Genomic DNA, 72,089 nt, shown 5'->3' with positions numbered 1-72,089 from the left:
ATAGCATTTGTCATGGCAGACCTTTTCGCTTCAACCTCCGGACTCGATGGTGCGGAGTGCTTCCGAATACCCTCGCGGCCGAATAGACCGGGGTATGCCTGGAAAACTAGGCGTAGGGGTCATAGTTGCTTGAACAGACAAGTTGTATTCTGCTAGTTATGTTATATTACATTGAAATAGTAAGAAACATCTTCCAGAGAGAATAGTTCCGTCAAGGGTTCCTTTCCCTGGGTGTGCATGCATTAGTGTACATGTCCGAATTGTGATGTGAAAATCACAGTGTGTATAGCTTCTAGGGGTTTATAATAGAGTGAGTGCAAAAAACATTTTTCATCTACCGACCGAATATTCCCTTAAGAACGCTAGCTTTCGGCTTCACCCAGTCTAAGGTACACATCCGGATGACCTGGCAGTAACAATCACAGAGGTGCTCCCTTTACCACCTAGCCGAACAATCAGGAACGTAGGGGTAAGCACAGGAGCCAGGCAACCCAACTTGGCCAAAACTTAAGTCATATCGATGCATATAATGGTGAAGAAAAGACATACGGGGAAAACGCATATGTGTGATGAGCTTGACGCTTGGAAAATAATATTAACAAGCTTCTGTTAAAGAAGCCCCCAGGTATAATGGGCATACATATGTAAAGATGTGTACGTCAGCAGTGTTCGGTCAAGCCGAATGAGAGCTTTAAAGCGCAAAAAATGTGTAAAAGAGAGAGAGAAAAAGTAATGGAAACTATAGGGGAGAAGGATACTAACAAAGAGTTCAGCGCTAGGCATAGAACCTTCGGAGTCTGGCCGCGTTCCAGGGGTTCGGCTCTAGGCGATTGTCTGATGCGTCACGAAGACGGTACGCTCCTCCAGTAAGAACTTCGTAAATTATGAAGGGACCCTCCCATTTGGGCTTGAGTTTGTCCTTTTTCTTCTCCGCCAAGCGTAGAACGAGTTCGCCAACGTTGTAAGTCTTGGCCCGTACTTCTCTGCTTTGATATCTTCGAGCCTGTTGTTGATAAAATGCTGAATGGGCTTTGGCGACGTCGCGTTCCTCCTCCAGGGCGTCTAGGTTGTCCTGCCGATCCAACTCGGCCTCTTTCTCTTCGTACATACGCACTCGAGGTGAGTCATGTATAATATCGCAGGGCAATACATCCTCTGCACCATACACCATGAAGAAAGGTGTGTATCCGGTAGTACGGTTGGGCGTGGTCCGCAACCCCCAGAGTACGGAGTCGAGCTCCTCGACCCGGTGCTTGTCTGATTCTTTCAAAGACCGCACTAGCCTGGGTTTGATGCCGCTCATAATAAGACCATTGGCTCGCTCGACTTGACCGTTTGTTTGCGGGTGGTAGACAGAGGCGTAATCGAGCTTAATACCCAGATTAGCACACCAGGTTTTCACCTCATCGTTTGTGAAATTGGAACCGTTATCAGTGATGATGCTGCGCGGGACACCATAACGGTGCACCACATCGGATATAAATGCAATCACTGGTCCAGACTCGGCCGTTTTAACTGGTCTAGCCTCTATCCACTTGGTGAATTTGTCCACCATGACCAGCAGATATTTTTTCTTATGGCTTCCCCCTTTAAGGGGTCCAACCATGTCCAAGCCCCAGACCGCAAAGGGCCATGTAATGGGGATTGTTTGTAGGGCGGTTGGGGGCATATGGCTTTGGTTGGCGAAGAGTTGGCATCCAACGCAGCGCTGGACGAGGTCCTGTGCGTCTGCCCGGGCCGTAGGCCAATAAAATCCTGTCCGGAAGGCCTTGCTGACAAGTGCCAGGGCTGCGGCGTGGTGCCCACCGAGACCGGCATGAATTTCTGCCAAGAGTTGCCGCCCCTCCTCCTCGGAGATACACCTTTGAAGGACTCCGGTAGTGCTTTTCTTGTAGAGCTCTCCTTCGTGAACTTTATAGGCCTTCGAACGCCGGACAATGCGGCGAGCCTCGTTCTGATCTTCTGGGAGCTCCTTCCTATTAAAGTAGGCCAAGAATGGTTTAGTCCACGGGGCAATTACTGCCATGATGAGGTGGGTCGATGGTGTTATTTTGGTGGCTGAGCCTCCGATGATATCGGCGTGTTCGCTATCTATGTTTGTGTTCGGAACGGGACTGTCGTTGCTGTCTCCCCCTTGCCACACCACGGATGGCTTAAAGAGCCTTTCGAGGGAGATGTTAGGTGTCACGGGATCGCGCTTAGCGCCGATGCGATCAAGGACGTCTGCCGCCTGATTACTTTCGCGGGCGACGTGATGAAATTCGAGCCCCTCGAACCGAGCCGACATCTTTAAGACGGCATTGCGATAAGCTACCATCTATGGATCTTTGGCATCAAAGTCTCCATTAATTTGGGACATTGCGAGGTTTGAGTCCCCGCGCACCTCCAGGCGTTGTATGCCCATTGATACGGCCATCCGAAGGCCATGTAGCAAGGCCTCGTATTCGGCTGCGTTGTTGGAGTCTGTGTATAATATTTGGAGTACGTACTGGATGATATCTCCTGTGGGGGACGTTAATACGATGCCCGCCCCTAGCCCTACCAACATTTTGGAACCGTCAAAATGCATAACCCAGTTGGAATACGCGCCGTACTCTTTAGGGAGTTCGGCCTCTGTCCATTCGGCGACGAAGTCAACCAGTACCTGGGATTTGATGGCTCGACGTGGTTTGTACGTGATGTCGAATGGCAGGAGCTCAATGGCCCATTTGGTAATCCGGCCTGTTGCATCCCGATTGTTGATTATATCATTGAGGGGCACTTCAGAAGCCACCGTGATCGAGCACTCCTGAAAGTAGTGTCACAATTTTCGAGATGCCATGAAGACTGCATATGCTATCTTTTGATAGTGAGGGTACCGGGATTTGCATGGCGTGAGGACGGTGGATACGTAGTATACCAGCTTTTGGAGCGGAAATTTGTGTCTGTCCTGTTCTCGCTCGACGACGAGTACGGCGCTCACCACCAGGTGTGTTGCCGATATATATAGGAGCATTGGTTCGCCGACGTTTGGCGCGGCCAGGATTGGGTTACTTGCCAGAAGGACTTTTATTTCTTCCAGTCCGGCTGTCTCCGCATCCGTCCACTCGAAGTTATCGATGCGCCGTAGAAGGCGATAAAGGGGCAGCACCTTTTCCCCCAACCTGGAGATAAAGCGGCTTAAAGCTGCCACGCACCCGGCGAGTTTTTGGACCTGTTTGAGTTCGGTTGGCGTGGCCAATTGTGACAGAGCTCGGATTTTGGCTGGATTTGCTTCAATTGCTCTATTGGAAATGATGAAGCCCAGTAGTTTACCGGCGGGGACGCCGAAGACGCACTTTTCCGGGTTAAGCTTGATGTCGTATGTGCGGAGGTTGTCGAATGTGAGAAGCAAGTCGTCTATTAGTGTTTCGACGTGTCTAGTTTTGATGACGACGTCGTCGACGTAGGCCTCCACTATCTTGCCGATTTTTTTCTTGAGGCATGTTTGAATCATGTGCTGGTAGGTGGCGTAGACGTTCTTGAGCCCGAAAGGCATGGTGTTGAAGCAAAACGGCCCGTATGGTGTAATGAATGCTGTTGCGAATTGATCGGACTCCTTCATTTTGATTTGATGGTATCCGGAATATGCATCGAGGAAGCACAGCGAGTCGTGTCCTGCGGTAGCGTCAATGATTTGATCAATGCGAGGAAGGGGGAAGGGATCCTTAGGGCAAGCCTTGTTAAGGTCTTTGAAGTCGACGCATAGGCGCCAGGATTTATCCTTCTTTGGTACCATTACCAAGTTTGCCAGCCAGTCCGGATGTTTAATATCTTTGATGAATCCGGCCTCGGTGAGTTTGGCTAGCTCCTCCCCCATAGCTTGTCATTTGGGTTCGGAAAAGCGCCGCAGTGTTTGTTTGACCGGCTTATATCCCTTTAGTATATTGAGGTTGTGTTCGGCCAACTCGCGTGGGATTCCTGGCATATCTGAGGGGTGCCAGGCGAATATATCCCAGTTTTCACGCAAGAAGTCCTGCAGTGCGGCGTCGACTATGGGGCTGAGTTGCGCTCCGATAGAGGCTGTCTTCTTCGGGTCTGTTGGATGGACCTGAAATTTGACCGTTTCTTCTACTGGCTTGAAAGAAGTAGATTTGGGTCATTTGTCCAGGATGACATCGTCTCTATCCACAGTGGAGCGTAGTGCGGTTAGTTCTTTAGCCGCAAGGGCCTCGGATAATGCCTCGAGGGCCAAGGATGCGGTTTTGTTCTCGGCGCGGAGTGCTATATCCGGATCGCTGACGAGGGTGATTATTCCATTAGGCCCCGGCATTTTTAGCTTCATATACCCATAATGGGGTATGGCTTGAAAGCGCATGAAGGCCTCTCGCCCTAATCAGGGCGTGGTATCCACTGTTGAAAGGGGCCACCTGGAAAGTCATCTCTTCGGACCGATAATTCTCCCGCATGCCGAATACCACATCAAGTGTAATTTTTCCCGCACACCGCGCTTCCCGACTGGGAATGATGCCTCAAAAGGTTGTGCTGCTTTTCTCTATGCGGCTCCTGTCTATTTCCATCTTGTGGAGCGTGTCCTCGTAAATGAGGTTTAGTCCGCTACTGCCGTCCATGAGGACTTTTGTAAGTCGAAAACCGTCCACGATGGGACTAAGGACTAATGTACCTGGCGCTCGGACCGTTCTGTATTTGGGTTCGTCACTGGCGTTAAAGGTTATGGCCGTGTCATTCCAGGGGTCAATTGCGGCGACCTGGCAAACTTTGGCGAGATCGCGCAGTGCCCTTTTACGCTTATTGTTTGAAGCGAATGTCTCGAAGACTGTCAATACTCTAGTGTCGTCGTTTGTTGGAGGGTGCTGTTCTGGGGTGTCCTTGATAAGGATGTCCTCGCCGCTCTTGGCTACCTGCCGAAGTATCCAACATGCTCTAAGGCTATGGGTTGCCACGGTATCCGGCGTCATGTGTATTTTGCATGGGCCATTGAGCCATCCCTCCAGAACGGTGCCGTGCAGCATAATGGGTTTATGTTTTTTGACTGTTCGGCTGGGCGTGCCACGGGGGTGCGTCCTCTTCGCCTGTAGGATGAGTTGGGTTGGGACCGACGGTTCCCAGCGAGCTGCCTAAGTTTTCCAGGCGCTTTCCATCGCGCTGTACTTTTGTACGATAGTTGCTAAGTTAGTGAACTTTAGTACGCGGCGGTGATTGATGGCATTGAGGATACCCTCGTCCGTGCAGTTGTTGCAGAATGCTGCTATCGCGTCTTCGTCGTGGCAATCTTTTACCTTATTTTTGACAAGGAGGAATCTAGCCCAGAAGTGGTGGACCGTTTCCTGAGACTGTTGTTTGATGCTCATGAGAGCGTCTATGTCCGGGTAGGTGGGTGGAACGAAATCCGAACCCTGACCCGATTTTGGATCCGGAGTTTGAAGATCTACCGCACCTGGCAGTTCGGCCTTTGGGATATCGACTGATTTTTAGGCTCATCGTCCGACTCCATGTTCGGAGGACGGGACATGCCTTTCTGCCGGAGAATATCCAGCCCTTCAAGATCGGAGATCTGAACATAGTTCGTCTTCAATATGGTAGAAGAGTTGCTCCGCTCCTCGACTACCGCTATCTGGTGGGTGATCGGTGGAGTTTTAATTTCTCTCTGGTCGGGTTTAAGCCCAACCCGATCGTAGTCTGTAGTGACCCCCAAGGCGGCCATGCGATCCAGGAGTTCATTCAACGACGATAACTCCGTTGGATCCATTCGAGCGGAGTATTCGGGATCAACGCGGAGGCGATTTTTGATTACTTGAGAGGTGATCGTCGGCTTAAGGGCCGACCCGACGGTCATGACGAAGCCGCCCAGCCGGAGGGTTTGGCCTGGGGCCAGGGCTCCTCCGGAGATGAAATTATCCTTGAGAACAAGGCGAGCCATCAACCCTCTTAGCGACGGCACAGTGGAACTCTCAATGAAAGCACCAATGTCGGTGTCAAAACCGGCGGATCTCGGGTAGGGGGTCCGAACTGTGCGTCTAGGATCGATGGTAACAGGAGACGGGGGACACGATGTTTACCCAGGTTCAGACCCTCTCTATGGAGGTAATGCCCTACTTCCTGCTTGATTGATCTTGATAAATATGAGCGTTACAAGAGTTGATCTACCACGAGATCGTAATGGCTAAACCCTAGAAGTCTAGCCTATGTGAATATGGTAATGAGTATCCCTATCCGGACTGCGCTCTCCGGTTTATATAGACACCGGAGAGATCTAGGGTTACATCAGAGGGAATCTACACAGTCGGTTGCCAAGCTTGCCTTCCACGCCAAGTAGAGTCCAATCCGGACACGGGTACAATCTTCGATCTTCATGTCTTCACAGCCCATCAGTCCGGCCCACGGATAACAGGCCGGACGCCCAAGGACCCCTTAGTCCAGGACTCCCTCAACGGCGTCGGAGAAGTCGCGGCAGCTAAGCGCTTCGTCTCCGGCATCAACGCGAGCTAGCGGAGGCACTAGCGTTTGTGCGAGGTGGCGAGGTGGAAGAGGAGATAATGACCGCGGTGAGTTGTGTATATATAAGGAAAGGGACAACACAGCGTAATTACGCAGGTGTCCCTAGCGGTTCACATCTGAAGGACACGTGGTGAGCATGCAACATATTGGAAGTTGTTCCATGGTCCCACGCACGCCTGGACTGTCGGGTGATCGTTCCGGCTTCTCCGGGTTTCAGGCAATAAGGATATAGCATTTAATACAGATTCAACTTTTGTCTCTGTATCTTCTGCTGACAAGGACGCAGAGAAGACATTCGATAGTTTCAATAGAATGCATATGATTTAGATAGATAGAATCTGAGGTAGAAGCATAGAAGGGGATAGGGTCCGATCACATTCACTTAGATCAAAAGATTCAAACAAGAAGGCATAGCTATAAGTGAATGCTGTAGAGGACAGAACACAAATATATGTATATATCAGAATAAGACCAAATCAACATTGTGAAGATAAACATGAAGTCAAAACAATGTTGAAGACAAACCAAATGCAAAGACTTTGCAGATGAGACGCCAAACGAAACACTTCAACAAAAGTTTGGTGGTGGCGTTACCCACCGTATAGGAAGTATTAGACCCAAACACGACGCACAAGTATCGTGGCGCTCCGAAGTCATATTCCGCATTAATGTATTCACACTTAGAGTGTATGTCTTCATTGATTGAAGATATACTTTACTTCATGTGTTGCACATCTAAGTCATCACATGCATAAGCGTTAGGATGTGTGTCCAATCACAGGACATTCGAGGATTCTAAGATATTTAGCTTACACCGCAATTTGCAAAACCTTTTCTCATCCAAGGGCTTTGTGAAGATATCTGCCAATTGCTCTTCAGTGTTGACGTGAATGATATCAATATCTTCCTTCATGACATGATCTCTGAGAAAGTGATGATGAATTTCAATGTGCTTTGTCTTTGAGTGTTGAACTGGGTTGTTGGCAATCTTGATGGCGCTTTCATTGTCGCGGTAAAGTGGCACTTGCTTCAGATGGATGCCATAGTCCTTGAGAGTTTGCTTCATCCGTAGAAGCTGAGCGCAGCAAGATCCAGCAGCAATGTATTCAGATTCAGCAGTGGAGAGAGGCACACAGTTCTGCTTCTTTGAAGACCAACAAACAAGAGATCGTCCAAGAAAGTGACATGTGCATGATGTGGACTTGCGATCAACCTTGTCACCAACATAACCAGCATATGAGAATCCAACTAGATCAAACGCTGAGCCCTTATACCATAATCCTAGTGTTGGGGTGTAAGCCAAATACCAAAGAATTCGCTTCACAGCTAAGTGATGCGATTCCTTTGGTGCTGCTTGGAATCGGGCACACATGCAAACGCTAAGCATGATATCTGGCCTAGATGCACATAAATAGAGTAAAGAACCGATCATGGAGTGGTATACCTTTTGATCAAACTCTTTACCATTGTCGTCGGGGCCCAGATGACTTTTTGTTGGCACTAGCGTCGTGTATCCTTTGCAGACTTGCATTCCAAACTTCTTCAGGCAATCTTTGAGGTATTATCTCTTGTGATATGAAGATGTCGTTGCTCTTCTGACGTATTTGAAGACCGAGGAAGAACTTTAGCTCATCCATCATGGACATCTGATATTGCTCTTGCATCATGTGTCCAAACTCATCACTGTATCTTTTGTTAGTGCAGCCGAAGATAATGTCATCCACATAGATTTGGCACAAACAGTTCTCCATCATATGTCTTCGTGAAGAGTGTAGGATCTAGAGAACTAGGTTTGAAGCATTTTCTCTTCAGGAAATCTTTGAGTGTGTCATACCAAGCATGAGGGGCTTGTTTGAGGCCATACAGTGCCTTGTTGAGCTTGTATACCATATCAGGATGTTTTGGATCTTTAAAGCCAGGTGGTTGTGCAACATATACTTCTTGTTCAATCTTACCGTTGAGAAATGCACTCTTCACATCCATTTGGTACAATCTGTTGAGAAAGCAATGAATCACGCTCCTTCTGAAGATCTTCATAACTCATCCTTAGCTTTTCAAGATCTTGCTTTCTTTGAAGAAATCCATAAGAAAGCTTCTCATGATCAGATAAGAGAGTGTTATGATGACTTTGAAGGTTGTCAAACTTGGACTGAAGTCTCTGAAGATTATCAGTCAAGGTTTGAGTGCGATCCATTTCTTCACCCAACATATCATCGCTTTCATCAAGCATGTTTTGAACTTTTTCCAAAGCTCTTTGTTGTTTAGTGGCAAGGGAAGCAAGTTTGGTATAGCTGGGTCCAAATTCATCATCACTAGACTCAGATAGATAGCATTCAGTTACCTTGGCACCTTTTGCCATAAGGCATGGTGTAGAGGATGATGATTCCGGATCAAAGTCATCGTCTTGAGCGATTCCTTGAAATCCTCAAACCAGGGATCATGACGAGTTCGATGACCTTCATAGACCTCAGAAAGTCGGTCCCAGATAAGCTTCGCATGGCTGGGATGCAGAATGTTCCTGAACTGATTTTGGGACAGATAGGAGCAGATGATGTCCTTCGCCGTGAGGTAAAGCAGGGTGTACTTGCGAATATCATCAGCCTCCGCCATCTTGCATAGATCGGTAAGACCAATCTCAGTGATGGTCCATAGTTTGCTGTTCATTGCCATGAGGCGCTTCTTCATCATGGCCTTCCACTTGGGATAATCATGACCGTCAAAGATGGGGCATGTCTTCATTCCTGCGGTCGACATAACTAAAACTCCAGGTGGTTAAACCAAAATCACACAGAACAAGGGAGTACCTTGCTCTAATACCAATTGAAAGTGCGTTATATCGACTAGAGGGGGGTGAATAGGCAATTTTTACAAATTCGTCACTGAGGAATTTCAAGGTGAGGAAATTCCTAAGTCACGAACAACTAGCAGCGGAATAAGTACTCAGATGCAAGCATAACAGAGCAGTAGCACAGTCATCATGATGAAATGAAAACAAGCACAGAGTACAAGTAGCATAAACACAGGATAAGCAGGATGAAGACAAACTGACTGAAGAAATAGGATTGAGGAAATTGTGAAAGTCTTCAGTCAAAGTATTCAAACAGTAATGATCAAGTACTTCAACACAAAAATGAGGTAATGAAAGGGTTGAGGAAATAGAACCAGTAGCTCGGTGAAGACAGTGATTTGGTAGACCAGTTCCAACTGCTGTGACAGTCGTACGTCTGGTTGGAGCGGCGAGGTATTTAAACCTGAGGACACACAGTCCTCACCGTATTCTCCTTGAGCTAAGGTCACACAGACCTCACCCAATAACTCATGGTAAGTCTTCATGTGACTTCCAAACCTTCACAGACTCAGTCACTCGGCGATCCACAACTTCCTCTTGGATGCTCTAGACCATGATGCCTAACCGTCTGGAGGATGCACAATCCTCAAAGGTAACACGTGTCGGTTCCACACAGGAACAATCTCTTCAGTGATGCTATCACTTTGGGTTTGTAGGTGTTTGGGTTTGGGTTTTCCTCACTTGATGATTTTCGCTCAAAGTCCTCGGAGGATGGGATGCTCTCAATGACAAGTGTCAGTTTCTCTCGGAGTAGCCAGCTAGCTAGTGGTTGCAGGGGACGGCTATTTATAGCCTAGGGAGAAGCCCGATATGATAAGACATAAATGCCCTTCAATGATATGACCGTTAGGTGGGTAGATATTTTGGGACAGCTGGCGCATAGCACAGCAACGGTCGGAAATTTGACTATCAAATTCCTCAGGGCTATCATGTTCCTCACTTGTAGGCAATCCGCACTGGCGAATTCCTAACTCCTCAGTCAGAACAAATTCCTCAGAGACCAGAATATCTTCGTCTCTGTCACTGAAGAAATTGACTGAACCGTATGATATTTCCAATGGCTTCACTCGAAAGGATTGGTAGGTGTAGGATTTTGAGATGAGCATCACTTGGAAACTTTTCCTTAGTTTTACCTCGACCCCCTTTAACAGTACGGTGTTTCTTATGACTCAAGAAAGAGAAAATGAAACTACGAAAACAAAAAGTCTTCACGCTTCATAATCCTCGCATGAATATCAAGTCTTCAGGATCACACCAAATTCTTAACTTTCAAAGTCTTTAGAAAGCCAAAGTCTTCAGTTGAAGACATTCATTTTCAGGGGTCGACTTTCTCTGTAAATATCAAACTCCTCATAGACTTATAGACCTGTGTACACTCAAAAACTCATTAGTCCCTTAACCTATAAGTCTTCAATACACCAAAATCACTAAGGGGCACTAGATGCACTTACACTCGGTCCTGAAGATATGCAAGAGGCAAAGAAATCTATGAAATAAAAAAGGTATTAAAGCTGAAGATGTTAAGAATTTACCACCTATTGAAGAAATACATGGTCTCGATACCCCGATATAGGTAGTAAGGTTCATTACGGTAACATGATCATACCCTTGGGGATTCATGAGGTCTACTCATTGAAGCCCAAAGCTTTTGTCTGATATTATTATCTTAATTATTGGGGCAACCTTGCAAGACGAATAGGGCCTTCAGTAGGACAACTAATTCTTGATGCAGGACTCGCGCCGGTCAGGATGTTATTTGGACACATCCCCCATTCCAAACGAAGCAAGGATCTCTTGATGGGTGGCTTCCAGAGCACAAATTAATATCATTTTTTATCCCAACATCAATACATGGTTGTAAGCATTATGACCTCATCCCCGTACCTTCTTTTTATTATAAATGTTTGAATCACCATTTGCTTGCTGATCCGGTCAAAAGCTGGATTTGACACTTTAGCAAAAGCTTGCTAGAGACCATAGCTTCAAGGGAATCTTTCTCTCGTGGGTTTGATAACTCAGGGTCACCTCTGGGGAAATAGGTGCAGGATACTCTTTTTAGTTCCAATACCGGGTCAACAAAAAGGAGATATCAGATGCGCCGGCCAAGGTCTGCAGCCGGCTGCCATCGACAACCTTAAAGACGAAACAATGGAGACCCTCTGCCCAACTCTTCGAGTCGCCCGGAGGCTCGGAGGCTACTGATGGGGGGATGATCACTACATGTTGTTGCCCAATCCCGCCCCAGATATCCACCATAGCCTTGATCTCACCTGTATGTTTTAGCCATCCCATGGCATCTGCTGTGAGAATACCATGGCAATATGCCAGCTAGGGCTCCGCCGAAGGACGCGTCATTTTCGAAGCCTTTTCCGAATTGACTGAGTGTCATCATCGCCCCCGTTATACATGCACAACAGATGCTGATGTTGCTGAAGAGTTGGACTTTTCGGCTGATGGCCATCACCATCACATCTATGATAGTGTGGCCAGTGTTTGTTAAACATCTCACCTGAGCTTCTAGGCGAGCCATGTCGGTGTCATCCTTTTGAGCAGCGCTTTGCGGTCTCCAGCTAAAGCGTTTCTTGGGAGGATCCGAAGAGAAAGACGGGAGCCCGCGGCGAACCGGGTCATGCAGTGGGTCATCAGCCATATAAAACCACTCGGATGCCCACGTATTGACGTCTTCTTGAGGGGTGCCAGTGGGGTAGCCAATCCCGGCTATTCGGCATACCTCGGCGGCCCCGACTTCATGCAGTTTCCCATCTCGGGAACATGGCATCACGCAAAAGTAATTCCTCCACAACCCGAAGTGTGGCACGCATCCGAGGTACATTTTGCAAAGGGCGACACACCCTGCGATGTGTAGGATCAAACTGGGGGTCAGGTGGTGGAGTTGGATCCCATAGAACTCAAGCAAGCCCGGGAGGAACGTATGCGTCACATGACACTGAGGAGGAAAGAAACAAAGCATACCCGCTCATCCCCGTGAGGGATGGGATGGCTGTCGGCATGCGTCTGCCCTTCTACGGATATTAAGCCCGGGCGGGTGGAGGCCGAATCTGGATCCGGCAGGTAGCCCTGGGTGGAAAGCCAATTCAGTTGAAGACATGAGACAGAGTAGCTTCCCCAGTTGCCCTTGAGGGGACCATGGGGGCGCCTAGAAGAGCCCGCGTCGTTTGCCATTACTGGAGCTCTTGAAACTAGACTTTGGACAATGGCGCTGAACGGTGAGAGGGGAAGGCCAAGATGCGCTTGGTCGTGACTTTGGGCCAGGTACCTGTTAAATAAGGCGAGAAAAGGCGACGCTTCAACGTTTGACCATAAAAGTGGCTCGATTCCCCAAACTGCACAACACTCGAGACAACGTGCGACGGGACTAGGGCCGAACAGAACTCATATGTTCAAGGCGAAGACTTCAAAGTCGAATTCAACTCATGAATAGGAACTCGCCTGTTGAGTCAAAGGCTCCTAGCCGAAGTTGTGTGTCCATAGAAGACTGACATCCTCGGCGTCAAAGACCAGTTCCGGGGCTACTGACGTGTCCTGGACTAGGGGGTCCCGGCCTAGTCGATCTAGTCCATGGGCCGGATTGAACCTCCGTTGATGAGGAAGGACTCCAAAGGCTTCTAACCTGTGGTGTAAGTGTATCGGGCTTCACTGAGGACTTGGCGTGTACTCCAAGTATATCTATTAGGATCGACATGTAACCCCTAGATGGCAACCGACCATGTGTAACCCTAGACACTCCCGGTGCCTATATAAACCGGAAGATTTAGTCCGTAAAGACACATTGATCATCATCACCATTACCCTTAGGGTTAGTCCACAACTTACGATCTCGAGGTAGATCAACTCTATACTTTGATACACCCACAATATAAGCAAGAGCAGGACGTAGGGTTTTACCTCCTCAAAGAGGGCCCGAACCTGGGTAAAAACACCTTGTCCCTTGTTACCCATCAATCCAATCTAACAGCTCGGGCCCCCTACCCGGGGTCTACCAGTTTTGACACCGACAACGGGTTACCTCTTCAGATTTGCTCTCTTTCCTAGCCTATGATCAACATAGTTGTAGTGTGTCGCCACATGTGCTAGAGCTTGCAGCTGCTTCACCACTTATCCCTTTCATACCTATTGCTTAGTTTGTCTAGTCACTGTGTGTAATAAGACTTGCGGAGTATGTCATGCACTCACCTTGCTTAAACCATTCTTGCAACTTCTTTAGAACAAGTATGGTAATGGATGACGTTAGCTTGGTTGCCTTCAGACAACAGTCTAGGCAGGGATATGAACATCATTTGCTTTACTTTGAGTCTTATTAAGGCAATTGTTGTTCCTTAACTGTCTAAGGTTTTATTCGCTTAGGTTGTATGAGCTCTATCTTGATCGAAAGACTCTTGTTGTATCTAATTTAGCTTTTCGAAGCTGTTGTTGTTTTTGAAGAATATTTGTAATATGTGTGATACCGACCATCCTCTCACACAGTGTGCACATTTCCAACGCTTACGCTTTGTGAAGGTGGTATCTTAGGATCAGTATTATGCGGATCCGCAGTGTCAGCCCCCGAGGCCTACAAGTTGGCATTAGATCCCAGGTTACAAAACCTTAGCCGCTTCGTTATGAATGGTTAACAAAGCAATGGGGTTTGCATATGCACGTAGGATAACCAAGCTGACGAACTCGACTTCGGATCGTTAGCTTCCAGGGTATGGGTACATGGACAAACTTCATGGATAGTAAAATCTAGAAGATAGAAAAAAAATCAAACAATTCTAAATTTTAGGTTAACAAACCCGGTCGATTGTTCTACCCACATGTGAAGTTTGTCTAAGAAAACAAATCATATCTCCAAATTGCTTTGAACATTAGGTTTTTATAGCATCATTTTTGTCCCTTTTACCCAAAATATCACTGATATTATTTCTCCATGAAACTTTACATGTGAGTAGAACACTTGACTACGTATATAAAAAAATCCAGAACTATTTGATTTTCTGCCATTTTCTTTGATTTAATATTCATAAAGGATGCGTGTGTGATGAGAATTAGACATATCAATATTGTACCACTTGGTCTTGCATCTCTGGATGGCAATGTGTGACGCCCCCGATTTTGACCGTACACTAATCATGCACGCAAATGTGTACGATCATGATCAGGGACTCACGGGATGATATCACAACACAACTCTACAACATAAATAAGTCATACAAGCATCATAATACAAGCCATGGGCCTCGAGGGCTCGAATACAAGTGCTCGATCACAGACGAGTCAGCGGAAGCAACAATATCTGAGTACAGACATAAGTTAAACAAGTTGCCTTAAGAAGGCTAGCACAAACTGGGATACAGATCGAACGAGGCACGGGCCTTCTGCCTGGGATCCTCCTAACTACTCCTGGTCGTCGTCAGCGGCCTGCACGTAGTAGTAGGCACCTCCAGTGTCGTAGGTGTCGTCGTCGACGGTGGCGTCTGGCTCCTGGACTCCAACATCTGGTTGCGACAACCAGATAGAAAGGAAAGGGGAAAAGAGGGAGAGAGGCAATCGTGAGTACTCATCCAAAGTACTCGCAAGCAAGGAGCTACACTACATATGCATGGGTATATGTGTAAAGGGGCATATCAGTGGACTGAACTGCAGAATGCCAGAATAAAAAGGGGGGTAGCTAATCCTGTCGAAGACTACGCTTCTGGCCATCTCCATCTTGCAGCATGTAGAAGAGAGTAGATTGAAGTCCTCCAAGTAGCATCGCATAGCATAATCCTATCCGGCGATCCCCTCCTCGTCGCCCTGTTAGAGAGCGATCACCGGGTTGTATCTGGCACTTGGAAGGGTGTATTTTACTCAGTATCCAGTTCTAGTTGTCATAAGGTCAAGGTACAACTCCGGGTCGTCCTTTTACCGAGGGACACGGCTATTCGAATAGATAAACTTCCCTGCAGGGGTGCACCACATAACGCAACACGCTCGATCCCATTTGGCCGGACACACTTTTCTGGGTCATGCCCGGCCTCGTAAGATCAACACGTCGCAGCCTCACCTAGGCTCAACAGAGAGGTCAGCACGCCGGTCTAAACCTATGCGCGCAGGGGTCTGGGCCCATCGCCCTATGCACACCTGCACGTTGCGTACGCGGCCGGAAGCAGACCTAGCCCCCTTAATACAAGCGCGAGCTTACAGTCCAATGTGGCGCGCGCCACTCAGTCGCTGACGTCAAAAGAGCTTCGGCTGATACCACGACGTCCGGATACCCATAACTACTCCCGCGTAGATGGTTAGTGCGTATAGACCAAATGGCCAGACTCATATCAAATACCCAGATCTCGTTAAGCGTGTTAAGTATCTGCGAACGCCGACCAGGGCCAGGCCCACCTCTCTCCTAGGTGGCCTCAACCTGCCCTGTCGCTTCGCCATAAAGTAACAGTCGGGGGCCGTCAGGAACCCAGGCCCAGCTCTACCGGGATGGAGCCACCTGTCCTTTCAGCCCCCTCATCAGAATCACTTGCGGGTACTCCTCGAGCCGACCCGACTTTAGTCACCACATGTGTCATGTATATAATGTATATAGTATATACTCGTGATCACCTCCCAAAGTGATCACGGCCCAGTCGTATAGCATGGCAGACGGACAAGCGTGTAGGGCCACTGATGGAACACTAGCATCCTATACTAAGCAGTAGGATAGCAGGTAAGGGTAACAACTGTAGCAACAATGACAGGCTATGCATCAGTATAGGATTAACCGAAAGCAGTAACATGCTACACTATTCTAATGCAAGCAGTATAGAGAAGAATAGGCGATATCTGGTGGTCAAGGGGGGGGCTTGCCTGGTTGCTCTGGCAAGGAGGGGTCGTCGTCGACGTAGTCGATCACAGGGGCAGCATCGGTCTCGGGGTCTACCGGAGAGAAGAGGGGGAAGAAACATTAAATATAAAGCAAACATAGCATCACAAAGCATAACGTGGTAATACGACGTGTCGGGTGTGACCTAACGCATGTCTACACGAAATAGGGGAAGGGGGAAATTCAACCGGGAATGTTTTCCCGGTTCCGGACTTGTGACAGACAGATGACCGGAGGGGGAAAGTTCCATGTTCAGCATGCTAGAGGCATGTGACAAATGAACGGACCGCGTATTCGGATTCGTTGGATTTTTCTGAGCAACTTTCATATAGAAAACATCTTCATCCGAGCTACAGATTATTTTATATGATTTTTGAAAGTTTTAACAATATTCTGGAATTATTTATATTAACAGAAAAGGAATATGACGTCAGCATTGCGTGGGAATGACGTTAGCAGTCAACAGACTCGCTGCCCAGGTCAAACTAACCAGTGGGTCCCACCTGTCATCGACAGTGGACTGACAGTGGGTTATTTTAATTAAACATGGCTAATTAGCAGCTGGGCCCCACATGTCAGTGACTGTTTAGCTTAACTAATTATTTTTAATTATAAAACATTTTAATTAGTTTAATTAAGCGGCGGGGCCTGCATGTCAGTGGCACTGGGCTGCCCAGTCAGCAGTTGACTGGGTCAACCCAGTCAACTGGGACCCGTGGGGCCCACTGGCAGTGAGCCAGGGGTGGGGCCCGGCCGGCCACGTCGGCAGGGCACCGGAGAGGGGCTCCGGCGAGCTCCAATGCGGCGGCGAGGCACGGGTGAGCTTCGGGTTTCGCCCACAGGGCATCCCCGGGGCTGTGGTTTGGCCCATTCGAACGGCCAGTCCACACCGCGTCGAATGGAGGTGGTGGCGTGGCTGGGGACGGCCGGGAACGTCGCCGGCGGCGAGTCAGGTGGTGGTGGGTTTCCGGTGAGCGGCGAACAGGGGGCTACGGGGCACGGCGAGAGCAGCAGACGCGCGCGTTGGGCCACTAGGAACCCCAGGAGCACGATGCGGCGCTCGGCCGCATGTGAAGGCGACCATGGCCACGGCGCCGAGCTCGTCGGCGGCGAGGTTCTTCGGGCGAGCTACGGGAACGGGGCTACGGGCGTCGGAAAGCTCGGGAGAGAGAGGGGAAAGAAGCGCAGGCTCACAGTGCTCCTGCAGATGTGCTCAAGCATGCTCGAGGAGGGCTCGGTGCGGCGGAATCGACGGCGAAGCTCGTCGGAGAAGAGGAGGAAGACGGCAACGTAGGGGATGATGCAGAGGCGCTCCTGCTCGGGTGATTCGTCGGGGAGGAAGAGGAGGTCGAGGCGCTCCTTCTTGGCGCGGAGGAGAGGCGAGGCGGTGTCGGGGACCGCGTGTGTTACGCCGGCAGGACCACGGCAGCGCTCGGATGCGGTGGGGAATGGGAGAGGCGGAGAGGGCAAGCAGCAGCTCGTGGGGAAGGGGGGAAAGATCTCTCGGAGGAGGCAGGGGGGCCGTCGCTGGCGTCCTTATCCTCCCCGCGGCGCCTGTAGCAGCGTGGCCGGCGAGGTGGTTCGGCGGCGACGCCCCTGTTGCGGTCTGAGAACGAGGAACAGGGCGGGGGGGAGAGAGACCGCTGCGAGGGGGCACTGGGCTGGCTCGGGTGGGTTAGGTGGGCCAGCCCAGGTGGGTTCGGTCCAGGGTAGGGGGGTTGCTCTCTCTCTCTCTTTGCTTTTTCATTTTTTTTAATCTTTTACCCTTTTATTTATTTTCCTTTTCTGTTATAGTTTTGCATCCTATTATTTTAGTTTTAGTAAAATATATACTTTGTTTATAAATTAGTATTTCAAATTAGTCCATACTCAAAAGTCCGGTCCTCAATAAATTAGTTTGACATTTTATTAATTACAAAAGTTTTTTTTAAAATAATTATTTTGCTGCTGTTTTATTCATCTCATATTATTTAAACATTTTATAAAGGTGTGGTTTCTCCACCATAATTATCTATGCAATATTTGGTTCACTCCGAACAATTTAATTTTAATATTTGAAAACTTTTATTGTTTGCTTGATTTTGGATTTGAATTAGAATCGGTTTCGAACTAACGTGAGATTAACAATAATAACCGAGGTGACGTGGCATCATTAGTAGATGGTTACTGTAGCTTAATTATCCGGGCGTCACAATTCTCCTCCACTACAAGAAATCTCGTCCCGAGATTTAAGAAGGGGAGTAAGGGGTAAAGGTCTGGTTACGAAATTATAACGAATCTTCTCGGTCTTGGTTGCTCTTCTCGAAGAGGTCGATCCATAGCGTTGATTTCTTCATACCTATGCATGAATGCATCATGATGAAGTTGTCGTCCTTTCTTCAGGAACTCCATCGTACTTACGAAAGAACAAGGGGTAACTTCGGAAGAACGGGCCTTACAAGGTTGACTATCTGGCAGATAACTCAGGGAATGTGGTAGAAAGTAGCTCTCGAATAGCTACTTAAGAAAATATTGAGAGTAAATTAAGAAGGTACCATGAGAAGTTTCCAATGGCAGGCAATCGTTGGATGGCCTAATCAGAAGGTGAAAGGGGTTCAGAGCAACAAGAATAAGTATTGCGTCTGATACCAGAATTGATGATATCTCGGAAGGTGGCTCGTGAATTACATATGAGGCCACGCGCGAGGAATAACTTTGGAAACAGGGGGTGTATAGGAGATTCAGGTTTCGATCCTGTGGAACTGTGGGTTATGGGCCCACATGTGGGTTAAAAGCAGGAAGGCGCTAACATTTGCACGGTCAAGATAGCAAAGTATGTCAGAGGATAGCCTGTCAGTTTTGTTGGCAACAACGTTGGTACCAAGGGTGAGGGACGAAGAGAACCATTTTCCTGCTCGTTGAAATGAGGCGGACCAATAGGCAAGGTTCTCGTCCATCGGTGGTTACCGAAATGTCACCAACAATAGTAACAGGGTCTTACTGACAGAGTTGTACACCGAGGTGTTTACATAAGCAGGACAATATTACTGCTTAGATCATATAGATCACTAGAAAGGTTAAATCAAACAATGGAAAGGAAAATATGATTATCAGATTAAACAGAAGAATGGAAAGGAAAATGTGTTTAAACACATATTTCAAGGGTATATCCTTCCCAAGGACAAGCAGAGCATGATATCCATGACATGATATTATGTAGAAAACTCTCTAGGTACGGGAGAGAATTTTCATGACATTACCCATACAGCGGTGTTTGGATAATTGTGCAGGAAACATTTAGCATTGTGCTTCAATGTTCCCGTTGAAAATCGGAGTACCATAGACATGGTTTGAGATAGCATTGACATGGTCAACAGGTGAAGATCATAATTTGGAAACAAAAAGGATCCATCAGGAACAACTTATAGAATAAGTCTTACAATTTCCTCATGGGAGAATGGCTAGCCTTGCTAAAAAGGAAACTATAACAATAGGTCCCCCGGACAGGTGTGTTAAGCATGGCATCACCTTACCGGGTCTTATAAGGACCAATGTTATAACTCTTGGAAATATGTTCCAACCATCATATTTGACCGAGATTCAGATCTGATTGGTGTCAGGATAACTCAGACTCAGGATGCCTGAGAAGAAAGGTGCAACACAAATTGTCGAAACGACATCGAAGATTCTCGGGAGATGAACTATGGAAGCGAGTTCCGAACAAGGGTTCATCATTACATCAAAGAGAGGTGAGGAGGTGACTGATTGACTCAGCGACAATCCATTGAGATTTCCAAAAGATGGATTTCCACCACTATGTGAACAAGGAGATAACATTAGCTAGATCGAATGACTTAATGATGTATGCTCGAGGAAAACATACACAGTTAAACATTGGTTGAAATGTGCACCCGAAATATGGGCTAGGTAGCACAATCAATGTTCGAATGATGATTCATTAAGCCATAGACGTAGAATGAAACTATAGACCAATAACTTCAAAGCAATAGGGTTGCTAGAAGTTTAGAATTTACACATCACGGACCATTTGTCGGTATTTCGTTTTAGAAACAACACGGGGACCAAGAAAGAATGGTGATGGCGAGAAGTATCACTGTACCAAGAATTCTTAAGAGGTGGAGTAATGCTCACGACATTCTTGACATCAAAGATGGTAATACTCCACGGTAGAACATAACATAAGTTGGATAGCAGGGAAATCAAGATACAACACAAAATATGAACAAGTTTGTGTTGAGGGAGGCAAGAATGTTGTCGATGATAACACAATTCATCGAGGGGCAAGGATGGTATTTCTCACCCTGAATTTCGACACACAACTTGGAAGAAGTCAAATTGTTGACAATGATCACGACAAATTTGGCGAGAGGTTTTCAAGAAGATGTAATTGATCGACGATGACATCAAGTCAAAGGAATGATGAAAGCGAAAGGTTGTTGGAACCAGGGGTACGACACAAACTCGAGACCAAGCTTGTTGTCCAAGGCGAAATGATAAGACGAGGGAGGTCGACGTAAGCTTAGCTCATCGTCGAAAAGTTGTGTTCCGGGAATAAGAACCAGGTAGCACACTTAAAATCATCACGACAATGATATAGCCAAATAGGCTAGGGATGACGTGATCGAGTACAAACTCGTAAGCAAAGGAGATTACTAAGAGTTGTTTAATCGTGATGCGGACTCGATTCAGTTATCGATGTCCTTGAGTGTTTAATAACTCGGGGCTCGTGAAAAATTGGAATAAATGAGAATGTAATACTTGATGGAGAACTCATAAGAAGTTATGCAGTTCCGTGATAATCTCGAGATACCAGGGGGGTAATACTCGACGACAGATTAAAATAGAGGTTGGATTGGGTATTGCTCTACAGAAGTCAAGTGCTTAAACTTTTACGAGAAATGGTGTTTAAAGGAGAACATGGTCGGAACCACGATTGAAAAAGGCCAAATCCCAGATATAAGATGAACTTATACCAATGGAATAATTAATTTAAGAAAAGCTTTAATGATAAGATCTACGTCGTGTCCATGGGCATGAACGCAAAGTTCAAGGTGTGAAAACCTTCGGGTTCATACGGTTTTTTTAGGGAAGGTATAGGTTTAACCCATCAGGGCATCTTAGGAACTTATACCACAAACTTCGGAGTAAATAATACAAGCTCGAAAGTAGAGCATGGGTGTCAAAACGAGAGGATACAATTTACTAAAGGCATTATGTATCAGGGAAAGAACTCACAAGGTTATTCAATATGAAGGACACTGTCGGATAAAATCCAACAAAGGAACCGATGGTCCACAAGGGATCTGATGTGAGCATCGGTACTCAACCAGAGGAAGAAGAAGGCAAGGAGATCTGATTATAGAAACAACTGACTAACTCAAAGTTCGAATGCAAAAGAATTATGATCTCCAAATCAGGGGGTCAGAAGCAACGCTCTGATCAAGGATGGATAAGTGAGTAGGCTTAGGGGTACAATCGATGGCAATTTGATAGGTCGAGATCCAGCTCATGTTAAAAATGACGTTTGAGCCAGAAGGAAGAATTCTAGGATCTGATTGAGGATTGCGAGCATTCGCAACAAATTGAATCAACGGACTCAAAAAGATAATGACAAGAGATGCTAATAAGATTACGAGAATTTTGGGATTAACCATAATGCAAGCAAACAAGAATTTCAAGAGCAATAGGCTCCTGAGGATTTTCGGAAGATCGAATAGTATTTTGAAGACTATTGTGGAATACTTGAATCAATTGGGGATGACCGGATACTCGGTAAGTGCAAGAATTATCCGTAGGGGTATTCAGGTGACAAAGAACAGCAAGGCAGTAAGCTCAAAGGATTCTCGGAACAACAGAGAGAATTTCGGGGTATCTTGTAATAACAAGATCAACTGGGAAACATTGTATGAGTGGCGAGTATACGTGGTTATCCATAGGAGTTTATTGATGAAAGGGAATTGCAAAAGCGATGAACACAAGTTCTCGGGGTATCAGCGGAGAGTATCTTCAGGGTCTTCACGTGCAGCAGACGATCATCAGTAATAAGGGGCTCTCCGGGTGAAAGTGATAACGGGATCCTAATGTTAGATTTAGCAAAATTCATTTAACCCGAATAGAAGAGATGTCAGAGTCCCAGAGTATAGGTTGAGGAATAAAAGATCCTACTACCACCCAATGGCGACGTGGGCCCGTAAGCCACACAGCCATGTTAGTAAAATAGTTTTCACTGACTAGACTCAACTTCGGCCAAGGAGTTGGAAAGGGGGGTTCCTACAGGCAGTCGGCTCTGATACCAACTTGGAGCCACCTGTCCTTTCAGCCCCCTCATCAGAATCACTTGCGGGTACTCCTCGAGCCGACCCGACTTTAGTCACCACATGTGTCATGTATATAATGTATATAGTATATACCCGTGATCACCTCCCAAAGTGATCACGGCCCAGTAGTATAGCATGGCAGATGGACAAGAGTGTAGGGCCACTGATGGAACACTAGCATCCTATACTAAGCAGTAGGATAGCAGGTAAGGGTAACAACTGTAGCAACAATGACAGGCTATGCATCAGTATAGGATTAACCGAAAGCAGTAACATGCTACACTATTCTAATGCAAGCAGTATAGAGAAGAATAGGCGATATCTGGTGGTCAAGGGGGGGCTTGCCTGGTTGCTCTGGCAAGGAGGGGTCGTCGTCGACGTAGTCGATCACAGGGGCAGCATCGGTCTCGGGGTCTACCGGAGAGAAGAGGGGGAAGAAACATTAAATATAAAGCAAACATAGCATCACAAAGCATAACGTGGTAATACGACGTGTCGGGTGTGACCTAATGCATGTCTACACGAAATAGGGGAAGGGGGAAATTCAACCGGGAATGTTTTCCCGGTTCCGGACTTGTGACAGACAGATGACCGGAGGGGGAAAGTTCCATGTTCAGCATGCTAGAGGCATGTGACAAATGAACGGACCGCGTATTCGGATTCGTTGGATTTTTCTGAGCAACTTTCATATAGAAAACATCTTCATCCGAGCTACAGATTATTTTATATGATTTTTGGAAGTTTTAACAATATTCTGGAATTATTTATATTAACAGAAAAGGAATATGACGTCAGCATTGCGTGGGAATGACGTTAGCAGTCAACAGACTCGCTGCCCAGGTCAAACTAACCAGTGGGTCCCACCTGTCATCGACAGTGGACTGACAGTGGGTTATTTTAATTAAACATGGCTAATTAGCAGCTGGGCCCCACATGTCAGTGACTGTTTAGCTTAACTAATTATTTTTAATTATAAAACATTTTAATTAGTTTAATTAAGCGGCGGGGCCTGCATGTCAGTGGCACTGGGCTGCCCAGTCAGCAGTTGACTGGGTCAACCCAGTCAACTGGGGCCCGTGGGGCCCACTGGCAGTGAGCCAGGGGTGGGGCCCGGCCGGCCACGTCGGCAGGGCACCGGAGAGGGGCTCCGGCGAGCTCCAATGCGGCGGCGAGGCACGGGTGAGCTTCGGGTTTCGCCCACAGGGCATCCCCGGGGCTGTGGTTTGGCCCATTCGAACGGCCAGTCCACACCGCGTCGAATGGAGGTGGTGGCGTGGCTGGGGACGGCCGGGAACGTCGCCGGCGGCGAGTCAGGTGGTGGTGGGTTTCCGGTGAGCGGCGAACAGGGGGCTACGGGGCACGGCGAGAGCAGCAGACGCGCGCGTTGGGCCACTAGGAACCCCAGGAGCACGATGCGGCGCTCGGCCGCAGGTGAAGGCGACCATGGCCACGGCGCCGAGCTCGTCGGCGGCGAGGTTCTTCGGGCGAGCTACGGGAACGGGGCTACGGGCGTCGGAAAGCTCGGGAGAGAGAGGGGAAAGAAGCGCAGGCTCACAGTGCTCCTGCAGATGTGCTCAAGCATGCTCGAGGAGGGCTCGGTGCGGCGGAATCGACGGCGAAGCTCGTCGGAGAAGAGGAGGAAGACGGCAACGTAGGGGATGATGCAGAGGCGCTCCTGCTCGGGTGATTCATCGGGGAGGAAGAGGAGGTCGAGGCGGTCCTTCTTGGCGCGGAGGAGAGGCGAGGCGGTGTCGGGGACCGCGTGTGTTACGCCGGCAGGACCACGGCAGCGCTCGGATGCGGTGGGGAATGGGAGAGGCGGAGAGGGCAAGCAGCAGCTCGTGGGGAAGGGGGGAAAGATCTCTCGGAGGAGGCAGGGGGGGCCGTCGCTGGCGTCCTTATCCTCCCCGCGGCGCCTGTAGCAGCGTGGCCGGCGAGGTGGTTCGGCGGCGACGCCCCTGTTGCGGTCTGAGACCGAGGAACAGGGCGGGGGGAGAGACCGCTGCGAGGGGGCACTGGGCTGGCTCGGGTGGGTTAGGTGGGCCGGCCCAGGTGGGTTCGGTCCAGGGAGGGGGGTTGCTCTCTCTCTCTCTCTTTGCTTTTTTTTAATCTTTTACCCTTTTATTTATTTTCCTTTTATGTTATAGTTTTGCATCCTATTATTTTAGTTTTAGTAAAATATATACTTTGTTTATAAATTAGTATTTCAAATTAGTCCATACTCAAAAGTCCAGTCCTCAATAAATTAGTTTGACATTTTATTAATTACAAAAGGTTTTTTTTAATAATTATTTTGCTGCTGTTTTATTCATCTCATATTATTTAAACATTTTATAAAGGTGTGGTTTCTCCACCATAATTATCTATGCAATATTTGGTTCACTCCGAACAATTTAATTTTAATATTTGAAAACTTTTATTGTTTGCTTGATTTTGGATTTGAATTAGAATCGGTTTCGAACTAACGTGAGATTAACAACAATAACCGAGGTGACGTGGCATCATTAGTAGAGGGTTACTGTAGCTTAATTATCCGGGCGTCACACAATGCGATTAGGGTTCCCTGTCTTCGGGTTGCCACACCTGGTGGCTTTAGGGCCATGGAGGTGTAGTGGATCCTGCCTTTGCTGACGAGAGGGCTCGAACTCCGTTTTTAGTTACAATTTTCAGTTCGGTTATAGGGTTAGTGCCCTTACCAGTGAGGCGAGGCAACACCATCTTATGGTTAAATGGAATAAGGTCCTTTCCGCCTAGCCTAGCCGCCATCTCGATGGTGCATTAAGCGTCGTTAGAGGCCATGTGGAGGCACGCCGAGTGATTTTCACGGGGTTGGTCTTTGGTGAATCTGTTTGGATATAGTCTTTCGTTCGTGTAGTGTCACGTTGGATTCTTCCGATTTTTAAACTTATCTTTATCTGCTATGGTTGCTATTTTGGTGCGTTGGCCCTCTGGGTTCTTAGCGGACAACTTCCGAGTTTCGACTGTCTACTAGAACAAGGTTTTACCGGCTCTAGTGAGGAAGGGTTGATGACAACGGCAAGGTTTCGTCTTGCTTTAGTGTTTGTAGTCGTCATTAGCTCGTCAACTTATACACATCACGAGTACTACTTGTCCTGATTTTATTAGTCCTGTTGTATTTTGAGTCAAATTTTGACCTTTGATTTAATTATAAAAATAAGTTATATACTAGGACATTTTTTATAAATACCAGTACAAAATTAGTATAATTGAAAACCTCTTTTGAAAATGAATCCAACAATATAAGTTTTTCATCTACTGTCAAAATTTGACATAAAATACGAAGAAGACCAACCTAGACAAATGTATAGTAGATTGTAAGTTTATAAAAAATAAAAAATAGAGAGCGTGTATCCGGTTCCAAAATCCGGCTTCCCCACGCACCTTATAATAACGAGAAAGCCCTTCTTCTTATCTCCTCCAGTTTTCTCAATCTAGTGTCCATCAGCGTGTCCTCCCATCTCCACTTTTTTCCCCTCTAAAACCCCAACGCCCTTCTCCAATCCCCCTATCCTCACAGCAAATGGTGGTGGTGGGTACACGCGGAGGAGAGACTTCGTCCCTGTGATGCCCTGCCATGGCTGCCCGCGCGCTGGTCGCACCCCCTCTGCCTCCTCCCCCCCGTCTGGGCACCATGCGGGCAACCCCGCGCGCCGCCGCCGGTCTCAGCTCAGCGCTGACCGGTCACCGGGGAAGGTCCCTTCCTGGATTTCATCCTCATTTGGTTGTGTGGATATCCTGCTGATACCGAATCTTCTTTGTGTGGTTTTGCTTAGTGGCTTGCTTCTCGCACATTATTAAAGTAACAGTTCAGAGTTCCTGTATTTATCGTGAAATCATCGTGAGTGAATTCTTGGATTAGTCTTATGTTTGCTAATAATAATAATAATTATATGGAAGGCAGTAAGAAGAGTTCCTGGATTGTTTCTGATTCTAGTGGGCAGTAGAACAGTATCTTTGCTTGCTTAGATGAACGGAGCTTCAATTTCCCTTGTGCCACTTGATCCCGTGGTTGATTGGCAACTCATATTTATTCAGGCACACTTTGTGTTCAGTGCAATTGACGGAATCCCCCAGTGGCAATCTTCAGGTGGAAGCAAACTCGTCTCATTCCCCAACTCAACTGATGTCTACAGGACGTGGTAATTTCTTTAGCTTAGGTTGAATGCCTTCATATCTTTTAGGTACCATGTGATAAACTATGAGAAAATATGGATACGTTACTTGGCACTTCTATGGACAGTCAGTCAATTTTTGTATGTTAGTCTGTAACTTTGGTATTTTATTGTTTGGTTATCTGAATTTACAATCTGTCGTGCTAATACAAAGTTGTACATTAATTATGATTTCTAGGTAATATTAGTCTAGGTTCACATTTATTCCATATCCTTTATGACTTTGATTGAGTGTATGCAAATGTGAAGTCACCATCATTTTTAATCATTACTATATAAGGGGCAGCCCGGTGCATGTAGCTCCCGCTTGTGCAGGGTCCGGGGAAGGGTCCGACCACTTTGGGTCTATAGTACGCAGCCTTTCCCTACATTTCTATAAGAGGCTGTTTCCAGGACTTGAACCCGTGACCTCATGGTCACAAGGCAGCAGCTTTACCACTGCGCCAAGGCTCCCCTTCAATACAGAATTTCTCCTTTGCCTTCAAATTAGAAAATTTGATATATTTTGTCACATAAAGGCTAACTCTGCATTCATATTCGTTTAGTTCAAATTTGAACTAAAACCACGACAAGAATTATGGAACAGAGGGAGTATGTTTTCAGGTATATACTGTGTCAATACTTAAGTAAATACAATATGAAATCAAAATATGGTTCGGTTTCTTTATATACCATATTATTTTGGTACATACCAAACTAACCAAAACTGACGTGAATTTAGAAATGAGGTAACAACCTTTTAGTTTTCTTTGTATATTTCAATGAATAAATATTGGATATCGATAATTTTGAAACCATGTGATGTCATTGTTTGGCTCTGTACTAGCAGTGGGGGAAGGTTAAGAACACCAAAACAACAAGAAAAATTATCCAGAAGTTCCAATCTGCACAAGCAAAGTCAAATAGGCAATAGCCAACACCAATCGAGAATGTTTGTGTAGCACCAGTAGACTGGTTGATTTTTCTGTTTCAGTAAAGCTGTTCATTTTTGTTTAGTGTTAATATTAAGGTTAAAGACATGTGCACCTAAAATACTTCATCACATTGTGGATATTTTGAAGTTTATGTCATCCCCAATTGGTTTCTTACAGATGACTCAGCCATAACATGTAAAGGATTCTGTACGATATCATGGAGCGTTAAAGCAGATGTTATGGATGGTCACATTATCTTCATGACAGGTGATCCAGTTACCCTGGGTTGTTGGGAACCTGATATGGCTGTTCAGTTGAATCCTTCTGTGAAAAGTAGCAATAAATGGACGGCTGTAATCAAGGTAACTCTTCCAACCGAAATAACTTTGTGCCAAACTAGTCAAGTGAGATGGTACATCCTTGGACAGTTTCCTAAACTTGTTACATCTAAGCAAGTTAATAACGAGCAAGTTATATTCAATAAGGCATGCTGTGGTTGGTCTGGTCAAGGTAAACTAGAAAACGAACTGGACCAGCGCAAACAAAGTGACTTTAGCATTCTGGAAGAGATCTTGCTTAGTAAATAAAATATGCCTATTTATCGATGTGTACTACCTTTTCTGTGTAAAAGTGATGCATATGCTTGAAACATATGATGGTTTCCAAGGGAACAACTAAAACATTTAGTTACGCTTTTTCAGCCTATTACAGCAATTAGATTATATCCTGTCGTTCATTTCAAGTGTTTTGCCCACTCAAATGTTTTATTTTGTTCCAGTTCCTTTCATTTCCTTTATGGTTTAGCATCAAGACCATATTATTCTTTTCTTCAGTGGCTAATAAAATGTGCTACTCCTGCGCTATTACATCGACCAACCAATCAACCATGTCTCGCGGCATGTTTTACGACTAAAACGAAACTACCTTTATAACTACCTAGTTACGAAGGAGAGTTTGATAGATCCTAAGTCGATTCACGTCCTGAGTACATGAGAAGATCTCAAAGTCTAGGACACGACATATAAGTTGTACTTGAGACTAACAAATTACAATATCTTGATGCGTCTTGAAGTGGATATGTTCGACTCGGTGATCCCCATCCCCGAGTTCATACTATCGGGCAGCATGTCTATGCCCATGGCTTGCGAAACATAGTCATTAACTGAATCATATACTAGTCAAAGGATATGTGTTTGTATAACCTTATCAACCAGGGAACATTAGAATAATCATCATACAATATATAGTCTAACAAACAAGTCACATAATTGTCGATACATATCAGTGATGATGTGCAAGGACAATACAAATAAGTCATGAATACATAGGGAATAACATCATCACATGATTGCCTCTAGGCCATATTTCCAACAGTCCCCCACTTGCACCAGAGTCGATCATTTAGGCATCATATGCCCATGGCCCTTGTGTGCGCCTGATGCTTTGGCTGCGGGAGAGGCTTCTTTGGTGGATCACCAATATTTAGATCCGTGTGTACTTTGCATATCTTTACATCACCTCTCTCAACAATCTCTCATATGAGATGATATCGCCTGAGTATGTGTTTGGTTTTCTAGTGATGCCTTGGTTCCTTGGCTTGTGCGATAACTCACAATAGGGATCGAAAGAATTGGACACGCCCTGAACCACACCGAGTTCATAAATTAAGTTCTTAATCCGAAAATCTGCCTTCGTAGCTTCAGAAGCCGTGATGTACCGGGCCTCCGTTATAGAATCAACAACCGTTTCTTGCTTGGAGCTCTTCCAGCTCACTGCACCTCCATTTAGAAAGAACACAAAACCAGATTGCGATTCATAGTCGTCCTTATCAGTTTGAAAACTAGCATCAGGCCCTGTTTGTTTGGGCTTTTGCTTCTGCTTTTGCAGCTTTTCCACTTTAACCAGAAAGCCATAAAAGCTCCTAAATAGGTGCTTTTGGAGTTTTTTTGGCTTTTGATGAATCAATGTAACAATATTGAGCTCCAAAAGCCATAAAAGCACCTATTTAGGAGCTTCTATGGCTTTTTGGGCAAAGTGAAAAAGCTGCAAAAGCAAAAGCAAAAAAGCCCAAACAAACAGGGCCTCAGTGTAACCCTTTATAACGAGCTCGTCCTCACCTCCATAAACTAGAACATATCCTTAGTCCATCTCAAGTATTTAAGGATATTCTTAACTGTTGTTCAGTGATTCTCACCTCGTTCAGCCTGGTATCTGCTCATAACACTTGAGCATAGGAAACATCTGGTCGAGTACATAACATTGCATACATGATGGACCCGATAGCTGAAGCATACAAAATGGCATCCATGCAACTTCGCTCATCATAAGTCACGGGACTCTGAGATGCCATGCAACATACGCAAGAACCCTTTCTTGGCTTGAGCCGCTCCAACACCTTCTCTCTATGTCCGTTAGAACTGCTAGGTTCTCAAACCAGGATCCACTCACCGTTTTCTCAATACACATGCACACAAGGAAGTATAGTATTAAGCTCTGTAGGTTTATACCAATAACACACCCTTACTTCTACAAACAGGAGTACATGTCCTTCTATAGGACTAGCCAAACCGGCTATGCTAGCAATACTTAATAGCTAAGCTAGGACAACACAGCGTGGAGGCAATCATTTCGACTAGTCCAGTGATACACATCGTGAAGTCGTCGATCTGCTCGCCATCCTTGAAGGCGATTGTTTCAAACTCAGCATGGAGGCGTTGGGCATTCACCTCCCGCACGTGACCGCTGCGCTGCGTCCTGGTCGCGTCCATGCCTCCTTGGTTCTTCGCTGCGAGCATGCTGTGCTTCTCTGGCAGGGTGGACTGGATCAACGTCGCCATGGCCCGCCGATCGTCCTTTTAGGAGACGGTGTCGTCCTTGATGGCATCCCACAGGCTTGCGGCCGCATGTTGACCTCCATTACCAGCGCCTAGTCGGAGTAGTTCGAGCAGGTGAGCATTGGGAAGGAGAGGTTGGTGCCGCCGCCGGGATTGTGCACCACCTGTTGCACCATGATATCTCCTCCACTGTCGTGTTGCATCTTGCCGCGTCCGTGGTTTGGTAAGTGCCAGTGGCGGTGGGGTTTTGGAGCCTGACGAGGCAGTCCTCCGCCACTCACCATGCCTCCTCCCCCTCGGAACAAGTCTGATGCGGACTGTTCGGAAATCAGCTCATCGGAGCTCTTCCCGAGCATGGACACACACACACACACGCACACATGAGAGAGAGAGAGAGAGGAGGGAGGGAGAGGGGGAGAGGGAGGGAGGGAGAGAGAGAGAGCAGTGTTTTGCGCCGCGTGCACAACTTTGTTGGCCAGAAATCAGCTGACCGGAGCTCTTCTCGAGCACGCACCCCCCAGAAGAGAGAGGGAGGGAGGGGCGGAGAGAGAGAGAGAGCAGTGTTTTGCGCCGCGCTCACTGCCCGAGCTCTTCCCGAGCACACACCCCCCCAGAAGAGAGGGAGGGAGGGGCGGGAGAGACGGAGGGGGGAAGGAGGGGTAGAGAGAGAGAGAGTAGGCACCTGTCCTCCACAAAAGGCAAAATGTATATGAAAAAAAGTTTGATTGAACACAATGGGTTTGGCTTTAGGGCGGGAGGGAGGGGCGAGAGAGGGAGGGGGGGCATCCCCTTGTACATGTATATATGCTGGCTTTGGCCTCCTAATGATACCCGTTGCATCATAACATGGTATCATGAGCCTAGGTTCAGAGATTTGTTTTTGGCGCCACAACTCGCCTCTGATCCAACCTTGCGCATCGCCGTTGCCTTCTTTGCCGGTGGTCGCTGGCTTCCTCAACCCCTAATCTACAACCGCATCTAAAGGCCAAACGCCCAATTCACCCGATCCGCTATCTGGTGCCAATGTCTTCGGTTGGAGGACTCGGTCACTGTCACTCCCGTCTCGATCCGGCGGCTCCCTCGTCCTCCTCCAAGCGCCATCCACCCCGGCCCACCAGGCCCTACCAGCTGCCTCCTCCTGGCCATGGCCCCACCATGACTGCTCACCGGCAGCTGCCTCCTCCAGGCCGTGGCCCCGTTGTCGCACGCTGACCGGCCTTGGCCCATCAGATCCAGGCTGTTGCCTGCTCCCGTCTGGCTGCTTCGCCGGCCGCGCTGAATATCCGCTCGTTGCATCGTGTGCGTGTGCTCGTTTTTGAGCCAGCGTGATGCCGCTCCTCCGGCCGGTGGCGGCTTCGCTCTATCTCGCCAGTTGGACGCGCCCGACCTTGCGTGGTGCTTCTCCAGTGTCGGCTGTGTCTCCTGCAAGCTCGCGTGTTCTGCTGCTGCCAGACTTAGATCTGGATAGCGCGTGACGGTTGAGCGTCCGTTGTTTTATCCCCCGGGCTTCCTTCGTGAGGGTGAGCAGCAGATTGGTTCAGTTAGTATCTGGTTAAACCGTGAGCAAAAAAAATGCCCTCGCATCCTGGTTATCTGGTGATTTTCGATGGTGTTCCCTATGTTGACCCCGTCTCGCACATATGTCATCGCTCGATGCTTGGTTCTCGTTCGTCTGTGATGCTGTCCCCTATGACGTCTTCGGTAGACTGTGATGGTTGCTATACGTTGGCTCCTCTCGCGGCTTCCGTGCGCAACGGTGACCGCTCTACGTTGACTCCTCTCGTGGCTTCCGGGCGCGGCGGTGACCGCTCTACGTCGACTCCTCCAGTGGCTTCCACATGCGGCTCTACATCGACTCGCTACTCTCTGTCGACTCTACACGCGGCTTCCGCGGGTGGTGGGTCGGCAGGTATTTCTACCTCGACCCTCTTCCACTGTGTCCCAGTCTGCGTGTGAGATTGTGCAACTGCGATGCCTGTTTGCTGCTTGGGATTCTTCACCGACAGGTTCTGTAGGTTCTGTGACCGACTCTTCATGCACTGAGAAACCACCTTCTCATCATTCAGGTACATCCCCATGGATTCTTGATACTGGAGCGTCTTTTCATATGACTTATGATTCTTCCACTTTGACCTCCGCTCGACCTGTCGAGTCTCCTGTTCGTGTTCTTATGGCTGATGGCACTCCTCTCTGTAGCTAGTCGAGGCACTCTTAGCACTTCTTCATTTCATGTTCTCTCTGTCGCTCATGTTCCCCGACTTACCATGCAGCTCATATCTGGTGGTTAGATTGTTGACTCTAGTTGTAGGGTCATTCTTGACTTTGATTTGTGTTCTATTCAGGATCGTCGCATGGGCGCCCTGCTTGGTGCTGGCCCTTGACACTCTGATGGTCTCTGGGAGCTTGACTGGCTTCGTCTTCCCTCCACTGCCACCGCCACTAGTCCCGCAGCCCCTATTGCTGCATCTACCAGCTCTTTTCAGCAGTGGCATCATCGTCTTGACCATTTATGTGGTTCTCGTCTCTCATCTTTGGTTCATGGCGGTGTTCTAGGGCCTGTCTTCGATAACGCTGTGTTAGATTGTCTGGGTTGTAGGCTTGGTAAGCAGATTCAACTATCCTATCCTCACAATGAGTCAATGTCCGAGCGCCCTTTTGATCTCGTTCCCTGATGTTTGGGGTCCGGCTCCCTTCACTTCGAAAGGGGGTCATCGCTACTATATTATCTTTATAGACGACTTTTCTCGGTACACTTGGATCTATTTCATGTCTTCTCGTAGTGAGTCTTATCTATATGCAGAAAATTTGCTGCCATGGTTCATACCTAGTTTTTCACTCCTATTCGTGTTTTTCGCGCAGATGCAGCTGGTGAGTATATCTCCCGTGCGCTGCGAGGATTCCTTGCTGAGCAGGGTACTCTTACTCGGTTCTCTCGCCCTGGTGCTCATGCTCAGAATGGTGTGGTTGAGCACAAGCATCGTCACCTTCTCGAGACGGCGCGTGCGATGATGATTGCCGCTTCTCTTCCACCTCACTTCTGGGCTGAGGCTGTTACCACTTCCACCTATCTCATCAACATTCAGCCATCTGCTGCTCTACAGGGTGGTATTTCTCTCTTGCACCTTTTTGGTCGTTCTCCTGATTATTCGACGCTTCGTTTGTTTGGTTGCATTTGCTATGTTTTGCTTGCCCCTCGTGAACGCACCAAACTGGCCGTTCAGTCTATTGAGTGTGTCTTTCTCGGATACAGCGATGAGCATAAGGGCTATCGGTTTTGGGATCCTGTCGATCGCCGGATGCGTATTTCCCGGGATGTGACCTTTGATGAGTCTCAATCCTTCTACCCGCGTCCATCCTCGGCCATTTCCACAGAGGACATCTCTTTTCTTATGTTTCTGGATACACCTCCCTCTGTGCCCAGTATTCCTACTCGTCCCGCTATTGCAGATCTGACGGCATCCTCTCCTATGGTTTCTTCTCCTCCCTCATCGCATGACTCTCCACCTTCATCACCGATATCTTCCGCTTCTCCACCTTCATCACTGATACATTCCTCGTCTCCACCTCCAGTGATTCCACCTCTTCCCTCTTTTCCTTTCCATTATACTCGTCGTCCACGTGTTGTAGACATGTCTAATGATGTGCCCTCTACTTCCTGTGTTGTCTTCCTCCTCTCAGCCGACTTATGGTCTTCGTTCTCGGCCTTGTCCGCCACTTGACCGATATTCTCCTTCTCGCTATGGTCTTTCGACCGTTCTTGAGCCGACTTCTTATCGAGATGCAGTTGTTCATCCTGAATGACAGTTTGCGATGGCAGAGGAGATTGCTGCCCTTGAGCGCACTGGCACATGGGATCCGGTTTCTCTTCCTCCCCGTGTTCGTCCCATCACTTGTAAATGGGTCTATAAGATTAAGACTCGCTCTGATGGTTCTCTTGAGCGCTATAAAGCTCGTCTTGTGGCTCATGGTTGTCAGCAGGAGCATGGTTGTGATTACGATGAGACTTTTGCTCCTGTGGCCCATATGACCACTGTACGCACACTTCTCGTTGTGGCCTCTGTTCGCCACTAGTCTGTGTCTCAGCTAGATGTTAAGAATGCTCTTCTTAATGGCGAGTTGCGTGAGGAAGTTTATATGCAGCCACCACCTGGGTATTCAGTTCCTGATGGCATGGTTTGCCGTCTTCGTCGCTCTCTATGGACTTAAGCAAGCCCCCCGCGCTTGTTTTGAGCGTTTTGCCTCTGTGGCCACTGCATCTGGTTTTTCACCAAATGATCACGATCTAGCGCTATTTGTCCACCTTTCTGCTCGTGGTCGCACTCTTCTTCTATATGTTGATGACTTGATCATCACAAGCGACGATTCTGAGTACATTGCCTTTGTCAAGGCCCGTCTCAGTGAGCAGTTTCTTATGTCTGATCTTGGTTCTCTTTCTTACTTTCTTGGGATTGATGTTTCCTCCATCTCTAATGGCTTTTTTATTTCCCAAGAGAAATATATCTAGGATCTTCTTGCTCGTGTGGCTCTTAGTGATGAGCGCACTGTTAAGACTCCTATGGAGCTTAATGTTAACCTTCGCGCTTCTGATGGTGAGCTCTTGTCTGATCTGACGCGTTATCGTCATCTTGTTGGGAGTCTTGTCTATCTTACTGTCACTCGTCCGGATATCTCCTATCCTATAATATTCCGAGTCAGTTTGTTTCCGCTCCCACTTCAGTTTACTATAGTCACCTTCTTCATGTTGTACGATATCTTCGTGGCACGATCTCTCATCGTCTCTTTTTTCCCGTTCCAACTCGTTACAACTCCAGGCTTATTCGGATGCTACATGGTCTAGTGATCCTTCGGATCGCCGTTCACTTTTTGCCTACTGTGTTTTTCTTGGTGGTTCTCTCATTGCTTGGAAGACGAAGAAACAGATTGCAGTTTTCCGTTCGAGTGCAGAGGCCGAGTTGAGAGCTATGGCTCTTCTGACGGCATAGGTGACTTGGTTATGATGGTTACTGGAGGATTTTGGTGTTTCTGTTACTACGCCTATCACCCTCTTGTCAGACAGTACAGGTGCTATCAGTATTGTGCGTGACCCCGTGAAGCATGAGCTTACCAAGCATATTGGTGTTCATGCTTCTTATGTGTGCGCTGCTGTGCAACATGATGTTATTGCTCTATGTGCCTTCCGAGTTACAACTAGCGGCCTTCTTCACGAAGGCCCAGACTAGAGCGCAACATAGATTTCACCTCTCCAAACTCAGTGTCGTGGATCCACCATGAGTTTGAGGGGGGGCGTTAGAGTTATATTGATGATGGCTTTTGGCCTTTTGTATTCTGGTCTTTTGGCATCCCCTTGTACATGTATATATGCTGGCTTTGGCCTTCTAATAATACAAGTTGCATCATAACAAATGAAACCATGACACATAACCATGGCATCATCAAAAGATTCTTTCAGATTTGAACTTTAAAAAAGTTCTATCTCCCGAATTGTTAACCTGATTGACGATCCACTTTCACCTTAGCTTTCTCATGGCGAGATCTTCAAAACTAGATCCCATGTCGGCATGTTTCAACAACTTTTTTTTGTCGATACTTGCAGATTACTATCACTGGCCATGTTATTAGTCAGATAGTTACCGGATTTAATTAACTTAGTTGCCAGATTGCTCAACTAAAGTGTAGGCTGATGCTTCTTACTCGTTAACACTTGAATAATCACTATCTAGCTTTGCATAACATTGCAAAGTTTAAAAATATACAAAATTATTGTCTGGTAACTACTCATAATTTTTGTGGCAACCGTGATGACAACTATGGTGACATAATCTGGCAATTCGTGGCAGCGATTTTTTTTTGACCGGAACATGTCACATGGGATCTTGTTTCATAGCCCTCGCCGAGGCGAACCCATCGGTTAAGACCGATCGTTATTGGATTAATGGTTTGTGAGATAAATCATTTTAAAAATTCAAAAAAGCAATTAATGTGATGATGTCAGCATGATGTGTAAGATTTTCTTGCATGCCTGCATGTGCTCTCAATATAGTAAAAAATCCCATTGAAGTGCACGCATGCACACTAACGCAAAGTAGAATTTCCATTCCTTTTTGGGTTGCTCGGTTTAGGTTTTACTTCACAAATTCCTTTGTTTATGGATTTGTGATAAGAAACATTGTTATATGGAACCTATATTGGGAGGATGAGGCACATCTTTCTGTATTTTATACATCTGAGAAACATTATAAATTCACAACTTTACAAACAGTTTTCGTGTCAAATGCTATGGGTAATTGATTTAATTGACATACCTGCCTATTCATGGTTATTATCAGAAACACAACAGTCACTTATTATGATTGTTAGAAAAATGATATCATTCTTTTGACATGTTACACACTTTCAGGTACCATATGGCGTGCATTTCAAGTATAATTATTTTGTTCGAGAGGGAAAAAATTCCTCTAATGACATCGTATGGAGGCCTGGACCTGAGTGCTCCTTATCGATACCTTCTGTTAGCCAGAAAAATCATGTCATCCTTGTAAAAGATCAGTGGATGGAAACCAGTGTGGCAGGTATTTCCTCTCCTTCCTGGGGATCGTGGCTGATGGAAGCTGATTCTGTTGAAGATCAAATTGCTGAGAGAGGGAAGCATGAGAGCATTGTGAAAGCCCACTCTGTTATAGATATGGTGGACGGAGCTTCATCTGTAGGTAATGTTGCTCTACCACATATTTTCATTTAATCAGTATTGACTGAGGCCCTTAGAGTTGCTGAACACTTAAATGTTTTCAGTTGATTGGCAGGTGAGCATATTATAATGAGACTTTGGAATGGCACACCTTTAGCTTCAGTCAGTCCATCCATCAGTGTGCATGATGATTTTGCTGCAGCTGATAAATCAAATGCAATTAAAGTAAGTGTAAACCAGCATGAGATAAATCAGCCTGTTGAGGAGCCATGGGTTTTTGGACCTATCGTCTCAGCAAAGAACTCTGTTGCACAAGTGAAACGCAAGAAAGACAGAAGGAAGTTTTTGAATACGGAAAAGGATTCAGGTGAAATAACTGAAAACATGCCTGAACAGGACCAGCCTGTGGAGGAGCCATGGTTATTTCAGTCTTGGGTGACAGCAAACAGAGCTGGTGTTATATCAAAACGGAAAGTAGAAGCAAAGGGTATTATGAAAAGGTTAAAAGAATTTGATAAACCCTCAGCAGCTTCTGAGAAGGATATGCTCGCCAGTGGTGAACCGCCAAGAGTCATATTAATTAACTCCTCTATCTGCAGTACACAGAGAATTGCAGTATTGGAAGATGGGAAATTAGTTGAACTCTTGCTGGAGCCCATAAAAAACAATGTACATTGTGACAGTATTTATTTAGGTATAATAACAAAACTTGTGCCTCACATGGGAGGTGCTTTTGTCGACATTGGAATTTTGAGACCTTCACTTATGAGCATAAAGCAAAACCGTGATCCATTTGTGTATCCTCAAATTGTCAAGGATATTAAAGGAGGTTCTGCTAATGATTCTGGTTATAATGATGAGAGCCTTCTGACATACGATGATGATGATGATGTTGATGATGATATGGCTGACAACGAGTTTGCAGATGAAGAAAATGACGATGATTCATCAACATTTCTGGCTCAGAATGTTAAGGAAAATGAAGAAGGCTTGGACATTGTGTCCCATTCTAATATAAAGAAGATTGATGGTGCTGAATTTGAAAATGTCTCTGGTTGGGATGATGAAATTGATGATCATGTGGAAGATGAATACAATGATGATCACTCACCAGGAGATCGGTCAGAGATCTGCAATGATATTAAGACATTATCTTCCATTCAGCATGCTTTGAGGGAATCTAACGATGATACAAATGGATGTAGGTGGTCTCAAGTTCGCAAGGGCACAAAGATCATGGTTCAAGTTGTCAAGGAGGGATTGGGCACGAAAGGTCCAACACTGAGTCCCTTTCCATGCTTAAGAAGCCGATTTTGGGTGCGTAAGATTAACATAGTTCATTAGTTCTCATGCTCTTCGAGCATTACATTTTTAAAGCTTTATCATCTCTTGTTTAAAAAAATTAATGCTTCATAATCTCTTGTTTATCACCAAAGAACTAGGAATGGACAGGGATGCGTGTTAGCTATTCACGTGCCAGAACCATGAGTTGGTTTCGAGATCTTATGGGTTTTCAACTCTAGCCTACCCCAACTTGTTTGGTCTTGTTTGCCACTGGTACAGCAGTCGCACAAAAGGAATATCTCTGACCACTAAATGCGGCTTGGTTAGTTCATGGAACCACAACTATTTGTGTCTGCACCCTGTTGCAAAAATGCATGTTACGCACATGAAAAAAATGTGAAGAAAAATCTGGGATGTACAACATCCTTAACACGCGCATTTGCAAAATATGCCATAACAAGCTGTTTCATGCTTCACTATGTAAGAAACCTTTTTGAGTTCTGATCTTGAACAAAGCAATGATCTTAACTTACCTGGAATATGTCGCTTACGGACATTTGCCATGATGATAACATGTTAATGATATCACCGACGACTAACTATTCGAGGCACATTCTGATCTAAGTACCAAAACTTTTGAAAGAATGCCCTTGTTCTGACAGACCCCACATTGTATGGTGCATAGGTGCTCAGGTAGAAACTTTTTTAGCTTTGGAATGAGCCTTCCATTTTGAATTGCAGATATTGGTCTCTCGTGGCAACAAAGTTGGAGTTTCAAAAAAGATTACTGGGATAGAACGCACCCGGTTGAAGGGCATTACAAAGTTATTACGACCTCCTGGATTTACTCTGACGGCTCGTACAGTTGCCGCTGGCCATTCTTGGGAGGAGTTAAACAAGGACCTTGATCGGTTGTTATCTACCTGGAAAGGAATAACTGAACATGCTCAATCTGCTGCCCTAGCTGCCGAGGAGGGTGTGGAAGGTGCTATTCCTGTTATGTTGTATAGATCAAAGGGCCAGGCTCTATCTATTGTTCAAGATGATTTTAATGAGAAGGTGAGTTAAGTTTGCATACTATTCAAAACACAGCAGAACCAATAAAATTATGTCATGAGTACATTTCTTTTCAAACGCTTTACTCGAATCCCGATTAACTGGTATTCTTCATATAGGTCAAGAGGTTGGTTGTGGATTCTCCTCGCACCTACCATGAGGTGAGTAGTTTGATATATGATATGTTTATAGTCATTTAAACTCTTGAAGAAATATTTTTTGTAAAATATTTTTCCTTCACACCGATGCATGCTTTATGGTGTGTACCTCTAGACAGAAGTTGAGTTCTATATGCCTGTTTTTTCTGTAATCCAAGAAGTAAACACTTGAAAATATATTCTCCGAAAATTTGCTGCACATTTTTTGTTGTCACATAAGCCTGTTGAATGAGTGGCCCATGTGGCCCACGTATTGCTGGCCCAGGATGGCTAGGCCCATACCAGAGTGACCCGATCTTCACGAAGTGGAGGTGGATGTGAGGAAGAACACGAAGAACACGAGGGGAAACACAATGGGAACTAGTACAAATCAACACACAAGTTGCAATAAAGATACACATAGATAGATCCTTGATCCAAATCATCCACAAGAGAGAGATGAAACAAGATAGGGTTCTTCCCCAAGTCCTAACACAAGGAGGGCTTGAATTCCTAGAGGAATCTTCACCCGTAGGTGGCCTTGATACTGCGAGAGTCTTCTCCCTCGGGAGGTCGTGTTCTCCATGAGGAGTCATCTCCACAATGGAGGAATCCCACTAGGAGACGTAGATGAGCTAAGCTCCATCAATGAGTTCTAATCTTAGCTAACCCTGGATCTAAGGTGGGGGAGAGGTTTGGTTGTGCTACCTGTGTTTGTGTGTGTTTGCGGTGTGGACCTTTTTCGGTAAGGTGGGGGAGAGGTATATATAGGTCCACCCACGAATGGGTAAGTGAGGAGGGGATACATGGCTCTTGAGCCCAAAACTTTGCGCAGTCAGTCTTACCGGTCAGTCTGGTCGCGGAGGACTGGACAGTCCGGTAGTGCAAATCTTCGGAGGCTTCAGCGCAGGACCGGATAGTCTGGTCGGTCGGACCGGACAGTCCAGTGGCGAGTCTTTTGGACAGTCTGGTGGCAACATAAGGTTTTGAAGCTGTGCAGACCGACACGGACTGTCCGGCTAGCCATCCGGATGCACCTCTTCTTCCATTGCTGCCTCTTCTTCCGTCATTGCTTTCACGCTTCCCTCTTGGATGGCATAGTCGTACTCTTGTGCTTGCACTCCCTCAACATGCGCGAAGCTCAGCTTAAACCTATACATGCATTAGGAAGGAGGGTCAAGTAGTATACCATCCTCGAAGAGGCAAGTAAACACTACGTAAAGGAGAGAAATTCACCTTCATATGTATGATGTGGGAGATGCGTGTGTCTCTTGACGGTGGGGCACTTGACATGGTGATGTCCGTGGGATGCTTCGCATCAAGATGGGAATGAATGATATCTATCACCCCACTTGAGGGCGAGTGTTGTACGAGTGGCCCATGTATTGCTGGCCTAGGAGGCCCAGGCCCATACTAGAGAGTGGCTTGTTAGAATACTATTTATATAACCATGTAGCCTTTTGTATTTACCCCATTGTATAAGGGGTTTTCTGCATATCCTACACCTGTACATGTATATATATTGGCCTATGGCGTCATGGGAATACAAGTTGCATATTCCTAACATGGTATTAGATCTCAGGTTTTTTTAGCACGCACAACTCGTGCTTGATCCTTTCCTGGCATCGTCGTGTTTTCCTTGTCGGACGTCGTTGTTTCGTCGCCGCCTCGTTTCTCTACTCGGCAGCTGCTTGCCCACCCTCCCAATGCTCTGGTCAACGCCGCTGCCCCGAGCCGCTCGCTTTGTCTCGAATCAAGCCGCCCATGTCCCGATCTCCAGATCGAGATGCCGCGGGACTCCTCTGGATCGAGCCGCAGACTTCCGCGGGACTCCTCTAGATCGAGTCGTCCAGGTCCAGCTTTCTGGATCGCGTCGCCCGCCCTGGTTCCCTCCTCTGGATCGCCTCCTGATTCTGTCGAGCCGCCTAGGTCGTTGCCTCGTTAGGTCACGGCCCCGCCAGTTCGTCATGTCGGCTCTCGATCGCGATTCTAACCCTAGCTGCCGTTCCTCGCCGACCTCAGCCGCTGGCCATCGATTCCTGTCACCACCGGCCGCTGATTCCTTGCGCTGGCCGTCGGACCCGGCCACCTCCGGCTGGAATTGATCTCCGGCTCACCTGTTGCCCCTTGGTCCTGTCGGGACCCTCTGGTGGTAGCCCGTGAGGGCTGCTACTGTCTGCCTGTTGGTCGGTCGTGAAAAAAGGAGAAAAAAGAGATGTTTTCATCGGGGTTGTATGTCCCTCGCTGCCCGATGAATCTTGACGTTGTTTTCTTCACTACCCCTGTCTCGCACATGGGCCGTTTCTCGGCGCTTGATGCTTGTTCACCTGTAACCTCGTCCCCTTCGGCGTCTTCCACAAGTTGTCCTGGTCGCTCTTCTTCGGCTCCTCCTGTGACCTCCTCATATGGTGATTGTTGCTCTACACCGACTCCTCTCGCGACTTTCACCTGTGAATGCCGCTCTTCCCCGACACCTCTGCGACTTTCACCCGCTGTACTATGCGTATGACTCCATCGACTGTGCCTCACACACGTGTCTTCCCTTGGCCCTTGGTGCTTGTCTGCATACGGCCTTGTCTCCTCCACTGGCCTTTGCCGGTGCTACTGGTCATGCTACACCGTCACATTTAGCGGCTTCCACAGGTGGTGGTGGCCGCTCCTCTCCTGGTGCTACTATGTCAACTACTTCAGCAGTGTGCTTCACTGTTCACTGAGGAGGAGATTGCGTGACTTCGCGCCCTGCTGATTCCTCCGACTTTCTATTGTCGGCTGCATCTACGTCAACCTCTTCAGTTGAGCCCCTGACCGAGCAGGAGATTGTGCTACTTCGATGCCTGCTAGCTCCATCTTTCGGTTCTCCATCGACAGGTTCTGCTGGTTCTGCTACTGACTCTTTGGCATTGTGAGACCACCTTCTATACAAGTAGGTACATCTCCGTGGATTCTTGACACGGGAGCATCTTTTCATATGACTCATGATTCATCCACTTTGTCCTCTACTCGACCTCTTGATTCTTTTGCTCATGTTCTTACTGGTGATGGTACCTCTCTCCTGGTTGCTGGTCGAGGCATTCTTGGCACTTCATCTTTTCATGTTCCTGATGTTGCTCATATTCCCCGACTTACCATGCAGCTCATTTCTGGTGGCCAGATTGTTGATTTTGGTTATCGTGTCATTCTCGACTTTCACTATTGTTCTGTTCTGGACCGTCATTCTGACGCTCTCCTTGGTGCTGGTCCTCGACATCGTGACTCTCAAGGCCTCTGGGAGCTTGACTGGCTTCATCTTCCGTCCGCTGCCTGCTGCCAGTCTCCCCCCCTCTGCTGCCTTGTCTACCAGCTCTTTTCAGTAGTGGCATCATCGCCTTGGTCACTTGTGTGGCTCTCGTCTTTCATCCTTAGTTCGACGTGGTCTTCTTGGATCCGTTTTCGACGGTGTGTCTTCAGATTGTCAGGGTTGTCGGCTTGGTAAACAGGTCCAATTACCTTATCCTCATAGCGACACTATGTCTCAGCGTCCTTTTGACCTTGTTCACTTTGATGTCCGGGGTCCAGCTCCCTTTGCCTCAAAAGGGGTCATCGCTACTAATCTTTGTAGATGATTTCTCTCGATACACCTGGATATATTTTATGTCTTCTCGTAGTGAGGTGTTATCCATCTAAAGCATTTTGCTGCCATGGTTCACACTTAGTTCTCTATGCCTATTCGTGTGTTCTGTGCTGACTCTGCTGGAGAGTATATCTCTAAGATGTTGCATGGAGTCCTTGCTGAGCAGGGTACTCTTGCCCAGTTGCCATGTCCTGGTGCTCATGCTCAGAATGGTGTGGCTAAGCGCAAGCATCGTCACCTTCCTGAGACGGCTTTGCATTGATGATTGCCGCCTCTCTTTCACCTCACTTCTAGGCTGAGGCTGTCTCCACTTCCACCTATCTCATCAACCTTTAGCCATCCACTGCTCTGCAGGGTGGCGTTCCTTCTGAGCATCTCTTTGATAGTTCTCCTGATTATTCAGTGCTTCGTTTGTTTGGTTGTGTTTGCTATGTTCTTCTTGCCCCTCGTGAACACACCAAACTGTCCGTTCAGTTGAGTGTGTCTTCTTAGGTTATAATGATGAGCATAAGGGCTATCGTTGTTGGGATCCAATTAGTCGTTGGATGTGTATTTCTCGGGATGTGACTTTTGACGAGTCTCGTCCCTTCTACCCTCGTCCATCTTCCTTGACCTTTTCAATGGAGGATATATCTTTCCTCACTTTTTGTGACACACCTATCACTCCTGTTCAGCCCTTGTCCGTCATTCCTACTGCCCCTGCTTCTCCGACTGTTGCATATCTGACGCCACCATCTCCCATGATTTCCTCACCTCTCTCGTCACAGGATTCTGCTTCTTCATCCCCGGTGTCTTCTTCGTCACCCTCACCTATCTCGTCGATTCTTCCTCGTATTGTTCCATCTTTTCCTCAGTATTATACTCGTCGTCCGCGTAATGTGGATGTGTCTATTGATGTGCCATCTTCCTAATCTCATCAACCTACTTATGGCTTGCGTCCTCGTTCGCTTCCGCCTGTTGATCGACTTGGTTTTCCAAGCGCAAGCGCTGCTGTTCTTGAGCCGACTTCATATCGTGAAGCTGTTGTTCATCCTGAATGGCAGTTTACGATGGCCGAGGAGCTTGCTGCTCTTGAGTGCACCGACACGTGGGATCTTGTTTCTCTTCCTCCTCGTGTCCGTCACATCATTTGTAAGTGGGTCTACAAGGTTAAGACTCGTTTCGATGGTTCTCTTGAGCACTACAAAGCTAGTCTTGTGGCTCGTGGTTTTCAACAGGAGCACGGTCGTGATTATGATGAGACTTTTGCTCCTGTGGCCTAGATGACCACTATTTGTACACTTCTTGCCGTGGCCTCTGTTCGCCACTGGTCTGTGTCTCAGCTTGATGTTAAGAATGCCTTTCTTAATGGTGAGCTGCGTGAGGAGGTTTACATGCAACCATCACTTGGGTATTCTATTCCCGATGGCATGGTCTGCCATCTTCGTCGCTCTCTCTTTCTGGCCTTAAGCAAGCTCCTCATGCCTGGTTTGAGCGTTTTGCCTCTGTGGTGACACCAGCTGGTTTTTCATCGAGTGCTCATAATCCGGCGTTGTTTGTCCACCTTTCTGCTCGTGGTCGGACTCTTCTTCTCTATGTTGATGACATGATCATCACTGGCGACGACCCCGAGTATATTGCCTTTGTGAAGGCCCGTCTTAGTGAGCAGTTTCTTATGTCTGATCTTGGCCCTCCTTGCTACTTTCTTGGAATCGAAGTCTCTTCTACCTCCGATGGCCTTTTTATTTCCCAGGAAAAGTATATCGAGGATCTTGCTTGTGTTGCTCTTACAGATGAGCGCATTGTTGACTCCCATGGAGTTCAATGTCCACCTCCGTGGTATTGATGGTATCCCCTTGTTTGATCCAACACGTTATCATCATCTTGTTGGTAGTCTTGTCTATCTAGCTGTCACTCGTCTGGATATCTCTTATCCGTTTCATATTCTGAGTCAGTTTGTCTCTGCTCCCACTTCGGTTCACTATAGTCACCTCCGCCGTGTTCTTTGGTATCTTCGGGGCACGATCTCTCACCGTCTGTTCTTTCCTCGCTCTAGTTCCTTGCAGCTTCAGGCTTATTCGGATGCTACGTGGGCTAGTGATCCCTCGGACCGCGGTTCACTTTCTGCTTACTTTGTTTTTCTTGGTGGTTCTCTCATTTGCCTGGAAGACGAAGAAACAGACTGCAGTTTCCCGTTCAAGTGCAGAGGCTGAGTTGCGAGCTATGGCTCTTTTGAAGGCAGAGGTGACTTGGTTACAGTGGTTACTTTAGGACTTTGGTGTTCCTGTCACTACACCTACCCTGCTATTGTTTGACAGTACATGCGCTATTAGCATTGTGCACGATCCTATGAAGCATGAGCTCACCAAGCATATTGGTGTTGATGCTTTCTATGTGCGTGCTGGTGTGCAGGATCAGGTTATTGCTCTTTAGTATGTGCCTTCCGAGTTACAGTTGGCGGATTTCTTTACGAAGGCCCAGACTAGAGCACAGCATGGTTTCTATCTCTTCAAACTCGGTGTTGTTTATCCACCATGAGTTTGAGGGTGGGTGTTAGAGTACTATTTATATAGCCATGTAGCCTTTTGTATTTACCCCATTGTATAAGGGGTTTCTGCATATCCTACACCTGTACATGTATATATACTGGCCTATGGCCTCATGGGAATACAAGTTATGGCTGACCTAGTTGAGGTAGAGCTCCAGGCAGCAAAGGAGCGGGTTGCCAGAACAATCTATGAGTTCGACCACAGGCGTGCCTCCACTGTCCTACAAAGCATAATAATTAAATATGGATAGTTGTACTGTTAGCATATTAGTGTACCTTAAAACAACCTTAAAGCGAAAATGTACAATTTACATTTTACGGTCAGCATATTAGTGTTTCCTTATGGATATAAAAGCAAAACATGTATTGTGTGCCCTACCTTTGTCCATTCTTAAGTAGAAAATCACATTTTCCAGACCTGTTGATGTAAAAAAAAGCTTTTCTTCTTTCGTTTCTAGGTTACGGGCTATCTCCAAGAGGTTGCACCTGAGCTCTGCAATCGAGTCGACCTCTACGAGAAAAGAACTCCCATATTCGATGAATATAAGATTGAAAAGGAGATCGACAATATTCTCTGCAAAAGGTATGATATCTCTTCCTGCATTACTGATGTTCGTTTTACAGCTGCTAATGTTTTTGCTTCCTGTGTGTAATATCTGGGAGCCATTCTACTGGAGAGCAAAATTGCATCTGTAACTGTATATTTGAGTTTGATAAGTAGCTTCAGTATGTCTGGACCAAGGAGCTGCTTTTGTGGAGTAGTGTGGATGTTATCTCTGTATTGCTGCAACCATAGCTTTTACCACTTCCTAACTAAGAACAAATTAATTTAATAAAAACCAATCCAAAGAGCAGAGTGCAACAACTACAGTGGCTTGGTGTCGTAGGTATTTCTGCGTAGAACTTGCTCAAAGAGTTAAGTTAACTTAGAAGTTGGTTTTGTAATAGCTGATCCATCATGGGCCAAACAAGTCAATTGGCCCATGACCGGATTGACATTGGCACCCAAGGGAGCCAAGGAAAAAAAAGAAGGAAAAATGGCACAAAAAGGAGGTTCCCTCGGGAATGAGTGAACTGTCCCAACCCTCTGGCCAGCAAGCAGCCAGCCCGGCGGCTCTGGCTCTGACCCAGGCACAACCTTCAAGAAGGATATCACTGAGAAGGGTGCGATCGTTCGGTTGTGCTTTGCTGAAGGTGCAGGCATCCCTGTGCTTCCAGATCATCCAAGATGTTAGGAGTACAGTACTAGTGAGGCCTTTTCGCCGTTCCTTGGAGGTTCTCTGCTTGGTTTCCAGCCACCAGTCGATGAGGGTCTCGCCAGGATCAGGCCCCCTGGAGGAGGCACGGAACCAAGGCATGACCTCATGCCAAATATCCCTGGCGAACAGGTAGTGGACCAGGAGATGCTGCATGGTCTCCAAAGTTTGGGCGCAGAGCAGGCAAGCAGGATTATGTGGCAGCGCTTTGTGGGCAAGGGCGCTGCGCATTCCAACAACGATCCAGACCGGCCAGCCAAAAATTGACTTTACGAGGAGCCCATGTCTTCAAAGTAAGTTTCCAGGCACAACAGTGACAGACCCATGGAAAGTTGCCCTATAGCCTGGTCTGGCAGAGTAGACACCAGACTTAGTCCATCTCCAGACAAGGCATTCAGGCTCATTGAAGGGTTGGTAGGCTCGCCAGAGTGTCACAAACTCTCAGAGCCCCAACAAGGAAAGCTGAATCAGGATGTTGTCAATCCAGGCGCCGTTGAGAAGCCCCTGGGCCACGGTGCAAATTTCACCTCGACGGTTAGGGATCTTGGCGAGGATGTCAGTTGATAATTTTGCCACCGTGCTACTGCCAAGCCTGCGGTCGGACCAAAACCGGCAAGAAGACTGCCCATTGCCAATGATAGGGTCCTGATCTTCCGATGAGAGGTACTCCTTTGATTTTATAGGAGTTGACTTTGACGATCCGACTACAATGTGTGTCGACGCTGTGCCATGCAATCGCTAAACCAACTCCAGAGTTGTTATTGACCAAGCTATGAACAGCAATGTGAGTATTGCGAATATGAGTTGGGGTTCTGAAAAGCGGTTCGCCGGCAGTCGTTGGACACATCAGTTTACACGAAGTTGCAGCAATATCCTAGGGCGGTATTTATGGAGGGACGAAGGGGAAATTCGGCCATCCTTGGGAGCCAGAGGCGATGAAATCCACCATAAGTCGGCTTCCTCCACTTATACAGACTCTAAAAACTGCCCAAAAGTTAGGTGGCACAACATCTATGGATGATTATTGACGGAATTATGAGGTGTCATCTTGTATATTTCGTCCATGTCTTCCTTCAGCGGCTGGTTTTCAGGGGTTCAAACACTAGTGTCCTTCTGATAGTGACAGGATGTTAGGTAATTAACACATCAAGCTAACGCACCAAAGTAAATGAAGCCCAGCCCATGTAACATTGTGGCCTGCCCATGTGTTTGTTTTGCCCCGGGCTGTGCCAATGGTCAATGTGATAGATCTGATCAATTGGTGTACCACGTCTCGCTGCAGGGAGTTTAGGAGGCCTACCGTTGCCTCCGCCGCTCGTCACGACGCCATCCACAATCGCATACTAGTACACAGCTGGATGCCAAGCGATTGGAGACCAGCGAGTATTCAGTTCGCCTGCAACAGCCACCACTTATTGAGTCACCAGCTTTTCGCATGTCTGTACCACAACTCTTGCCTGAAAGGATGGCAGAGGACAATGACGTCGTCAGCGTACAGGGATTTAGCCAGGATTTGCCTATGAGGGTGAAGAAGCCAAAGTCCAGGGTAGGCTGAACCAAGCGGCAGAGGGTGTCGACGGACAGTATGAAGATTTGCGGGGAAAGCGGGTCCCCTTGCCACATGCCCTTCCGGTGCCAAATCGGTGCGCTGGGCATGCCGTTGATCAGGACCCTAGTATTGGCGTAGGAGCACAATATGCACAGCCAACCGCAGAATTTCTTGCCAAAACCATAGCGACAAAGAACCTTGAGGACGAATGTTCAGGAGATCGAGTCAAACGCTTTGGTTAGGTCGAGCTTTAGCAGCTCCCGCGGCAACTTGAGCTGGTGAAGGAGCCACGCCGATTGATATTAGAGATGCTTATAAATTTCTGCCTTATTATATGATAGTGTTTCCTTTGTTGCAGGGTTGTGCTACAGAATGGGGGTTCTTTAATTATAGAACAGACTGAAGCTCTAGTTTCCATTGATGTGAATGGTGGCCACAGTATGTTTGGTCAAGGGACGTCGCAGGAGAAGGCTATTTTAGATGTCAATCTTGAAGCTGCAAAGCAAGTATGTGCTTTATGCTTTTGCTTTGCAGGAAAACAGTATATTTGCTTCCAAATTGTCTCTCAGAATCTATCTGTGTCATGAACTTATCCTTCTGTCGTGATTCACTTTCATTGCTTTATTAATTGCTACAGATGCAATTCATTGCACTTTGTCTTGCACGGCACAGGTTTGCTATGAAAATTGCTCTTGCTTCTTGTTATGAGTGAACATATTTATGATGAAACTATCGACTTTGCAGTAGCACTTAAGGGATGCAGTTGGTGTATGTGCTAGAGCTGCTACTCCCCTGTTTATATATAAGGGGTGTTTGACTTTTCAGTCTCCAATGCATGATCTTGAGTACGATTTTTACTTTATAATATGCTTAAAAAATTAGTAAAATGATATATGACATGCAAATATTTTGCAAGACAAATACAACAACATTAGTGGTCAAAGTTTTAAAAAGTTGATCACATGTATACTTATGTGCCTTATGTTTTGAATAGCGGTAGTATATCAGTAGTTTATACTTAGACCAGCGCCTGTCCAGGCTGTTGGTTGTGTTTGGCTATTCTATTAATTTCATATTGTTAGCTATATATTAGCATCAGTGTATCACATGCTCATATCACAAATTTTCATTAGTTCTTTTATATGTTGGTTATCTAATCCCAAGGCAGGATGACCTAATGAGCGGGCTGCTCACACACACACGTAGCTATTGCACATTCAAAAATAAATGCATCCCTTCTGGTGGAATGTAACATCAAATAATAGCGTAATATTTGGATTTTATCATTTTACGAGTGTTGTTGACTTCCTGTCATTTAGGTGATTGTATTTTGAGAAGTGATATCTGTGTATGGTTCACAAAGGAATTGTTACTTATTTCATTTCAAGTACTAAATAAAAAATTCACTGTCTGATGGCACACATTGTACTTCATAACCTTCTGCTTTTTAAGATGAAATAGTGCATATTTCTCTTTTTTTTTAGCTGGGACAATCAGCCTTCATCAGGATATTTTGTACTCCTCCGTTCATAATATAGTGCAAATTGGTTTTCTTAGAAGTTAAATTTCAGAAACTTTGACCAAGTTCATAGAGAAAATTAGCTATATCTACTATACCGGATATATACCATATGAAATATAATCATGATTAAAATAATGGTATTGATTTGGAATTCTAGACGCTGATAATTTTTTCCTATAAACTCGGTCAAAGTTTAAAAGTGCCTTTGAAAAATCTAGTAAACACTATTTTGGAACGGAGGGAGTGCCATTTATTACTCAAATTATACTTGCATTGATATCCCTATTAGAAAATTGCTTTGCAGGCAACAACCACTTCACAGGTATGATTCCCCCACAGATTGAAGGAATCTGAGATGATGGAGAGCTCTCGCCCCGCCTCTCCCCTCCCGCCTAGCTCCGCGTAGCCTCCTAGCCCCGCCGCCGTCGAATCCCCGCCGGTAGCCCACCTCCTCCTCCCTTCCCTTGTCCTCCAGCCCCCATGGCGTCCTCCAGCGCTAACCCCGCTGACCGCGGCGTGACCCTCTCCGACGAGTGCGTGTCCTCCGGCGACCGCTGGCTTGACTCGGGGAGCGAGTCCTCCACGCGCTCCTACTGCGAGGTCGCGCGCCGCCTCGCGGCTCCCCCCGTGTCGCTGGCGCCCTCGGCCCCCCCTGCGGCAGCGCCACACTGTCAACCCGCCAGGACCCGGCTCGGCCCTTGATCCGAGGTGCACCGCGTCTTCGGTGACGACACGGTCGATGGGGACGGGTTCCAACAGCCAAGGCGCAGGAACCGCCGCCGCCGCCCACGCCAGGCCGACGCGCCCCGCTCCCCCCCGCGCCGCCCGCGCAGCCCTTCCCCTGAAGAGGTGGCCGTTCTCTGTTTCCGGTGCCTGGACCCCGGCCACCGCGTATGGGACTGCACCAACGAGATCAGATGCTGCCGCTGCTTGACTTTCGGCCATGACTCCCGCTCCTGCGACACCCACAGCCAAGAGGCGGAACTTCGCCCCCGCCCCCAGGGCAGCTACTGCCGGGCCGACGCGGCACCTCCTCGCCCCCAGGCCACGCTCCTGCCGCCACCTCCCCGAGCTACTCCGGTCGCGCCGCTGCCCGACGCTCGCTCACTCGAGCCGGAGCGCGTCATCGTGTGGCACACCATGGAGATGGAGGAGGCGGAGCGGGTCCTGGCCCGCGCGCTGGTCGCTTCTGTCACTGGCAACCGACCGCAGGTCTCTGCCGATGAGGTCGCCGCGGCGCTCTACGTCTCCTTTGGTCTGGTCGAAGGGGACTTCACCGTGCACGCGCACCACCCGGAAGATTTCCTGATCCTCTTCGGCTCTCAGGCCGCCATGGATCGTCTCGCCGGCGAGCACTTAATTCGCTCGCCCCGCTTCTCCCTCTCGATGCGCCCATGGAGCAAGCTTGCCCATGCAGGCTCTGGCGAGTTTTGAGTACCGCGTCGAGCTCGAACTCCGCGGTATTCCCGCCCAAGCCTGGCACCTCTCCGCCGCCGAGCACATACTCCGGAGGAGCTGCTGGATCGAGCGCCTCCACCCCCACACCCTCTCTCGCGCCGACCTCGCCATGTTCCGCCTTTCCGGACGCACGCACGACCCGGCTGGCATTCGTCGCGCCGCCGTCCTGCAGGTGGTCGAGCAAATCCCCGCGCGATCTAGCTCCGACGCGCCGTCCATCAGAACGCTCACATTCCCGATCTCCATCGACATAGTCCGCGCCGAGATGATCAGAGCCACGCCTCCTCGCGCACCGGCGGGACCGGGTCCTGACCCGGATCGGGGCGCCGGCAACGACAACGACGAAGGGCCAGGCCATGGCCCTGGCCGCGCTCGCCGGCGCGGCCGCAAGCGCAGGCGCTTGGAGATGCAGCCCGCCGGCCGTGCTGATGGCATGGCGGTGGACTGCCTCGGATGGCGCACCAGCGACCTCACCTCCCGTGCGGACGGAGTGGCCATGGCGAAGGGCTGGCCTGCCCCGCCCGACGCGACGGTGCGTACGGCCGGCCTGACTCGAAATGGCATGCTGTCGTGGCTTGGTCAGCAAGGTGCCCCACGCCGTCGTCATCGCGCCAGAAAAGGAAATGGTAAAAGGAAAGCTAGATGCGCTTTGCCCGTGGGCCAGGGCTGCAGCGCTGATGGCGCCCCTGTGGGCGCGCGGCCAAGCTCACCAGGGACAGCTGGCGACCTGCCAATGGCTTCGGCGGCTTCAGCCCCCCCCCGGTATTTCGAATTCGGTGGCCTCCCAGCACGAGGACGATCCCGCGGGGCCACCAACTGCCGCTCCTGCCCCCTCGGATCCGGTGGCCTCCCTGCCCGAGGACGATCTTGCGGGGCCACCAACTGCCGCTCCTGCCCCCTCGGCCTGTCCCTCACCTGCCCTCTCCGCCTGTCGGGATCTGGCCGTGCTCAGCGAGGTCCCTGACTCGCTGCTGGCCTCGCCAGCGCTGACGCCCACCTTGTCGGGCCAAAGCGGCATATCCCCCACCTCTGTTCCTGTGGGGGCGCCGATCCCGTGCGTTGACCAGGTCGCGACTCCGTCGACCCCGTCCGCGCGTGATGGATTGGACCGCACGGGGCTCGAGCTTCACGCCGCATCTCCCGCCCGCGCTTCACCGCCCACTCCTGTGCCGCGGGACCCACAGACGCCCATGCAGATTCCCGCGGCCCCTATCGCCCCCGGGCCCACCACGGCTGCCCCTGCCAAACCCCGAGCCGGCACGTGCGTGCGTGCATGGGTCTGGGCCCGGCCGTTTCGCCTCCCCACCTATTATGATGCGCCGATCCCGCGGGCCTCCCGCCGCTCGCTCATGGACACTGGGAGACTTCCTTGCCGCTGCCACCAAGGAGCTCAACGTCGCCTTACTGGCGCCCAGGAAGAAGCCCCGCCGCCCCCTCGACTTTGCCCCCCGCCGTGGCCGCTCAGCCTCTGCTACGCCCACGACCGCTGCTCCTCTCACCGCCGCCAGACACGCACAAGTGCAGGTCCTCCGCACGCTTGGAATCGTCGGGACTAACCAGATGATCTCGGCCGCTGAGATGAAGGCATACGACGATCTATTCGCGGCACCCATCCCGATGTCCGTGCTGTCGGCCATTGCCGTGCTGGTCGATCGTGAGATCCCAGCTTGCTTGGCGGGGCAGCTGATCGCACCGGCGCACGTCGAACCGGTGTACGTGACTTAGGTCTCTCTGGACGAAGCCTCCCGTCGATCCAACCTTTATGGATCACAGCCTCAAGATAGCTGTATGGAACGTACGCGGTCTCAACGCCCGTGCGCGGCGCCACGCCATTCGCACGCTGCTCGACACGACCGGCGCCTCCATTATATGCTTGCAACAAACGAAGATTGAGTTGCTTTGCTCGTCCGTCGTACATGACACGCTTGGCTCAAAGTTCGATGATTACACGTACCTCCCGGCGCAGGGCACGCGCGGCGGCATTCTTCTCGCGTGGAAAAGCAGGGCCGTCTCCATCTCGGACCCCCTGTTCACCAACGACGCCATCTCGGCCCGCGTCGCTACCGTCGGAGGCACACCGTGGTGGATCACGGTCGTCTACGGGCCTCAAGATGATGCGGCCAAGATCGCCTTCTTGGAGGAGCTACATGAGATTAGAGCGGACTGTCACGGGCCGTGGATGTTATGCGGCGACTTCAACCTCATCCTCCGCTCCGAGGACAAGAACACGGACAACATCAATCGGCGCATGATGGGAAAGTTCCGCCGCCTAGTCAACGATCTCGCGCTTAAGGAGGTTTACCTCAATGGGCGTCGGTACATGTGGTCGAACGAGCAATCACCATCGACCCTTGTGCACCTTGATCGTGTGCTGTGCACGTCGGACTGGGAGGACGGACACGGCGAATGCCACCTGACATGCCTGGCATCCGTCGTGTCAGACCACGCGCCCCTGCTGCTGGACTGCGCCCCCGCACCTATGCTGCACCGCAGGTTCCACTTCGAGGAACACTGGATGCGCCTCGACGGATTCCACGATACGGTGGCTGCGGCTTGGGGCTCCGTCCACGACCCCGACCCATTCCGCCGCCTATTGCTGCGCCTCCAGGCCACGGCGCGCAGTCTAACGAGTTGGAGTGCCAAGGCAGTTGGCAACGTGAAGACCAAGCTGGCCATCGCCCGAGAGCTCATTGCGCGTTTTGACAAAGCCTAGGAAGACCGCATCCTCACTCCCCCCGGAGGACTGGCTCCGCAAACAGCTGAAAGTCTCATACCTGGGGCTCGCCTCCTTGGAATGGACGATCGCTAGACAGCGCGCCCTCATCGCCACCCTCAAAGACGGCGACGCCAACACCGCCTCCTTCAACCGGCAATGCTCGTTCCGAAGGCAGAAAAACCGCATCTTCTGTCTCTCCGCGAATGGCACTCTCCTCACTGATCACGGCGAGATGGCTGAGGCGGCTTTCAGGCACTACGACGCGCTACTTGGCACGGTGGCCGAGTGCGACCACACGGTGGACCTGTTGTAGCTCATTGAGGGGAGCGATCTCTCCGACCTCGACGCGGCCTTCTGCCCGGAGATCTGGGATGCGGTGAAGCGCCTACCTGCGCACAAGTCACCTGGGCCCGACGGCTTTAATGCTGAATTCCTCCGCGCGTGCTGGAGCATCGTCAAGCAGGATTTCATGGATGTGTTCCAGCAGCTCTTTGAGCTGAGTGGTCGCGGCTTCTATAAGCTTAATCAGGCCCTACTCACGCTGTTGCCGAAGCGCGCCGATGCCCTGGAGTTGCGCGACTACCGGCCGATATGCCTCATCCACATCGTGGCCAAGGTTTTCGCCAAGGCCCTATCGCTCCGGCTTGCACCAAAGCTCGACCGCCTTGTCAGCCGCAACCAGAACACGTTCATCATCGGACGGAGCCTCCACGACAACTTCGTGCTCATCAAGCAATCACTCAAGATGCTGAGCCAACTTGGGGCACCCAGGGTGATGCTTAAGCTCGACCTCACGCATGCCTTCGACTCCATCTCCTGGCCGTTCCTCTTTGAGGTTTTGCGCCAATATGGGTTCGGGAGCCGGTTCCTCGAATGGATCGCCATCCTACTGTCCTCGGTGAGCACTGCTGAACGGCGTGCCATGACCACCAATATGGCACAAGGAAGGGCTGCGGCAGGGCGACTCCTTGTCCCCGCAGCTGTTCGTGCTCGCGGTCGACACCCTCGGACGGCTGATTTCGCGCGCCCACAAGACGCGAAGACCGATACCGGCTATATCTCTATATGCCGACGACGTCATGCTCTTCTGCCATGCCACAGAGAGCGACGTGACCGCCGTCAAGGAAATCCTTGACTTGTTCGGCAGAGCTTCGGGCCTCAAGGTGAACTACGCCAAGAGCTCCGCCACCGTCCTGCACGGGGACCAGACCGCCCACGAGATGATTGCCAGCCTGGCATGTGCAACTGCCGCACTCCCGGTCACCTACCTCGGCATACCTCTGACGACGCGTTGCCCTTCCGCGGGGCAGTTGCAGCCTCTCGTCGACAAGGTCACTGGGCACCTACCCACCTGGAAAGCGTGGCTAATGAACCGTGCCGGCAGGCTGGCCCTTGTCAAGTCTGTCCTACGCGCTATCCCGGTGCACCAGCTCTTGGCTTTCGCCCCTCCGAAGAAGACGCTGCAGCAGCTCGCGAAGATTCAGCGAGGCTTCTTCTGGGCTGGGCGAGCCGCCGCCAATGGTGGGCACTGCCACGTGAACTGGCGTCATGTCACTCGCCCCCTTGCTCTGGGCGGCCTCGGGGTCCGCGGCCTGGAGCGAGCCGGCCTCGCGCTCAGACTGAGGTGGCTTTGGCTCTCGCGCCTGGCAAGGTTTGGACCTCCAGTTTTCCAGCGCACCCTGTTCTTTGCCTCCACCTACATGTCCATCGGAAACGGCACGAACGCCCTGTTTTGGGAGGATCGATGGCTCAACGGGCGCTCGGTGGGCGAGCTAATGCCGCTGCTATACAACTGCATCCCCACGCGCCGGCGCAAAGGCAGAACGGTGGCTGAAGGCCTCAACGGCGACACTTGGGCCCGCGACATCCAAGGAGTCCTTGGCATCCACGAGATTGGTCAGTACCTGCAACTCTGGCAACTCGCACAGCAGGTCACCTCAGCGACGCCCCTGATCGGCTGATCTGGAAGTGGACGGCGAGCGGCACATACACGGCGCAGTCCTGCTACGAGGCCACCTTCCAAGGATCCCTACACTCCTACTCATGGAAGCTGATTTGGAAGGCTTGCCCCCCCCCCCTCGGGTTAAGTTGTTGGACTGCCGACCGTCTGGCCCGCCATGGATTGCAGCACCATCCGTGCTGCCTGCTTTGCGACCAGGCGCCGGAAACGATGCGACACCTTATGCTTCACTGCCCCCTCTCCAGGCAGGCATGGCATGAGACCCTTGCCTGGCTACGCATACCGGCGCCGATCCCCAACCAGGAAGCTACACTCATGGATTGGTGGCAGCACGCCAAGGAAGCCACGCCACAAGCACAATGCAAGGCCCTGCAATCCGTAGCACTACTCGTGCCATGGTTGATCTGGAAGCATAGGAATAGCTGTGTCTTCGACAACGCGACGCCCTCCCTAGGCACTCTGATAGACCGGATCAAGGAGGGCGGCTCCTGGGCTAAAGCCGGAGCGACAGGTCTTAGAGTAGTCCTGCCCCCTTCATGGGATGTGCACTGAGCATTGTACTTGTCCGCTGATTATTCGTCCTAGGACGACTGTAACAAACTCCCTACCTTTTCAATGAAAAGAAACGCAAAGGTCTTTTGCGTTTTCTCGAAAAAAAAATTGCTTTGCACAATGATACCATACCTGCAACTGGTACTTGTGTTTTGTGTAACCAGCAACCATACACACGCTATGGAGCAAGATAATAAATCTGGCTTACATAGATTGATCGTATATTCGAAGTATGGAAGATTATTAAAGTACTGGACTTGATTGCTAATCTTGAAATTTCTTCAACACAGATTGCTCGCGAGCTGCGCTTGAGGGATATTGGTGGCATCATTGTTGTTGATTTTATCGACATGACGGACGATTGTAAGATATAGCTTCGACTCTGGTAGAACTAATAATGTCATGTAAATGCATATCCAGGATTGTGCATTTGTTTTACATATTCACACTAAACTTGCATTTATGTTTTTCTTTCTTTCTTTATTTTTTCTGCCAGCCCGTTGATACTTGACTATCTTGTACAAATTTATATCGTATACTAGTATCATTTGTGCAGCCTGATGTTTTAGAATTTACTAGAATGCAGTCTCATTGAATATCATTCTGTGACCTGTACCTTCTCATGTTTTCATATGCTAGGGTAAAATTACCTAGCAAATGATGTTGCTTATTGATGTTAAACTGCTAGATTGTTTTGTAAAAAATCAAGTATAAGATTTCATTTAATGGCATTCTTTATTAGCGAACAGTATATTACATTTTGTACTCAAACACTTGCATATCATTACTCCTGCCAGTAAGATTCAGTCTGGTGTTTGTCCTACAAATTCTTCTTCTTTACCTGTTAAGTTGTTATATGTAACTGGATGCTGGTAAATTTGGTTGGATTTTCAACAAAAAATTGATTAAATTTTGCTCAGTATATCTCTATAAGAATATTTGGCATCTGATCTGGATACTTTGCAAATGTTAGGAATTGTTTGGCTAGATTTTTGTGTGTGCCATCATTTCTCTTCTGACAGGAAATTCACGATTTGTAATTTAAAAAGTGCATTCTGTTCAAAACTGAATCTTCATGGAATTTTTAGAGCTTTGCTTATGCTCTGAATTAAGGCCACTACAGGTAATAGAGAACACCGCTTTTACTTGTACCATTTGGGCATCCTGCATAGTTGGTTAAATTGTTAGCTGACATCGTGGCCAATCTGTTATGGCATTCCCATTTTTCTTCTGATGGTTGAGACAAATTCCTTCCTGGTTATTTAATCAATGTTTCTTGCACTTAATGATGTCCATAAGATTATGTGTATTTTCCTGCTCCTTTTTTTTATCCTTGATCTAATCTAGCATTTTCCCTCAGCAAACAAAAGATTAGTCTATGAAGAAATGAAGAAAGCAGTAGAAAAGGACCGCTCAACCGTTGGTGTTTCAGAATTGTCAAAGCTAGGTTTGATGGAAATAACTAGAAAAAGGGTAATGTGCTACTGACACTTTGCCAGCATGCTGACACTATGTTCTTGTATACTGGAAACTTTTTTTGACAGAAAGACTGTAAGGGAACCCCCTATAGTATAATTGGTGCAACAAACCCAAATTGCAAGTACCATGTCTTGAACCTGGGTGGGTAGGAAGGGATCAGCCCCTTCCCACCACTAGGCTATGCCTTAGTCTGATAAATCTTGTTGGTTGTAACTTGGAGTTATCAGTGGCAAACTCGTAATTGCTTGGATCACTTTGCCAGCATGCTGACAGTTATCCAAGAGGTTCACAATAACATGAACACATATTTATCTGATTATATAGTACGTATTGAGCAATAGTAAGTTGATGAAACCAAGGGTATCCAAAGAAGGCTAAATAAACAAAAAATATTGAGAAATCACTATTGCCACATTTATTGTCCATTTTCCTTTTAAAATTTAAGACATAATTAGGTGAGGTATCCTGAACTGATTAATCACCCATCGTTCTGATCCACGATTTGCCTGACCTATGCTTGCTAGGGTGCAAACTCTGACTAAAAATGACATAGTTTTAATGAGAATACCTATTCTCTATATTGAAATTTGTGAAGATGGAAGTGTGATTCAGAAGTTCATATTGTCAGTGTACGTACAAACGTTTTCTTCTCATCTCAAGGTTTCTCTGTTCTCTCCCACGGTCATGGTTTATACTGAATTTCCAGTATATGGGGAATCTGGCAGAAAACACTGTATGTCAGCATCTGAATACTGCCAAAATCAGAAGTTCAAACTCAGGCCTTGTTTTGCTCCCTGTATCTCTTCATAAGTTGTTACCAAGAAAATGGCTTCCATGGTCGACCTTCCAGGCATGAAACCAAACCGATTTTTGGTCACGCTTGTCATTCTTCTTAAGCAGTGCTCAATGACTCTCTCCCATAACTTCTTTGTATGGCTCATCAGCTTAATTTCATGGTAATTAGTACAACTCTGAACATCCCCCTTGTTCTTGAAGGTTGGTGCTAATATACACCGTCTCCATCCTTCTGGCATCTTGTTTGCCCGAAAAATGTGGTTGAAAAGCTTGGTTAGCCATACTATCGCTGTGTCCCCGAGGCCTTCCCACACCTCAATGGGGATACAATCAGGGCCCGTCGCCTTGCCTCCTTTCATCCTTTTTAAAGCCTCCTTGACCTCAGACTCCTGGATTCGCCGCACAAAACGCATGTTGGTCTCATCAAAGGAGTCGTCCAGTTCAATGGTAGAACTCTCATTTTCCCCATTGAACAACTTGTCGAAGTACTCCCACCATCTATGCTTAATCTCCTCGTCCTTCACTAGGAGTTGGTCTGCCCGTCCTTGATGCATTTGACTTGGCCAACATCCCTCGTCTTCCTCTCTCGGATCTTGGCCATCTTATAGATGTCCCTTTCGCCTTCCTTCGTGCGTAACCATTGGTAGAGGTCCTCATACGTCCGACCCCTTGCTTCACTGACAGCTCGCTTTGCGGCCTTCTTCGTCATCTTGTACTTTTCTATGTTGTCTGCACTGCTATCCAGGTATAGACGTCTGAAACAATCTTTCTTCTCCTTAATCGCCTTCTGGACATCATCATTCCACCACCAGGTATCCTTAACTTCGCTTCTCCTTCCCATGGACACTCCAAACTCCTCCGAGGCCACCTTACGGATGCAATCGCCATCTTCATCCACACATTGTCTGCATCCCCTTCTTCCTCCCAAGGGCCCTCCTTAATGACCCTATCCTTGAATGCCTGAGCTACCTCCCCCTTGAGCTTCCACCAGCTTATGCTGAGGGACAACACTCTCTCCAGGTATCACCTTACAATCTAGGCACGCACGCCTATCTTCTCTTCTCGAGAGGACGAAATCAATCTGGCTAGAGTGTTGGCCACTACTAAAAGTCACCAGATGTGATTCTCTTTTTAAAGAGGGTGTTAGCTATGATCATGTCGTAGGCTAGAGCAAAGCTTAAGACATCTTCTCCTTCTTGATTCCTGATGCCATAGCCAAAGCCCCCATGCACCCCTTCAAAACCCGTGTTAGATGCACCCACGTGGCCATTGAGGTCTCCTCTTATGAAGAGCTTCTCGCCAGTCGGTACACTCCTCACCTGTCCTCCAAGCCTTCCAAGAGCTCCCTCTTGGTGTTCTCATTGTGGCCTACTTGCGGGGCATACACGCTGATAACATTGAGAACTAAGTCACCAACCAGCTTGACCAGGATAATCCGGTCCCCGCGGAAGCTAACAATGGCGTGCAAACTCCAGCAAGGTGAATTCGCCACCGTTCTCAGTGCGGAAGACACCCATGGCCTCGAGCGCCATGCGATTTTCCTGGTGGTCGCGTCGCCGAATTCGGTGGCTTCCCACAGATCATGGGCCTCCAGCTTCACCCTCATGAGGAGCCTCCAATCCTCATAGTTGCTCCTGAGTCAGCTGCAGGAACACCGCGCCGTTGACTTCCTTCACCCCGCGCTGGATGGCAACCTCTGGTCCGTCATGGCGCCCCCTGCGCCTTGGCTGCGTGGAAGGCGAACGACGACTATAGACATGCTGCTGTGTGCTGTGACTGATGCGGCCACCCACTGAAGCTAACATGGTCTTGGATCAGCACCTTGCTTTCATATCGAATGTTAGAACTCAGGCTGAGATAGAGAGACAGAGGGAAGCTGGGTCTGAACACAGGATAGTGTTTTTCTGAAGCTGTTGCTTGTATTGCTGCCCTGGGGTCTATAGATAGTGGGCAAGTCGATTGCTAATGCTAAACCGACCATGCAGCTCTAGCAGCTGCTAGTACATGCAGAAAGCAAATTGACTACTAGCTGCCTGCCTGCATATTTTTTGGGACAGAGGGAGTACATACTAAGAAAGCTCGAGCGGACCTACACTAATACTCCCTCCGTTTCTTTTTAGTCTGCATATAAGATTTGGTCAAAGTCAAACTTTGTCAACTTTGACTAAGTTTATAGAAAAAAATATCAAAACTCACAATATGAAATCAATATTGTTAGATGCACCATGAAATTAATTTTCATACCATATAGCTTCAATATTGTAAATGTTGATATTCCAAAGAATAAAGTTGGTCAAACTTTATAAAGTTTGACTTTGACCAAATCTTATATGCAGACTAAAAAGAAACGGAGGGAGTAATAGCCAAGTAAATACAACATAAAGATTACAGCTAACATCAATTGTCTTTTCTCTTTGAAAACAAGGTTGTGACTGCTTAGTCATCAGTAGTTTCTGAATGTTCTTGTTTTTTATTTTAATGGTGAAATTATGTTCGTGTAGCAACATACTTACTACTGTTATTTGTTTATTACTTTTGAGTCATCCCGACACCCCTCCTTTAGATTATCATGTTGCCAGTAATGTTGATATGCCTGGTTGGTATGCAGGTTCGACCAAGTGTTACTTTCATGATCAGCGAGCCTTGTCCATGTTGCCATGGTATTGGTCGTGTTGAAGCTCTTGATACGTCCTTTTCTAAGATAGAACGTGAAATCTGTCGACGCCTGGTAAGTCCTACAGACAATGCTTGTTTGTTGTCCGTCCTCAGTTTAAGGCTTTAGTTTGTGTTACGCTATCGAAATGAATGCTCACACCTGGACGTAGCTAATTTTCTAGAGATAATTTGAAACAATACTGATGACCCATGGAATTGAAATCGCATGTTTGTTTAGATAATTTGGCATTATGATGAACCTTTTTCTTCTGGATGCACATATGATCTCCTTATATAGCCAAAATTCCAGACATAGAACTTCAGGTCATGATGTACTCAGTGTTTTAGTCATAGTTATTGACAAGGAATGTTTGTCTTAAATCTTTTCCAATGAACAGGCCGTCTCTGGTCATAAATCAGATCCAGAGAAACCAAAATCGTGGCCAAGATTTTTGCTTAGGGTGGACCATGAGATGTGCACGTACTTGACATCAGGCAAAAGGACTAAATTAGGGATCCTTAGTAGCTCCCTCAAAGTTTGGGTTTTGTTGAAGGTAATAACATGCCATGCGTTTCTTTATCCATTTACACCCTCCATGAATCTTCAATAATGATAAACTTAAGCGAACTCATTTTGCTAAATGAAAACAATCCAGATTGCTCGAGGTTTTACACGGGGTGCATTTGAATTGCTACCATATTCTGATCAGAAGGACACAGATGAGCAGAAGGAATTATCACCAGAGTCACCACTTCCAAGGGAAGCAGGAAGACCGAGACTGTCTGTTTTTCCTATAAAGAAATGGATGAGCCGTGCAAAGCGAGCCAAGTGAATATCTTGCAAAGATGAGACGAACTTTTTTTTCAAAGAGCTGAACTGAATCCCAGATTGACAAGGGGTGATTTTCCGAGGGCTTTGCTGTGTTCCAACGGTGATCCCAACAGCGGATATTCATGTTTGCCTGGCTAAAGTTTGGACAACTGTCCTTGATTTTGTAGTTGCCACTCAGTGAAGTTTAACGTGAAATGTGGGAAGATTGTAGGACGCAATGAAATTAGATTGTGTGAAAGCTGTGGGGGCAGAGCATAGTTACGTAGTTGTTGTATCGCCCTAGTCAGATTTTTTGTTTATTTATTCAATCATTGTTAAACGGTAATGATAACTCCCGAACGTTTAGGAGTTAAGCATGGCAACCCGAACGGGTTTAGATGGCAAGTTAGTTTGCGTGAGATTAAGAAAACTTGGCAATTTTTTGACAAAAAGAAAGGATGAAGTTGCCATCTCCTATCAACTAAAATTGCCCTATCAACTAAAGTTGCCATCCTTTATGAACTAAAGTTGTCATGTATAAACTGTCATGTAAAAATGTTCGGGACGAAATGCTCAAAATCCGAACCGTTCGGGAGTTATTGAATTCCTTGTTAAAACATGAAATGATAGTATTCGGAACAAAGATTGTATTGAATTCCACGGCAGCTGACACATCGAACACATATCATTTGTTAGCTTTGAGAGTCATGTGGGTTAACTAGATAAACTAGACGATGCCTCCTGCAATTTCACGGAAATCGTATCAGAACAAATGTATAAGTAGGTGCTTATAAGGGAGTGCTTAGAACTTATTTAGATCAGATATAACTTCTGAAAGCCCACTCACCCTCCACTCGACTGTTCGTTCAGAGTTTCTTAGTTGATTGTTTCGTTCACGTTCAACAGGATATCGATCAGGATTAGGTTCGTTTGATAGGTTGTAGTTCCCGGTCCCAAAATAAGTGTCGTTGATTTAGTACACGACACTTATTAGGACGAAGAGTTGTCTCAAGTTGGCTAGTTATCATGTGTATTTGTTTTCTACAACCTATGCTTGAGGTACCTTGCTTCTTTCTACTCCTCCAAGGAAAAGACCCCTTAGCACCGCCATCATAGGGCGGCGCTCGGGGGATCAGATCCCAGCGCCGCCACCACAGGGCAGCGCCAGGGGGATCAGATCCCAGCACCGCCAGCCCCCATCCCATAGCGAAAGATCCTGCTGTCGCTGCCGCTGGCATTGGCCGTGGTGGCAGTGGCACCCGGTGCCAAGGCACTGAGGCAGGAGGAGGTGGCGGCAACCAATCGAGGCGGCTGGGGCACCTCGGGTTGGGGGCTTCGCACCGCGGCCAGGGCGACTCCCTGGCCGTGCGGCGGCAACCGACAACCCGATGGTTGGTGGTGTTGGCGATGGTGGGCATGGCGGCGGCCGCGGGTCTGGATCTCACCCAGATCCGTCGTCGATTCTTCATGTGGATGGTCGGCGGTGCGATGAGGGCTTTGGTGAGGGGATGGAGGATCTCCGCCGGAGTACCGGCGGCGGCATCCGTCTTCATGGCGAAGCTCCGTGCGGTTCAGATCGGGACGACACGGCTTCCGGTGAAAACCGCGTTTGACTGCGATCTTGGCGGACGATGGCGGCATCTCTGACGTCGTTTCCTTCTTCAGGCATCGTTGTTGCAGGTCACGTCAACTCGATCGGGATGTTTCGCGGGAAACGCTAGATATGGGTCTACTGGATCGGACAATGACTCCGCCATCGGTGTCGTTCTCCCTCATGGGGCATCGTTTTGGAGCAAGTACTGGCTGGAGGGGACAAGAGGAGGAGTGGTGTTACATCTACCGCAAGGCCGACGATGGATCCCGGTGGCATGGCGCTGCGTTGTTTCGGCGACGGGCGCGTGTGGATGGATACGCGCAACATGGTGCCGTTTTCTGGCGCCGTGGTGGCGTCAATGGCAGGCATGGCAAGGTCGGTGCGTCAGTTCCTGCTCTAGAGATGGATCGGTGGAAGACAGTGGCGACAACCTTTGAGAGTGTGCCGGACCGGTGTGTGACCTAGTCCGAGCATTGTGGCTTGGTTGGGGCTCCGGCTTTAGCTGTTAGGTTTTGGTGTGATGTCTGTTTGGTATTCGGCTCGGACATTCGGCACCCCTTCATCAAGGGGATAGGAGTAGCGACACGTGTTGCCAAGATGGTGACTTCAGGCTTGGTGATGTATTACTTTGTAAGGTCTTTGTGAAAAATTAATAAAATGGCTGCATGGATCGTCCATATGCAAAGGCTAGGGGTATATCCTCCTTTTTCTAAAAAAATGCTTGAGGTACAATGTGCATTTTTGAGTTGGTCTGTATTAAGCATTTTTGAGTAACAACCTAGTGCATAGGATTCATCCAGTTGCCAGGCATCACTGAGACGGTTTAAGTTTTTTGATCGACCCATATATCATGAAGTTGGAATATTCTTTGGCTGCAAAAGGTATAAAGGAAAAGAAATCAGACCAAAGCAATTGAGTAAAAAAATATGAAGATAAATAACATTAGACCGAAAGGTATATAAGCAGTAGTGTAGTTGTCAAATCAGAAGCCACACCACTATAGTTACCTGGTTTCCAAATAAGGAAGTACTGAAATCATTGTTTTGTAGAATTTAATTTGAGTTGCTGTGGGATAGATAACTTGTTTAGAAGGCATTTGCTTTGTTTCATGAATGCTGCAGAAGTGAATTTTTGCATCAAGTTTTGCACTTCTGCTGCTTTGTCTCTCTATAGACATTTTGCTTCGTAGTCTTCTAGGAGTTTAACCATCATTGGATCAGACACTGGAGTTCCAAATCTGTTTACCATATTTCCTGATCCATTATTCAAAATTTTGAGTAGGCTAAAGAAATGGTGAGTTGCTTTTAGAGTATGATGATCAAGGTTTTTTTTTGAACCTGTTTGATAATCAAGGTTCAGTATTTGAATAAGCAGCTCTGGAAGGACCAAAGGTTGGCTTGAAGAATAGTAATCAACCATTTTGGAGCGAGGATCATATTGAAGCCATGAGTTATAGCACTGAAGGACGGTATATCAGTGAGTACAGTTCTGTTCATTTTGTCGCTTGTGGTACTGTGTCGGTGTATTTAAGTTTGGATCCTTTAGTACCCCGGACTTGTGCACAGGCAATAGCAACCTTCCCGATGGCAGGGCTTGCCAGAGGCCAGCTGAGGACAAGCACAAGACAAGTTGATATAACTACGAAGAAGTCATCCAAGAAGATGGTTGAAAGGTACTAAGGAAGTGTACTGAAGATCAAGGCTGGAGTTGCCGGCAAGATCCTTACCGGCAAGCAAACAAAGACCCGACAAGCTCTGTGCCCGGCAAGATCCCACTACCTTGCCAACGCTCCACCTCAGCGACCAGCTCGTCGCTTGTCAATAGGTGTGGAGCGGGCAGGTAGTTAGGTGACCTTTTGTTTGGGCACGTGTCAGCTCGCCGCCGAAGATACAATTTTAATGACACCCATCCAGGAGCGTGTCAAAAAAATACGAGGTAGCTGGGCGGACGACACAGAAGGAGAGACGATTCTTGCCGCTGAGCTTCATCAACGTGACACCTCACAACGCATTTAATGTATGTGTCCTAACCTGTCAGAGTTAGGTACTTGGCAGTGTAGCCAATATTTGCCTTATGTAAAGACCATTTTGCCACTATGGCGACCCCTTTCTCTATAAAAAAAGGCCCATGGCTACCTTTACAAAGGTCGGAACTTTGCTCATTTACATGCGTAGCTGCACTTCCCGCGCAACCTTGCCGGCAAGTCGCGGTCCTTGTACTTGAGCTTCATACACATAATAAAACAAAGCAGGAGTAGGGTTTTACGCTTCACAACGGCATGAACCTGGGCAAATCCTTGCGTTGATTGCTACATCTGCTCTTTGTGCACGTTGATCTCCCTAGTCGAACCGCAAAGGGGCCTTTGCCGGTCCCATAGATCGTCGTATACATGACATCTTTGGCGCGCCAGGCAGGGGGATTGCTTGCGCGAACCTGATTTAGCAGTCGGCGCGTCTGCTTCATCATCTTCATCGCCATGGCTCCCAAGAAGAAGGGCGCCACGGTGGTCGGTCCGTCCACGTCCAAGCTAGCGACACCGACGTAGACAGGCAATGGCGCAGGTGGTGATGGAGGAGCCAGAGACAGCGAGCAACTTCCATGGCGTTCTGGCGATCCGAGCCAGGAGAGTGGCATCGTCCGAAGCGGGAACAACAATAACCCGCATGCCACCAGGTCCAAGGACGGAGCTGTACTGCCTGTGGGCGGCATGGCAAACTCCAAGGACGGCGCGGCGTGATGTCTACTTCGCAACCATCTTCTTGTAGACTCGTGTTGGGCCTCCAAGCGCAGAGTTTTGTAGGACGGTAGCAAATTTTCCTCAAGTGGATGACCTAAGGTTTATCAATCCGTGGGAGGCGTAGGATGAAGATGGTCTCTCTCAAATGCAACCAAATAACAAAGAGTCTCTTGTGTCCCCAACACACCCAATACAATGGTAAATTGTATAGGTGCACTAGTTCGGTGAAGAGATGGTGATACAAGTGCAATATGGATGGTAGATATAGGTTTTTGTAATCTGAAAATATGAAAACAGCAAGGTAGCAAGTGGTAAAAGTCAGCAAAAACGGTATTGCAATGCTTGGAAACAAGGCCTAGGGTTCATACTTTCACTAGTGCAAGTTCTCTCAACAATGATGACATAATTAGATCATATAACAATCCCTCAATGTGCAACAAAGAGTCACTCCAAAGTCACTAATAGCGGAGAACAAATGAAGAGATTATTGTAGGGTACGAAACCACCTCAAAGTTATTCTTTCTGATCGATCTATTGGGCTATTCCTATAAGTGTCACAAACAACCCTAGAGTTCGTACTAAAATAACACCTTAAGATACACATCAACCAAAACCCTAATGTCACCTAGATACTCCAATGTCACCACAAGTATCCATGGGTTTGATTATACGATATGCATCACACAATCTCAGATTCATCTATTCAAACCAACACAAAGAACTTCAAAGAGTGCCCCAAAGTTTCTACCGGAAAGTCAAGACGAAAACGTGTGCCAACCCCTATGCATAAGTTCACAAGGTCACAGAACCCGCAAGTTGATCACCAAAACATACATCAAGTAGATCACGTGAATATCCCATTGTCACCACAGATAAGCACATGCAAGACATGCATCAAGTGTTCTCAAATTCTTAAAGACTCAGTCCGATAAGATAACTTCAAGGGAAAACTCAATCCATTACAAGAAGGTAGAGGGGGAGAAACATCATAAGATCCAACTATAATAGCAAAGCTCGCGGTACATCAAGATCGTGCCAAATCAAAAACACGAGAGAGAGAGAGAGAGAGATCAAACACATAGCTACTGGTACATACCCTCAGCCCTGAGGGTGAACTACTCCCTCCTCGTCATGGAGAGCGCCGGGATGATGAAGATGGCCACCGGTGATGATTTCCACCTCCGACAGGGTGCTGGAACAGGGTCCCGATTGGTTTTTTGGTGGCTATAGAGGCCTGCGGCGGCGGAACTCCCGATCTAGGTTCTGTTCTGGAGGTTTGAGGATATATAAGAGGTGTTGGCATCAAGAACAAGTCAGGGGAGTCCACGAGGGGCCCATAAGGTCAGGGCCCCCCCACCCTTGTGGTGGCCTCGGGACTCCTCTGCTGCATCTCAGGTACTCCGTGAACTTCTTTTGGTCCATAAAGATGTTGGGGAACGTAGTAATTTCAAAAAATTTCCTACGCACACGCAAGATCATGGTGATGCATAGCAACGAGAGGGGAGAGTGTTGTCCACGTACCCTCGTAGACCGATAGCGGAAGCGTTAACACAACGCGGTTGATGTAGTCGTACGTCTTCACGATCCGACCGATCAAGTACCGAACGTACGGCACCTCCGAGTTCAGCACACGTTCAGCTCGATGACGTCCCTCGAACTCCGATCCAGCGAGTGTTGAGGGAGAGTTTCGTCAGCACGACGGCGTGGTGACGACGATGATGTTCTACCGACGCAGGGCTTCGCCTAAGCTCCGCAACGACATTATCGAGGTGTAATATGGTGGAGGAGGGCACCGCACACGGCTAAGAGATCAATAGATCAATTGTTGTGTTCAGAGGTGCCCCCCTGCCCCCGTATATGAAGGAGCAAGGGGGGAGGCCGGCTGGCCCTTGGGGCGCGCCAAGGAGGGGGGGAGTCCTCCTCCTAGTAGGAGTAGGACTCCCCTTTCCTAGTCCAACTAGGAAGAGAGAAGGGGGAAGGAAAGAGAGGGAGAGGGAGAGGGAAAGAGGGGCCGCGCCCCCCTCCCTTAGTCCAATTTGGACTCCCCATGGGAGGGGGCGCGCCACCTCCTGGGCTGCTGCCCTCTCTCTCCCCTCAGGCCCACTAAGGCCCAATACTTCCCCGGGGGGTTCCGGTAACCCCTCCGGCACTCCGGTTTTATCCGAAACTTCTCCGGAACACTTCCGGTGTCCGAATATAGTCGTCCAATATATCAATCTTTATGTCTCGACCATTTTGAGACTCCTCGTCATGTCCGTGATCACATCCGGGACTCCGAACAACCTTCGGTACATCAAAACATATAAACTCATAATATAACTGTCATCGTAACGTTAAGCGTGCGGACCCTACGGGTTCGAGAACTATGTAGACATGACCGAGACACCTCTCCGGTCAATAACCAATAGCGGAACCTGGATGCTCATATTGGTTCCTACATATTCTACGAAGATCTTTATCGGTCAGACCGCATAACAACATACGTTGTTCCCTTTGTCATCGGTATGTTACTTGCCCGAGATTCGATCGTCGGTATCTCGATACCTAGTTCAATCTCGTTACCGGCAAGTCTCTTTACTTGTTCCGTAATACATCATCCCGCAACTAACTCATTAGTCACAATGCTTGCAAGGCTTATAGTGATGTGCATTACCGAGTGGGCCCAGAGATACCTCTCCGACAGCCGGAGTGACAAATCCTAATCTCGAAATACGCCAACCCAACAAGTACCTTTGGAGACACTTGTAGAGCACCTTTATAATCACCCAGTTACGTTGTGACGTTTGGTAGCACACAAAGTGTTCCTCCGGTAAACAGGAGTTGCAAAATCTCATAGTCATAGGAACATGTATAAGTCATGAAGAAAGCAATAGCAACATACTAAACGATCGAGTGCTAGGCTAACGGAATGGGTCAAGTCAATCACGTCATTCTCCTAATGAGGTGATCCCGTTAATCAAATGACAACTCATGTCTATGGCTAGGAAACATAACCATCTTTGATTAACAAGCTAGTCAAGTAGAGGCATACTAGTGACACTCTGTTTGTCTATGTATTCACACATGTATTATGTTTCCGGTTAATACAATTCTAGCATGAATAATAAACATTTATCATGATATAAGGAAATAAATAATACTTTATTATTGCCTCTAGGGCATATTTCCTTCAGTCTCCCACTTGCACTAGAGTCAATAATCTAGATTACACAGTAATGATCCTTACATCCATGGAGTCTTGGTGCTGATCATGTTTTGCTCGTGGAAGAGGCTTAGTCAACGGGTCTGCAACATTCAGATCCGTATGTATCTTGCCAATTTCTATGTCCCCCACCTGGACTAAATCCCAGATGGAATTGAAGCGTCTTTCGATGTGCTTGGTTCTCTTGTGAAATCTGGATTCGTTTGCTAAGGCAATAGCACCAGTATTGTCACAAAAGATTTTCATTGGTCCCGATGCACTAGGTATGACACCTAGATCGGATATGAACTCCTTCATCCAGACTCCTTAATTTGCTGCTTCCGAAGCAGCTATGTACTCCGCTTCACACGTAGATCCCGCCACGACACTTTGCTTAGAACTGCACCAACTGACAGCTCCACCGTTCAATGTAAATACGTATCCGGTTTGCGATTTAGAATCGTCCGGATCAGTGTCAAAGCTTGCATCAACGTAACCACTTATGATGAGCTCTTTGTCACCTCCATAAACGAGAAACATATCCTTAGTCCTTTTCAGGTATTTCAGGATGTTCTTGACCGCTGTCCAGTGATCCACTCCTGGATTACTTTGGTACCTCCCTGCTAAACTTATAGCAAGGCACACATCAGGTCTGGTACACAGCATTGCATACATGATAGAGCCTATGGCTGAAGCATAGGGAACATCTTTCATCTTCTCTCTATCTTCTGCAGTGGTCGGGCATTGAGTCTTACTCAATCTCACACCTTGTAGTACAGGAAAGAACCCTTTCTTTGCTTGATCCATTTTGAACTTCTTCAAAACTTTGTCAAGGTATGTGCTTTGTGAAAGTCCAATTAAGCGTCTTGATCTATCTCTATAGATCTTAATGCCTAATATATATGCAGCTTCACCGAGGTCTTTCATTGAAAAACTCTTATCCAAGTATCCCTTTATGCTATCCAGAAATTCTATATCATGTCCAATCAGCAATATGTCATCCACATATAATATCAGAAATGCTACTGAGCTCCCACTCACTTTCTTGTAAATACAGGCTTCTCCAAAAGTCTGTATAAAACCAAATGCTTTGATCACACTATCAAAGCGTTTATTCCAACTCCGAGAGGCTTGCACCAGTCCATAAATGGATCGCTGGAGCTTGCACACTTTGTTAGCTCCCTTTGGATCGACAAAACCTTCCGGTTGCATCATATACAACTCTTCTTCCAGAAATCCATTCAGGAATGCAGTTTTGACATCCATTTGCCAAATTTCATAATCATAAAATGCGGCAATTGCTAACATGATTCGGACAGACTTAAGCATTGCTACGGGTGAGAAGGTCTCATCGTAGTCAATCCCTTGAACTTGTCGAAAACCTTTCGCAACAAGTCGAGCTTTATAGACAGTAACATTACCATCAGCGTCAGTCTTCTTCTTGAAGATCCATTTATTTTCAATGGCTTGCCGACCATCGGGCAAGTCAACCAAAGTCCATACTTTGTTCTCATACATGGATCCCATCTCAGATTTCATGGCTTCAAGCCATTTTGCGGAATCTAGGCTCACCATCGCTTCTTCATAGTTCGTAGGTTCGTCATGGTCTAGTAACATAACCTCCAGAACAGGATTACCGTACCACTCTGGTGTGGATCTTGATCTAGTTGACCTACGAGGTTCAGTAATAACTTGATCTGAAGTTTCATGATCATTATCATTAACTTCCTCACTAATTGGTGTAGGTGTCGCAGAAACTGATTTCTGTGATGATCTACTTTCCAATAAGGGAGCAGGTACAATTACCTCATCAAGTTCTACTTTCCTCCCACTCACTTCTTTCGAGAGAAACTCCTTCTCTAGAAAGGATCCATTCTTAGCAACGAATATCTTGCCTTCGGATCTGTGATAGACGGTGTACCCAACAGTCTCCTTTGGGTATCCTATGAAGACACATTTCTCTGATTTAGGTTCGAGCTTATCAGGTTGAAGTTTCTTCACATAAGCATCGCAACCCCAAACTTTAAGATACGACAACTTTGGTTTCTTGCCAAACCATAGTTCATAAGGCGTCGTCTCAACGGATTTCGATGGT

The 72,089-nt window shown here is 47.8% G+C and overlaps 1 protein-coding gene across 3 annotated transcripts; it reads left to right on the top strand.

The window, feature by feature from the left end:
* Window positions 1-25,916: 25,916 nt before the first annotated feature.
* On the top strand, window positions 25,917-63,137 carry LOC123165327 (ribonuclease E/G-like protein, chloroplastic). 3 transcript variants are annotated; one of them, XM_044582956.1, is made up of 15 exons: window positions 25,917-26,203; window positions 26,546-26,649; window positions 27,774-27,958; window positions 36,828-37,137; window positions 37,231-38,236; window positions 38,321-38,432; window positions 39,141-39,458; window positions 39,575-39,616; window positions 46,188-46,312; window positions 48,893-49,040; window positions 57,033-57,105; window positions 58,103-58,215; window positions 61,625-61,744; window positions 62,070-62,225; window positions 62,328-63,137. In XM_044582956.1, exons 1-15 carry the CDS (start codon window positions 26,085-26,087, stop codon window positions 62,502-62,504), a joined length of 3,108 nt encoding a protein of 1,035 aa, XP_044438891.1. In that variant the 5' UTR covers window positions 25,917-26,084; the 3' UTR covers window positions 62,505-63,137. The 3 variants fall into 3 exon arrangements, with proteins under 3 accessions (XP_044438891.1, XP_044438890.1, XP_044438892.1); XM_044582955.1 differs by having other exon boundaries at window positions 37,231-38,432; XM_044582957.1 differs by having other exon boundaries at window positions 37,220-38,432.
* Window positions 63,138-72,089: the final 8,952 nt, after the last annotated feature.

The sequence above is a fragment of the Triticum aestivum genome, chromosome 7D, assembly GCF_018294505.1.
Source record: "Triticum aestivum cultivar Chinese Spring chromosome 7D, IWGSC CS RefSeq v2.1, whole genome shotgun sequence".
Lineage (NCBI taxonomy): Eukaryota > Viridiplantae > Streptophyta > Magnoliopsida > Poales > Poaceae > Triticum > Triticum aestivum.
The sequence above is the reverse complement of the archived record's forward strand: the minus strand, read 5'-3'. Positions and strand labels throughout refer to the sequence as shown.

Coding starts and splice junctions, on each gene's coding strand:
- LOC123165327 (XM_044582955.1), top strand. CDS start 26,085: ATGGCTGCCCGCGCGCTGGTCGCACCCCCTCTGCCTCCTCCCCCCCGT. Junction 26,650..27,773: donor ACTGATGTCTACAGGACGTG/GTAATTTCTTTA, acceptor GGTTTCTTACAG/ATGACTCAGCCATAACATGT. Junction 39,459..39,574: donor AAGATGATTTTAATGAGAAG/GTGAGTTAAGTT, acceptor TTCTTCATATAG/GTCAAGAGGTTGGTTGTGGA.